At 47.8% G+C, this 57,606-nt stretch overlaps 2 protein-coding genes across 2 annotated transcripts; one reads left to right on the top strand and one right to left on the bottom strand.

Moving 5' to 3' along the window:
- Nucleotides 1–562: 562 nt before the first annotated feature.
- On the bottom strand, nt 563–32,426 carry FBXO47 (F-box protein 47). The gene is made up of 11 exons (XM_061564764.1): nt 32,403–32,426; nt 30,519–30,699; nt 29,479–29,556; nt 28,256–28,332; nt 27,410–27,487; nt 26,469–26,577; nt 23,271–23,447; nt 22,653–22,802; nt 20,889–21,031; nt 20,217–20,373; nt 563–693 (listed from the first exon to the last, which is right to left on the bottom strand). The coding sequence occupies exons 1-11, from the start codon at nt 32,424–32,426 to the stop codon at nt 563–565; spliced, it is 1,305 nt and encodes a 434-aa protein (XP_061420748.1).
- Nucleotides 32,427–33,617: 1,191 nt separating this feature from the next.
- LOC133350190 (calumenin-B-like) lies at nt 33,618–49,298 on the top strand. The gene is made up of 7 exons (XM_061564287.1): nt 33,618–33,743; nt 36,050–36,311; nt 38,667–38,860; nt 43,195–43,367; nt 44,164–44,224; nt 45,446–45,645; nt 46,248–49,298. The coding sequence occupies exons 2-7, from the start codon at nt 36,085–36,087 to the stop codon at nt 46,350–46,352; spliced, it is 960 nt and encodes a 319-aa protein (XP_061420271.1). The 5' UTR covers nt 33,618–33,743; nt 36,050–36,084; the 3' UTR covers nt 46,353–49,298.
- Nucleotides 49,299–57,606: the final 8,308 nt, after the last annotated feature.

Here is a 57,606-nt window from a genome sequence, read left to right as displayed (position 1 = left end):
CATTCGGCAGGATGAAGGTGGGGAGCATCGACGCACAGTACAGCAATGGATATTGCTGCAACTGCCTTCTGCTGCCCCCATGTCGTCTCTCCCCCATCCCCCCACAGCCTATAACAACCTGTTACGCATATACGGTCGCCAATCCAAGCGCTGTCCAGGCTTAAATCTGCTTAGCTGCCGAGATCTTACGAGATCGGAAGCGTTGTAGGCGATTTGCTCATAGGCCATTAGACACTAACTGTGCGTAAATATAATATTTCGTATAAGTTAATTAATTCACATTCATCAACAATGGCGCATTTCAAGAGATTTAACTCGTCGTCGATAATGTGCAGTCGACAAAAAGCAACGAGTCTATTGCAGAGCACTTTTAATGGAGTGAGGAATTCTGCATCAGATAGATGGAGAGACCGATAGACAAACACAGACAGATCGCGACAAACTCTCCCATACCCTAACTCACTCACTCACTGTCCCGTTCCCAAACTCTCCCATCTGCTAACTCTCCCATTTGCTAACTCTCCCACTCACCAAATCTACAGTAGCCTAACGCTCTCGTCCGCTAGATCTCCTGTGGTGCTTGGAGCGTGAGGGTCACCAGGACAGGGGAGAAGGCGAGGCACATGATCTCCCTGAGGAAGCAACCTTGAGCGTTAATGACAGAGTTCAACTCCAATTCTTGGTGCGGGATATCTGTGGCAGGCAATACATCAATGAGGAGAGAGAGAGAAATACAATGAACACACCAACAATCATCTCGCTCGTTGGTTTATAATGAATATCAACAAATACCTCAATCGATTAACCATAATACCAAATAAATATACCAACATATCAGCAAATGATTGAACCAAGCAATGCATCGATTATTTACAAATCAACCGAAAAAGTAATCAGTCCATCAATATTAAAACAGGTCCTTAACCAAACTTCACAACTAAAATAAAAAAAATCAATCAACTCCAACTCAACCTTAATCCGATTAAATAATCAATAAATAAATCAAGATAAATAATCAATAAACAAACTCGTCAATAAAGCAACTTTTCAATAAAAAAATCCATGTTAATACCAGATATATCTTTGAATTCATCCATCAATCGATCAAGGATTTAATCAATCAACATGATTCAATAATCACACCAATTATCCAATGCAATGACAATAACAGCACAGTCAATCAATTACGATGACTAAATCATCACTCATGCGCGTTTTCAGATGTGCTCCTGCGGCCGTCTGGAACGCTTTTCCTTCCGATATTAGGAAGACACTGGAAGCTATGCACTTTGAAATCACGATATAGCAAATGTTTGTGCTTTTTGCGTTTAGTTTTTAGCGCGGCTGGCTATGTAGGATGGAAAAGAAGTTTAACATGGTACATACATTTGGCCAATTAATAAAACAAACCAATCATTAAATTAATCAATTACTTAAAAACCAAGTAGACAACCAATTCTAGATTTGAAGCTTTCGTGACTGCAATGATTCATATTCTTAGGTTTTTCTCGGTAAAGTCACGTAGGTAAAAAGACAACCAATGCACTAACCTATCAATCGATTACGATGCAATGAATCACACGTGCAAATCGTGTATACATTAACTATTAATATAACCTGCACTTGAAAGCCACAGCAAACGGTTTAGCACAAGGGAGTTGCGGCCGCCAATGAAACTCACAAAGCGCAGTGCGCTAACCGCTGCGCCACCGCTCGCTTCTCCGCTCATACGTACGTGTGTTGCATTTCACTAAATGATGAAGACATTACTCTTCCTCATAGCGCAAATAACGCGTAAGGATTTTATACACAAACTACAGCTCATTATCCTATCTGCCGGGGGGGTGGGGATGGTTAGAAAGGGGGGGGGGGGGGTGTGTTGAGCGACTGCGTGGTTGCAAAATAGGAGAGTGCGCGCGCGTGTGCGTGCATGTGTGTGTGTTTTTTCTTTAATGTTTTTTTTTGTTTTAACTCGGGGACGCTATTGAATATTCAACCGCTGCCTTTCATTTCTCTGACAGTTATTGATTGGGAGGCATTTGCGGCCGTGTCGTGGGAGGCGGGCGGACTTGGAGGGGGGGGGGGGTGCGGGAGGCTGTCTCACTGAATTAAGCCTCTCACTCGTGAACGGAGACGCGGAGCGAGCCCAAGGTAGAGTGTCTGTCGCGATGTGTACGGTGTATGTACATAGTGTGGGGAGCGACGGCGCAGCGGTTAGCGCGCTGCGCCACTACGAACCCGGAGACCCGAGTTTGATCCCCGCTCACGGCCAACACCAGCGTGACGAGTATCTGAACCTGTCCTGGGCCTCCTCCCCTAGATCGGCTCAGCCTCAATCGAATGCCTGGTGCGATGTGTTAAAACGTTGCCACGAGGGAGACAAAGGCGGCCGGGCAAGGTTCCTGGCCACCCACCCCCTCGTGTGCCGTGTCGGCCTTCATAGGTGCTCGCTAACAGAACTTGACTCAACAGTCTGTTAAGGCTATACGGGGTATCTTTGTATTTGTTGAATAATTGTGGGGAGCGGCGGCGCAGCGGTTAGCGCGCTGCGCTACAACGAACCCGGCTACCCGTAGTCGATTCCCGCTCACGGCCAACACCAGTGACGATTATCTGAACCGCTTCTGGGCCTCCCCTAGGTCGGCTCAGCCTCAAATGATTACCTGGCGAGGTGTGTAAACATCGCCTCTGGGGGAGACAAAGGCGCACAGGCATGGCGCTGGGCACTAACCCTCTCGTATGCTGTGCCGGCCTTCATAGGTGCTCGCTCACAGCATTTGCCCCAACAGTCTGTAAAAGGCTATACGGGGGATCTTTGTCTTTGGTGTATATATGTACCGTACATATGAAACACATATACAACCTACGCGCCTGGCGAGATAAAGGTCAGGCGATCGTCCTCTAACATCATCGGGAGGGCATAGGAACGACGTTCACAACAACGAGCGCGAGGCAGCTAAAACGCAGCGAGTTGGCACAGTGGGGAGCACAGGTGGAGCATCTGCCGGTCATCGTTAGATATATTTAAGTCGGTATTTAAATCTCACCAATTAAACTGGCCTCTAACTCCTAATTATGGCCGTTTACCCTGGCTCTGATTACTTCCTGCTTTCCATACATGACGCATTGGGATCTATGAATGAAATGCGCTTTACAAATGCATACCTGTCAACCCCTTATCAGTGCCTATCTTATTACAGACCCATTCAGACCTTGTTGGTCAACCCGTGCCCTTAAAAATCTCAACGTTCATCCTACAAAGTCCCATCAGAAGGGAGACACAAAAATAAAACAAAATCACGTTTTTACTTAATTTCCCTGTACAAGAATACGGGTAAACCGTATGAGTTGGTAGGTATGCAAATATTATTTGGGTCTTTCGGTAAAGTCACGTAGAAAGAAAATAACAAAACCTATGTACGTGACTTTACCGAAAGACCCAAAGAATATGAATTCCTACAGTCACGAAAGCTTTAAGTCAATGCATGTAAATTATTATGATCATCGCAGTCAATCCACCCACGACACCTGGGGGTCTGTCCCGTGACCTCCTACCAGCGAGCCTTCGACGCCTCATGAGACGGCCTCAAATTGCAACAAGTCTGGCACAAGCGCTGCGGCGATGTCGCCATAGACGTGGTGGCGAATGTCGCCTGATGATGATATTGTTGTTGTTGTTATTGGTGCCGATGCGATGTGGGGACCCGGTGGTGTCGTGATCGGCGCATTGCGCGACAAACCGGGCGACCGGAGTTTAGATTTCCAGCCACGGTCAACAACAGAAGAACCCATCGTGGGTCTTCTCCTAGGTCGACTCGGCCTTAATCGAGTACCATAGGTGCTCGCTCACAACACTTACCCCAATAGTCTCCTTAGACTATACGGGGGGGGGGGGAGGGGGTCTTTGTATTTTTGGCTTATGCTGTAGCGTACAGCATAGGGGTCAGCAACCAAAAAAACAAGAATTGACATTTCTTGTACAGCATAGGGGTAAAACACTCAATATTTCAAGAGCCGCAATGCGCACGTTGAACGCGAGACAGCCCTTCGTTGGCAGCGTCACGAAGCGGTCCTTAAAGGGCCGCGTGCGGCTACGGAGCAGCAGGCTGCCGACCCCTCCCGGGCATAGCCCACGGGACATTGGCTGGAGCATTTGGCGTCGTGATTAGCAGCAGCACACTGCGCTCTAAACCAGGCGCCCTGTATTCGATTCCCGGCCACGGCTGATATTATGGCCAGCGAGCGCCACGTTTCGTTCATCTTCACCAAACGCGCACTAACCAGCGTGGTGAAGTATGGTCAAACAAACCTCCACGGCCGTCGGAGGTGTGCGAGAGAACCTTAATCGCGTCGCAGTGGCTTCTGGCCTTGATAAGTCACCGCAGTCAATTGAACCGTGAGCTGGGAATCCAGACGTCACGTCGATGTTTGCAGGGCACAGAAATACAACAATCGTTATAAGTGAGCAGTCGATCGGCGTCTAGATATATCCGATGTTGTTAAAACGATCACCACAAACATCGCTAAACGTTTTGAGGAAGTCGCGAAGCGGTAATCTTAGGAAACGAAGGCATTGGGTTGGCACCCGTGAACGTACAAACCGCACGGCGGCTCGAGTTACCGCGTGGTAGTGGTGGTGGTAAACGTGGCCTCGTTCCTCAGTTATAAGGCGCAGGCCCCTGCAATTGCTCGCTCACGCCACCGCCGGTGGAAAGGCCTCCAACTAAACGGATGATTCCTCAGAGGGTATTTTGTCTCCTCTTCCATACTGAGCACACGCCTCGGTATAAGTGGGCGTACCCACACTTTACCCCACCACAATTTCTCGACCTGCCGATCGAGTAACTGTGGAAGTTAGTAATTTATACGCAGCTGCTGCTGCTGCTAGGTGCACAAAGGCGGTGGTGGTGGTGGCGCGTGAGGATTTAAGATGTTTGCCCCGATGTTTCAACTGCCGCCTCGGGAGATCGAACCGCCCTCTGGATTGAACGTCCGGTGTCCTCATGATCAACCCACCACTGGCAGCTTGCCGTCGTTTATCAGTGATAAAGGTAAACACGCTTTGTTTATTTCTACAAATGTCTGTGTGCAGCAAACCGATATATAACAAGGGGAGAGGGGGAGGGGGTAACCGGTTTTTTTATGCGGTTACCGGTAATACAAAAAGGTTTTTATAAATTATCCGGAGTCACGTGGTGAGTACCATGCACGCTTGTCGGCTACGGAGTCACGTGGTGCTCTGCAATAATAAGGTACAGCACTGCATATACGATACACAATGCAAGTAATTGCTAATGTGCATACACGCAAGAATACGTGAACATTAAGTTAAATATCCTTGTGTACATGGAATGTTCACAGTGGATGTACGTACTAAGGATACGTATGGTCTCGTAGTATAGTATAGCGGCACATAACACCTATACATATACGCAGATTAAGTGGTTACACACATACCATGCACAATTGTGTACGCATACACAATTACCTACACAAAATGCCTTTCTCGACGAACATAACACAGTACACGAGTACAGTGCATGCTATATGGTACATATACAATATGCTACATAGGTGTATACGTATACACGCTTGACTATGCGTGTCTCTGTAATTCAATACTATAGTGAGTGTGATTATTGTAGCGGTGCTTGGCGCATTGCGCCGCGAACCCGACCCACCTGGGTTCGATTGCCGACGACGGGCGAGGCGAACCAGCGTGGTGAAGTATGGTCACCGACACGACGGTGGCCATACTTCCATGGGTGGGTGGACAAATGATTATTTAAATTACTGGATATTATATTGTTTTAATATGCGCGTGTGCCTAAGCGCACATCGACTATTGCACCTGCAGAGACTAAACGGCCCGTGACTTGCTGATGAAAGCCAGAGCAGTCGAAACCGATCAGGGAAACCTGCAGCGTCAACAAACCTTGCTGGACGACATCGGTCCGAAAGGCATATCGGCTGATAAGAGCAAATTTTCTTTCTTATATGGAAATGAAAGCACATATGTCAAGTTGTACGTCTTTATTTGCGTGTATATTTGCTAATTACCTGATTTATAATTCGATTGTAATCACCCAAGAGAGCGCATAATTGATTTTGCGAAACGGTACGCTTCCCGATAAAAAAAACGCATGCAACATCTAGTCTAAGTATATTCCGATGCGTGTCTAAATATGTAGCGCACTTTATATACCAGAAATACTCATTACGCATGCGTTTAAACATGTGTCATAACACATGTTCACGTTCATATTTAAACATTACTATACACAAAGTACGTACAGTATATACAAACAGTATAAACATATCTCTAGATCTGGTAAATATATTCCGAAATATATACCTAACATATTCTGCATGAAAATGGATGAATCCGATTAGCTATAAAGCAATTTTTTTGCACTGATTTCAAGCAGGGTGGGTGTCAGCGACTGACAACAAATCATGCAAAGAAAACGATAGGAGTGCAAAGTAGGGAAAGGGGAAGCAAGTCACTGAAAATAAATAGGTCAATAAATACAACTTAAGTATGAGTACTATATCTTGGCATCTATCCCGAGATAGTGGACCATGGCTTATGATGTTTAAGCAGAGGATGTAACGGCTACAAATGTCTAACAGCGGACACCATGTGAATTTAAACGGCCGTGGGTCATGGAATATAATATTAAAAAACGTTAATTATGAACAACTACAATAGTATACACAGACGTGTATTAAATACTGCATGTATAATGCGTATATTATGCAGATACCTACTAGAAAGAATACTTATATATTGTTACATATATGTGTGTATGTAGTGTGCATGATCATTCGCGTGATAGATGGGCCCGTACAGGAATGGCAGTACCCGTGTTTTGTACGAGACATCAACCTTCATATATATGGTTTTAAATTATAGACTCTACACATACGCAATCTTTAAACGTAGTCTCGAAGAACACATCATTAGCCGCATGTATACATTATAATATTGTATATATTACACATGTGTATGCAGTATAAAAAAGCCAAAGATACCCCGTATACATATTACAGACTGTTGGGGCAAGGGCTGTTATATCGAGCACCGATGGAAGACCGGAACGACACACCAAGGGGTGGGATGGCCAGTATCACGCCTATCCGCCTTTGTCTCCCCAATCCTGATTTTTATTTATTTTCCACACCGCATTGAGTACTCAATTAAGGCTGAGTCGACATAGGAGTGGCCCAGTGCCGGTTCATATATTCGTATAAGCGATGTTGGCTGTGCTCGGGAGTCGAACTCGGCTCGCTGGGGTCGTCGTGCATTGCGCTAATCACTGCGCCATCGCTCCCCCTCCTCTCACACACAAAACACACGTGAAATAATTCAATTTTTTTAAATTCCCACTCGTAAAATAACATAAGACGTTTCCGACCTGATTCTCAGCCGATGTACAAAGCAGTCACTATGCCCCGAGGGAGGCGTGGTGGCGCAGTGGTTAGCGCATCGCCATTGGCAATAGCTGAAAGTAACTATTGACTACAGCCAATCATTTCTAAAAACGAAAGATGTGTAATAAATAGTGTCCACGATAACGACGATGATGCCTGGGGGTAGTGTTAGTTTATATTGTGGTGTTGATTGAAAATGGTTTAAGCGACGGTAATAAGGATGAAATTGGAATTAATGTTGATAGTGATGATAATTAAACGTGGTAGTTTGTACGATGATGTCGATTGCGAATAACGAACACAACGGTGACACTATTGGATAGCAAATCCGCTCGCTAAATAACTCCACACGTGCCTATGCACATGTAGCAGCATCTACAATATAAATAGCTACACTACAAAAATATAACAAACAGCATTAAGCGAGCGGCTTGCAGACGTGTTAATTCAACCAACAACGATTACCCTAACGACTCGCCACGCGGTTATCTTTGTCTAAATTGGGAGCAAGCGGGCAGGCGAGGCGAGGGGGGAGACGAGGTGGGGGGGTGAGACGAAGGGGGGGGGGGGCAGGAAGCGTGGTCGCCCGCCGTCATCCCGTCCCGCTCACATTATTTTAACAATTTCGACCGCCTTTGATCGCCCGCAGAAGGTCAAGTGCCTCATTAATTGCCGAGTGACTTCCCCATCGCATGCGCGCGCACACATACATATAATAATAAAACTCTCCCAACGCGTGGGGCGGGAGGGTGGGTACATGTGGAGGGAAGGAGGAGGAGGATGAAGACAATGCATGGTTGAACACTCACTCACACATATATACACACGCCAAGGCAAAGATCCCCCGTATAGCCTTGTCGAGCGGCCAGGAAAAGTGATGCTAGCAGCGAGCACCTATGAAGATCGGCAGGGCGCACGATGTAGTGGTGTGGTGTGGTTAGCACTACGCCTGGCCGCCTTCGTCTCTCTCTCTCTCTCCCACATTTTGAAGTTTACAGCCCCACATCAGGTAGCCGTGTCCTGCATAAGGCTGAGTTGACAGAAGAGAAACCTGGAACCCGCCACGTTAGCCTTGGGCGGGAATCGAACGTGCGTCTCCACAGGATTCGGTGCGCTAACCACTTACACTATCGCCCCACAGAAATACACACCTACACACACACGCGCGCAAAAGTAATGCAATTAAATAAACTGTAGCCAGCGCAAGCGAGCGCAGCGACGCCCCTGCACGACTCGCCATTATATCAGCTCTTTAGTGGAGTCGGCGCAACACACACTTAAAATGGAATTACAGTCCAGCGAAGGAGCTAATCTTCTGGCTCCAAGGAATGCGTTTAAAATGATTAACATTCCGAAACCCGCTAAATCTTAACTGCTGGCTAATTCAGCGCGTTCACCGCGCGAGGCGCGGTCCCTGCTCTTAATTACGTTTTTTACTTCACTCGTCTCGAACATCCGCGGCGGGCGCTTGAAGAGAAGGAAGAAGGGGGGTCGGGGTGCCACGGAGGCGTTGGGGGGGGGGGGTAGAGATCGAGAGTTGAGAGATGCGTGCACGGGATTCAGTGAACGGCGGTCTCACCACGGGCGAGCGGTCGGCGCTCTGTTGCGAGCGGTTTGCGCTACAAACCTGTCTACCCCAGTTCGATTCCCGCTCACGGCCAACACCGATGACGATTATCTGACCCGGTCCTGGGTCTCCCCTAGGTCGACTCAGCCTCAAATCCGTTCGTGGTGCGGCGCGTAAACATCGCCACTGGAGAGGCAAAGGCGGTCGGGCGTGATGCTGGACACCCACCTCCTAGTGTGCCATGCCGGTCTACATCGGTGCTCGCTAACAACACTTGCCCCAACAGTCTGTTAAGGCTATACGGGGGATCTTTGTCTTTGATGGTGTTTGTGCCGGGCGTGGTGCTGGCCACCCACCCTCTCGTGTGCCGTTCCGGCTTTCGTAGGTGCTCACTAACAGCACTTTCCCCAACAGTGTGTTAAGGCTATCGGAGGGTCTTTGTCTTTATGGTATTCGTGCGTGTGTGGGGGAAAACTCGTGTCTGTGTGTGCGAGTGAGATTGTGTGTCTGTGTGTGTGAGAGGGAGCTTGTGCGTGTGAGAGAGACAGATTGCGAGCTAGAAATATTGGTTGTAGCACCGCTGGTGGTGTCTGCGTGAGAGATTGTGTCTGTGAGGTTGTGCGTCTGCCGGAAACTGTGTGCATGCATGAGAAAGATGGTGTGCGTGCGTGCGATAGAGTGTGTGTGTGTGAGATTGTGTGTGTGATTGTCTTTGTGAGACTGCGTTAATGTGTGTGCACGCGCGATTTTACGTGGTGAGAGTTGGAGTGCGTGCGTGTGTGTATGCGAGTGTTTGTGTACGAGGTTGTATCTGTGTAAGTGGTGGAAAGCAATGTGGTGGCATAGTGCGCCGCGCTGCAAACTCGGAGCTCGATTCTCGCTCACTGCCATATCCCAACGGGTCTACGGGCCTCCCCTAGGTCGACTCGGCCTTAAACGAGTACCTGCTGCCGTATGTATAAGGACCCGTAATCTACGTTGCTGTGCCCGCACGTCGCAGTTCAACCCTTCCCCTCACATCCGCAGGCCATGCATCTTTCACCAGCGGTGGGGGGGGGGGGGCAGCGAGCAAATGTTTAAAAACAGGAGGGCGAGGGAGGTTCTCAGAGGACAGTGGCAGGGGTATCCTGATGATCCCGTGCAGCGACACCACTTTAAATGAGTTACGTGCCCGTGTTGTGTATTCGTGCGTGATGGCCTTCCTTTCATAGGCGCTCGATAACGGCACTTGCCCCAGAAACCTGTGTTCGACTATGCAGGGGGTGGGTACAGTATTTGGAGGGCCAGCAGTGCAAACAATTGATCGGTCACGTGTATGAACTCAAGTCGGGATATATGAATCGCCTGTGTGAATCATACGTACGCAGAATGTCCCGTTTGTCTGTGATCAAATTACTCGGAAGCTAAGCAGGTTTAAGCCTCAATAGGTGTTTGGATGGGTGACCACAATTGGCAGATACTATGGGGCTGAAAGCCAGCAGAGGGTAGTGCATACACATAATCAATTGCTATACTGTATTTACATGCTCCCTACCGTCACCAACCTGAGGTGACCAGCGCGGTAAAGTGTGGTCAAATAACCCCCGCAAACCACGTGTGGTGTCGGGACGACCTCATCCGGCAGTGGATTGACATCAATGGCTGTACTTGTACCAATAGAAATGGCAAACCTTGACAGGTACCACGTTCTTGACTTGGCCAATTCGAGTGATTAACAAAGTGGTGGCCTATTTTCAGAAACAGCGGAGATGGAGCGACGGAATCGGGTCATGTGCAGACACTCGGTGGATTATTGCATCGTAAGAGATGGGAACAGCTTGAGAAGGCCTTAATCCAACAGTGAATTGATCATGGCTGCTGCTGATGATGACGACCTCTTCACATGAGTATGCCAAGAGATGGATGTCGTTGATGCCACCACAACTGGGCATCGCTTCCTTCTGCTAGATCTCGTTAGCCGGTGGGAAGGTCACAGACACCCAGACCTACAAAGTCTGGGCTAATTCACTTCAGTCACTGACCGAAGTGACTGAGCTGTGTGTTAATGTGTATCTCACCAAAGGTACTTGAGAGTCCTATTCGGCCCTCATTAATGAAGATATTCCTCAACTACACCAGCCTTATCTCCCAGTCATCCCACCCTCTCATTCTCTCTCTGATCGCCCTTGTGTGAGAGGGTACTTTGATAGTATTTTGACCCCAGCCCCCCATAGGAAGTATTCTTACCCCGAGGTCCAAATTTTATGCGGTCGGAATACGATCTCACTTCCTCACGCCCGTGCACTTAGCCCAGCTGGGATATGAAATCCACTACAGGGGCTGGGGGGGGGTCACGGCCGTGCGGTCGTGGAAGACGACTCAAGAGTGGTGATGGCGCCCCCTGCAGAGGAATCCAAACCCTGCAGTAACACCCATTCGCTCGTGGAGGGTGAGGCAACAGACGAGGTAAATTAGGAAAAATTACCAAGTTTACTTAAAATAGCTTCCCGCTGCATACCGTATAGGTTGATAGATTTCCCGCACATCCCATTAGCACGTTTGGTTACGTACGGTGCGACAGAGACGGGCAAAAGGAGCTACATGGATGATTGCATCATGTGATTATCTGCCCCGATGCTTTCACAATATCATAATATATATTTATTGTTAAACGTTTCGCTTATATCTTTAATGGTCGATTTAAAGCTTTCGTGACTGCAGGGATTAATCTTCTTGGTTCTTTCGGTAAAGTCACGTAGAAGGGAAGTAATAAAATAATACAAATAAAACATAATAAAATAATATAATATTTATTGTTTTATTTTTATTATTTTATTACTTCCCTTCTACGTGACTTTACCGAAAGAACCAAGAAATAAAACATTAAAAAAATATAATATTTATTGTTTTATTTTTATTATTTTATTACTTCCCTTCTACGTGACTTTACCGAAAGAACCAAGAAGATCTTTAATGGTCTCGCGATGCAACAATCCATATAGCTCCTGCACACAAGCTGATTAAGTCGCTCCGTCTCCACAGTGGCTCGCCTCAGCAGTGACACTCCGACGTTCACCTCGACCACCATTTGCCACCGTGTAAAACAGGCGGCTTTTCCAGTCTAATTTTTAGCCACTAAGTTAACAACAACAACAACTCTAAGCCTGTTGCCAGCGAAAAATCACTCACCAATTGCTCCAAGTTTTATCCAAGGTGTTCATCGCTAGAGAAACGTATTGTCTCAGTTCACTCATCATCATCAGCAGCAGCTACGTTCTGTCCACTGCTGGATAAAGGCCTGCCAAGCCGCCACTGTGTCTCGTGGTCCTGCAATGCAACATTTAATCGAGCTCCTGCACTAGAGCTGAACTCACCGTTTCTTTTAACAAATTAGTTGGTGATGCTGCTGCGTTGGCAGTGGTGCACAATGAACAAAACAACTCAACACATTTGTCAATAACACTGCCTTAAAATAAAATAAAAAATCACGGGTGACTTGTCGGGCAATAGCCCATCCTCATAACAACTTTTACTGTTTCTTTTCCCGGTTGATGTCCTCTCAGGCAAGTTCCCTTCATTGGTTGCCACTCCACCACGATTCTCGACCACCGACGATGCGTCCTGCCAACGCCCACTTGCTTCTCTGAACAGTGTATACGATGTCTCAATTCTGCGTATATGTTGTCCATGTCTCCCGTCTTCCTGTCTCTCACTGTCATTTCATACTTACACCTCTGCATGTTTTTTTCTGCGCAATCTTTCAAGTTTTGTTCTTTCACTTTTTGTTCAGCGAATCATCAACGACTAAAATAAACGACAAGTAAGCTTACGACATTTATTATCCACTTGTCACGGTAAATTTTTGGTAGTACGAATGCATTTTTTACGAGAGGCTATTTCATCATGTTATGTTTAGCAGGCGACACTTTGCTGATGAGACTCAGGAAGTCAAAGCTAGCACACTATTTGCCTGCTTAAACAAATACTGCTGGAAAGCCCATATACTGATTGACTAGAATATATTTTCTTCAATTTAATTTCTACTTGATGAAACAGACCATTAATGTATACGTGGCCGAGTGGTCTGTTAATCTATTAAGTTTAAAACGGCCTTTTTGTGTACGCTACACTATTCTCATTTTAATTAAAATCTCTTCATATGACGTTCGCACAAGAGGCACAGCAACCATAAATTATTGTGAGCGGGGGAAAAATAATCGTGCTTTCGGATGTGGAATAAATTACCCTTAAAAGCCGGCAACGCGCTCAATGACCCGTTCCAACTGCGACCCGAAAATGTTATATAAATCGGCGACTTTACACGGGTTCGGAGTTCATTTAGACATTTACAACTCGCGATGGGTTGAACGTGAGGTTACTCCAGCGATAATAACAGCGGAATCTTCCATTATTAATGAACCGTAAAGGCACGTGAAGCGAAACGGCCTCACGACAAACCCCGTTTTACGCTTTCTGTACGCCTATAAGCAAGGCGCATGTATATTTTAAACAAATTAATTATTCATTGCATAAGGAAAAGCTGTGGTTGTTTTAACCAGACGATGACATCTTTAGCCTCCGTTGTACCGCGGCGGCCTGTTCATACGTTCTCCGCAGTGCTCCACTTTACATTCTCGCACATATATCAACGCGAAGCGGAAAGGCAAAGGCACTCCTAATGTACAAAGCCTCATTGTGGCCTCGCTGTTCACAGTCTAAATTGCATGGGGCCTGCCTGTGTATAGAGCCTTTTAAACTCATAAATAAAGGCCCTAATTTACCATTTGTGTTTTGTTGTTGTTTTTTTGTTGTTGTTACACTCCTTCACAGTCCCAGCCGGCCGCCCTAGGATTTGTTGTGAGCCACCACCCCCCACCCCTCTTTTATTTAAGATTAAGGGCAGCTGCCACCACTACCAAGGGCTGCATGAGAGTGGTCCTTGGCAGGAGCTGGGCTGAGTGGCCATGCCTCACCAGACCCTGCCAGCCGCAAACAGAGGCCACCACTGTGAGGCTGGGGCGAAGGGCCGGACGGAACCAGCTAACTTTGGCAGCGAACGGCCCCGCAAGTCGACTTGCCGTCCCCGGGTTTTGAAAAGGAAAGCACAGAAAATTTGTTACTGTTTTGACCTTCTGTTTTACAATATGTTTCAAGTGCCTTTTTGTTTCATCAACGATGTTGTTTATATACATTTTTTTCAGCTGTGCTGTAAGATATCTTGGCTAGTTCGGCGCGTTACCATGGCGTGATGTCCCCGTGTCTGCCTCGTGCATTCGCGAGTAACGTTGCGGTGGCAGATATTCACATATTTTGTTTGCCGAAACAAATGAAGGCCCCTTTCACGTGTTGTCGTAGGTTCCTTCATCGTCTGATTATTTTTTTTAGCAAAAATAACAATGAGACAGACATGTCTTGACAAAAACAGCCGAAACAAAATGCCTTCACGATTTGCTAATTTTTTGGTCAACCAGAAAAATAGGAAGAGTTCTTTTTTAGTAATTGGATAAAAAATATCTACATATCCAGGTGCTCCAAATTTGCATGATTATGGCGTACCATCACAAATTTTCTTCCTTATTTAGGCCAGGTCCCCACCTCCCTATGGTTCTGTGCCTAGGTCTACTCCAGTCTATCAGTGACTGGGAAAATATTCAGTGAGAAATAGAGCTCTGGGAATATATTAAGAGCAAAAGTCACGCACTATTAAAAACTAAATCTGGCCCATAACACCTGTCCCTCCGTATACCTGCTTAGCAAACGCCTAGCCTAGCAAACGTCTAGCCTAGCAAACTAACATGGAATCTGATGTTGAGAGATATACAGCAGCAGTGGCAGCGGCAAAAATAGCCGACTGTTTATGGTGTTAACTCTTTGGAGCGCCCATACAAATGTCAAACAGGTCATAAACATAGGTGGAACGGAAAGTCCACTGCCCATCACCCCTCTACAATCTCTCCAGACTGATTTTAAAGTCCCTTTGGCTCATTGAACGAAGCTTTTACTGTGAAGAAAAGTAAATGGGGTTGGGCAGGACACGACGTGAGAAATAGATGATGGTCGCTACGTAAGACTAACGACGGAGTAGCAACCCGTAGGAGGGAACGGGAACGTGCCCCCAATGAAATCGGCTCGTGTGCGGGTACTGGATGGATTATCAGAGTTATGTTCTTTTGTTTGTATTATGACTGCAGGTATTGCGGTCTATGCAAACATGACTCCTTGTAAAAAGGTGTCAGTTTTGTTGCCAGATAGAAGGGTAAAGAACCAATTATCATATTTTTACTGGCAAATGAGGTTCCCATAGTGTAGATGCTTGCCCCGAGCTCTCATACTCTGATGGTGCATTGTCCTTGAGTTGTGCGCCTTTTGGCGTCATCTGGTCCAACCCATATGAGACTAGGCTCGAAGGAAAGCTGTCTCGGGTGTGGACCAATCAACTTCAAGGACAGTGCACATTATCAGAGTTATGTTCTTTTGTTTGTATTATGACTGCAGGTATTGCGGTCTATGCAAACATGACTCCTTGTAAAAAGGTGTCAGTTTTGTTGCCAGATAGAAGGGTAAAGAACCAATTATCACTGGATGGATTGTTAGATTACAGGACTGTGAGAGATGGTGGCAGCTTGGAGAGGGCTTCATCCAACAGTGGTTTCATCATAGCTGAGTATGATGATGAACGAAGCTTCGAACTCGGCCCGGGACACACCGCACTCTCTAATAACATTTTAAGTGGGTTCAGGGACAACTAAAATATTCATGCAGACTTGTTGAATTTTTACGTGTTTAAAACTCCAGCAATCCGCATGGAATTTTCAGGCAGTTTCAATTAATTTGAGTGTCAACGTCCAGCGATGCAATGATTAATATTGATGCGTAACCTCACAATGCATGTATCAAATCACGTGTGCAAGAGTATGTTTTTAGATGAGTGTATGTTCCAATTTGGATTCATGGCGCTTCTGTATGCATAGCGTTCAAGTGATTCCCTGGCAGCCACTATTTTCTTTTTAAAAGAATAGATGTTTTTTTTTATGGAATCGTGATCATTCATCCTTGCTGTGGTGGGCTATGATATGAGGGTAATTCATCTGAAACATTGCAGTTTAAGTTCAGATAAATATTTTTTGAGCACCTTACGTGTGCAGCTACAAGATAAGAGCTGTTTATTTTTGAGTTTGTGTCCTCATTTAAGGGTGCGTGCGATCACTTAGCATTGTTGTGAACCCTCGCTAACCAACGTAAACAAAATTCCACAGCCTTAGACCGGCATCATTAACTGAAAAGCTCTGAGCGCAGCGAGAAAAACGTGTGAAAAAAAGTAAAACGGGAGCAAAAGAGACAATGAAGTGTAGGGGAAAAGAAAAGACGCAAAAAAAATCTTCAGATGCGACTCATCAGAGATATGAGACGCATTCATTAAAAGGAAAATCGCTGTGCGGGCTGACAGTTCAATTATTAATCAAGTGCCTCAGGCTTAATTTGACATGATATTAATTAAGCGGCATTGGTAACTGCCTTTCCTGTCCCGTTCCCACATTACAGCTCATCATTAACTGCCCATTAGCCGTTCTCTGCCCCCCCCACCGCCAACTCCCCACCAACCCCTGCCCAGACAAAGGAGGGGAGGCGGGCGGTGATGAAGACACAGGCGGGCAGTGGGAGTGCGCGCCTCCTACCACACCATGACAGTCGGCCAGGAAATCATCCATTAGGTCCCGCCAAGCCCCGTAATTTATATATTGCTTATACGTGGATCGCGCGGAGCAACGGTGACAAGGTAATTTATGGCGGGAGCTCAGGTTCCCATGCGAGAGCGCCGGGGTTTTTTTTTTGCTGCCTTCCGCTCCGACGGGCACAGCCGGTCCGATAATGACGGCGGCAAGCACTGCTCGGCTGTGCGCTCGTTCGCTCGCTGAAGCACTCAGTCAGTCATTTAGGGAGCCACTCACTCGCGCAATCACTCAGTCATATGCTGAGCCACACACTCACACACTGGACGAATCGCTCAGTCGTTTAGTTGAGCCGTGCACTCGCTAACTCATCCACGCATCTACTGAGCCATTCGGTCATTCAGAGGACCACTCATTTATTCAACTACTCATTCGCCCAGAAACTCACTCGCTGAAGCCCGACGCTATTTAATTTGACGTGTGGTTTTGAAAGTGGAAAAACATTCGTACATGGTGTAAAGTGTGATACTTTGTACCATACCTATTAAAGTCACGTATGTCAGTGTGTATGGAATGGTGGCACAACAGTTAGTGCGCTATGCTCCGAACCGGGACACCCGAGGTCACGGCCAATACCAGTGATGATTATCTGAACCCCTCCTGGGCCTCCCTTAGGTCGAATCAGCCTCAAATGAGTACCTGGTGCAGTGCGTAAACATCGCGACTGGGGAAACAAAGGCGGCCGGGCGTGGTGCCGGCCACCCATCCCCTCATCTACCGTGCCAGCCTTCATAGGTACTACTCGCATACAGCACTTGCCCCAACAGTCTGTTAAGTCTATAGCGGGGGATATTTGTTTTGTGGGTTTGTGCGTGAGGCTGTGTGTATGCACTGGTCTGTATGTTTGTGTGTAGCTGTGTATGTGAGTTTTTATGTATCTATGCAAGTATGTGTATGAGTGTGTATGTGTGAAAATGTACATATGCAGTAGTGATGGCTAAACCAAACCCCTCATGTGCCATACGGTCTTAATAGGGTAGAGCTGTAGTGTAGAGGTCAGCGCACTTTGTTTGCCTGCGTATATCTGTATATATGTCTGTGTATCTGTGCAAGTGTGCCGTGTTAGCCTTCATAGGTGGTCGCAAACAGCACTTGCCCCATAGTCTGTATGGCTATAAGGGGATCTTTATCTTTATCCCTCCACCTGTCCATCTGTTTATTTTATCATTCTCACGTTGTCTGTGGATCCTTGTTATATTGGCCACCTACTCTATCCCATCCACCTGTGAACATAGATAAGGGCACTTTCATCATCAATCCTTTGCACTTCGCGTTTGCTGACCTGGCCTCCATAAGGCAGACTTCAAAGGCGGCAGAATATAGCCTTACAATAAAGCCGGGACGCATAGCCCGATACGACAGGGGCTGTGTGGGGAGAGGTGGCTGCTACTTTATGTGAACCGGCACTTAAATCGTTCACAGCCTTTAAGTCCTCCATCGACACAATAACAGATTAGGGCTTCGATCGACAAGGCAGGCATTAAAGATTACAGCTCCCTACACCCACTCCGTTCACACACTCCCTTCGTCTGTCCATGTCTTTACCATCGTCTTAGTCTTTGTCATCGCGATCATGATCATTATCATAATTGTCTTCGTCACGTTCTTAAGCGTCATTGAATCAACATCATCGAACGATCATCATTAGTTGTCATGAATCATCCTCAATCCGTCTCTACTTTATGATCATTACTAACATCACGCTCTCTATCCTGCTCATTATGGAATAAATTCGTCATCATCATCAAAGTTTATCAATGTCGTTCACTCATCATCATCCAACCTGAATTAACATTCTTATCACCATATAACTTAATCTTTATTGTCATTCCTTACATCGCCACCAATTACTCCATCATTATTGCTCGATCATCATCATCCTTCACAGTGCCACCTCACCACCCCACTGCCCACACTAAACCCTCCACCAATCCTCTGCCCCCCCCTCACTCTATATCCCCCCACAAAGCAAGTCTTTTGTCCTGACCCGCACTGCGCCCCCACACGTCTCCCCGCTGCTCTAGAGGGTGTACATCTGGACGGATTAGTGCTTCTGTCGTTCACACAATGCGTCGGGAGCGGTACGGCTTGGCACGCAGGAGTGTATGATGTAATAGGCATTGGGCGCTTTAGAGGGGGGGTGCCGGTGGTGGCAGGAGGGGAGTATTTTGGGGATGGTTGGATGGTGGGGTGGGGGGGTTCCTAAATTAAAATGTCCTCATTGCGAGGTGAAATGCACATTTCTTCCAAGCAACCCTCCCGGGACTCTACCGACGCGTTGCCGCACGGAAAGGCGGTGGGAATGGGTGGCAAAAAAAATTCAACACGCGCGCACATACACACATACACGCGCACGTACGCATGGACGCAACAGCACTGCGAGAATTAGACGTGCTGTCTTTTCCTGTCCCAGGCACTGAGTAAATAAAGCAAATTAATGCATGAATCAAATTACGCGCGATTAACATTCACTCGGCTAAATCAGAATCGGATTATGTATAATGACGCTAATACGGTACATGTTTAAAATCGTGTATATGTGAACAGAAATAATACGGAATTATCTCGCAGAAATTGTTTTTTTTATTGCACAATGAGGAACATGAAAGGGTTAAGGGTTATTGCAGCGTGCGGCTTGGAGTTTTGAGTGAAGTGTTGCCCCCCTCCCCCCAACTCCCCCCCTCCACCACCACTCAACCCTTCATCCCATCTCCCCTCCCCCGCACCAACTACCCCAACCCCTCCCCTCCCCTGCCCCCCCAGAGGAGAGGGATGTTGTCTAACACAAGAGCTTAAGCACACTCAGCACCCTGACCCCCAGGCTTACTTGCAGACGTCGCCTATTAATAGCTGGGCCAATAATAATGGCTTTGTAATAATAATCATCACCAAATCCTGCCCCTGGCTCCCACACGGCTCCCGCCCCCATTCACCTTGTTGAGCGGATTATAATTTCACAAGATAAGGGGGTCAGGGGAAAACAGGGGTGAACATAAATATTAATAATAAGTAATGGTAATAATAACGTTCAGACATATGTCAGTCTGCTTTTATGTGTTCATTGACGTTATCTGACCATATTTCACCGCGTTCGTCATTGTGGGTAGGTGAAGTGGGTGGGCCCAGGGCCGGTGAAGGTATCACTCGCCTCTGATGTTCGCCGTGGCCAGGAATCAAACTCAGGTTCGCTAGTTTCATGGCGCAGTGAGCTAACCATTGTGCAACCGCTTCACAATGCCACCTGCAAAGCTTCATTGAGTCTGACGACTCTTTTTCAGGAGGGTCCTGCATCATGATGTTAGCCTCAATTCCCTTGAAAATAACGACTGCTTTGCTTCATATGGGAGGAAACCAGAGCACCCAGAGAAAACTCACCATGCACACGAAAGAATAACAGGTGATGATGAATGATGACGATAACGATGACAATAACAATATAATAACAACAACAATGATGATGAATCTGCATGCAAGTGACAATGTGCGTATGAGGTGATGAGTCTGACCCGTGAGCGAGTGGATGAGCTGCACGATGACCTCCTTGTAGATGCGAACGATGCTGTGCAGCAGCTGCTGCACGTCTGACTGGTTGTCAATGGTGCAGCAGATTTTCTTCACGGTGTTCGCCAGCCAGGCCATCTTGTAGCCGTCCTTCTCACATACCTGCGCCACACACACCAGCAGGGACTGGCTCGCCCTCACATATATTGGAAGTTGCATCATCATTCATTGATCAATTCACTGCTAAATGAAGGTCTTTCCAAGCCGTCGCCGTTTACAACAAACTTGCCAATTAAAATCCCTCGAGGGCATGTACATGAACTGATTTCACCACCTCATCCCTGCACTGCAAAATCTCTCATCCATGCTCCTTCATTTACCTGCGACTCTGCAGTTAGTCTCGACCAGCGGCCATCATCCCTTCTAACTACATGTCCTGCCCAAGCTCACTTTTTTTAGCAGTCAATATTTCAATATAACTTGCGTATGTTCTCTAATCATACATACAGGGGCCACTGTTGTCTCTGTGTAATTCCAAGGATGCATCCCACCATGCCCCTTTGCACACTCTTCAGCTTTTTCTCCATTTATTTTGAATGAACGAGCTAAAGCCCGGTTACCTACCTACCCGTGTGCCCACCTGCCCGCCCACGCCCGGTGGCCTCCGCGCGACTCACGACTGACATGAAGACGACGAGGTTGGCGAGCTGTGGGAAGTGTCGGTTCACGGCTCTGCTGCTCAGCATCATGGTGCAGACCCTCTCCCCGCACAGAATGAGGAATCGGGCAAAATTCTCCGCGTTCCATTTGTTTGGTAACACTGCATAGGCGTGGGAGAGAGGGTGGGTGGGGGAATACCGGTGGCTAGAGACTGCTGGCGACGTCGGCTGAAGTCGTTTTCGATGACGTCAATGACCGTCGCCTTGCGTGACCTCTACGTTCAAACGAACTCCCGACCTCGACCAGCCACTCAGGCAACGTCAGGACTGCTCTTCGTCATAAAAGTGGTTGGCGTCGGCTTAAGTCCAAGGCCTACTATCATCTAATTTTCTTACTCGGTCATTTGCCCCTGACCCAGCCGAAGATACATGGGCAGTATGGCTGTACAGCCGAATTTGTAGTACCGCAAGTACAATAATCAATGGCAGGTTGTGGCTAATAAAAACAACAAGGAAACAGTCAAGGGTTTGTTCATGACCAAAAAAAATATATGATTTTGATCCAGCAGCAAGTAGAATCAATGAAGGCCTTAAATGTTATTTAAAATTAAATAGGTCATGTCTATTTTATATCCATCCTAAATGGATTGTGGTACACATTGCACGATGGATTCAGCTATCTTTTATACGATTGGAAAATTTTGAAACTGCGGTCATCAATCTCACACCGAGGACCACAGAGAAATACTACCGGCTGCTTCGATTATTTTCCATCAGCATTTCAAATATTCACCAGGCTACTGAAAAAGCCATCCACTGGCTCACTCACCGACCTTGACATTAACATATATCAATTCAACACCATACAAAATATGATTGTGGTACAGCACATAGGCTGTTGCCCCAGCTGCACAGATTTCTGAGTGTTATCCAATATGTATGTCGTTTTCTCGGGGTACTCAGGTTTCCTCCCAAGTAAAAAAACACACAGGACTTTAATGGAATTGACCAAACATCCCAAAACAAGGACCCTCCTGAAGAAGAGACTTGACGCTCAGTGTGGCTTTGGTGTACAAATAAAGCACGAGCACAAAAAACACCGTCGCCACCGTCACAGACCCATCGCACGGAACACTTAGCGGAGCCGCACGTCCCAACATCGCTATCCATAATCCGTGCTCCTAATCCCTACCCCTAACCCTTAACCCTTAACCCCAGAGTAAACCACTAGCCCTGACTCCTACTAATCCCCACGCCAGTGAGCCAGCCAGCGCGTGACCCACGACCCCACCGCCAATCCTCGTCGTCGACCTGCACCACCCAGCGGGGGGCAAATGGGGAAGTTGCCCCCTGCCAACATTTTCAGATAGCCTTTGTATATACTTGACCATATACGAAATATTCATGTGTCTATAATGAGAAATACATAATTAATGTCTGTTGATGTATATTTACATTTAGATACGTTAAATATTACACGATGAAAACCTTAATTTAGACACGATATGTTTTGTTTCCTGAAGTAGTTTTCCCATTTGTGCTGTACGTCTCTGGGATGTTTTTGGATTGTACCGCGTGTCATTTCGCACGCTTTCCGACATTTCACCACACGTGTAGGGAGCTTTTCCAGTTTCTCAAGCTCCTGAAGAAGCTCCGAGCACGTGGAACAAAACATCGGACGTCCGGCCATACAACACGCGGTGCAAAACGAAGACATCGGAGAGTGATTAGCCCCCCACCCCTACGAGACATTCGGCAGGGTGTGTCAAGTGCCGCCGATACCGGAAATCTCTCCGATGATGCTCATGACGTCAGAATCGTTCCAGTTGGTAGCGTTGGAGGCCCCCAGGTTTCGAACGACGGAGCCGAGGTCGCGCAGAGAAGTGTCGCGCGCGGGATTCTTCACCAGCGTACGCTCCCACAGCACACGACCTGCATCGCATTAAAGTGGGCGCGTGTGTTTGTGTGGGCGTGTGTGTGTGCGCATGTGAACATGCGTGCATTATATGCGTACGAGTGTGTGTGTGCGCAGCAACAACGAGTGCAGTGGGTGCTGTGGTATCACAAAAGATGAAACAATTTCTTTCTTTTTTTCCCACAATTATATTCCAATTATGTGATCAGGGTGCACCGGTGCAGTGGTTAGTGCACTGCACTGTCACGACTGACACGGTGTGGGCAGGCTTTCTACCAGTCGTGGATTGACAAAGAGGCTGCAATTCGGAAGTGTGCTATTGGTATGATATCATGAGAAAATAAATGTCTATTTTGAGCTCTGCAGCCAGCAGTGCATCACCCTGTGTTCGGGACCAATACAAAACGATATGGTAATCATGATCCCGGATCGTGATAATTTATTGAACCGCTGGGCGTGGACTGAATTGTGATCCGAGTACATACCTTCGTGTTCGCAGTAGGGCCCGTATATCACGAAGAGCAGACGCGCCTGGCTGACTAGTGGCCAAGGCTTCAGGATCTGGCCCAGCCAGAAGAGACGCTCGGAGTGAAACAGGCACGGGTCCAGCAGCACCCGCCGGCATACGCACTTCACCTCCATCTCAAGCTGCTTTGCTTTCCCTGCGTACAAAACAAACCAAAGTCGGGGGAGATGCGTTTTCAGAATCTTTTGTTCTGAATTATAATCTTTATTCACTGGAATAATCCGATGAGCTATGAAGCTGTTTTTCACAGATGTCCAGGAGGGGCTGGTCAGCAACTTACAATAAATAAAACACATTTATCGGAGCCGGGTTTCCCAAAACTGCAGTTCCCATAGCCCACAATGGTACAGATTTCTACGCTTGCCAATGTAATCCATTAAAGATTATGCTTACCGTCTTCACCAACTTGGCCTCGACTACCTTTCCCCTCTCATCTCGCTCTACTCCCCTCCAGAATTCTCCTACCACCCTCCTCTCATTTCACGCCTCCCTTCCAAATACGCCAATCTCTCCCCTCCCATCTCACCCACTCTTTCTGGTGCAGACGCTGCACTTTGTGAGAAAAGGCATTAATGGGTAATTTTCGTACTCAGTACAGTGATGGCCCAAATAATTCCATCTCTATGGGATGACAATGATATTAATAATGTTGTCATTTATTCGTGTAAAATTTTCAGGAGTTTCTTGCATTGGGATGTTTGGCCAATTCCTTCTAGAGGTGTATTTGCCAGCAAGAAGAAACTGGAGTACCCAGAATAAACCCACGAAATGACGAGACACAACTCAAAGATCGTAGAGGTTTTAAGAACCTATTTACTGCACTGGCATTTCCTGTACAGCCAGCTCACAACCCAATAGATTTGTCAATTTTGCTCATCTCTACGTAATCCACCAAACCCTCGCCTCAGAAGCGTGAGCTTACAGGCGTGCACCCCATCATAGTCAGCTAATAACTTACATTTATAAGGCGCAATTCCTCCAAGGATCTCAGTGCGCTGGATAAGGTCCCCATCCCTCATAATATCCCACAATACAATAGTCTATCTAGAATATGCATAGGGGCTGATGTAATTGCTACATCTCCTTTGTAGATGTCCTCTCGAACACATTCTATTAATTGGCTGCCGCTCCATCATTATGCTTAACCATTTGGCCGTTGTCCCTTCTAGCTTCAAGTTCGAGAAGGTTTGATTTACCCGACAGTCTGTGCGTTCTACATCGTGCACCACAGCAGCCGACAAAAAATTAGGCTTTTGTATACCGTCATCGGGACAGCACTCGTCAATTTCCTAGGCCAGGTTTGGCCAAATGATGTAGATGTAGGCCAGATGTAAACTGCCATCTCCACCTGGCAGTCCCAACGTGGAAAACCCATCACAGATCACTTCACACGCTCGCTCTTCCGCGTCTCAAAATTGGCCCCGGTTTTCCCGGGGGACTATAAATTTTGGCAGACAAGTCACTCTGCCACAAGAATGCTGCTGCTGAGAGATAGGCCGGCCCTCAACGCTGATTGTTTTTCTCTTTAGTCAGCAGCCAAGCTTTAGTTAACCGAGCCCATTGGGAGCACCGGGTGTTGATTATAATAATTGGGAATAAAGGAAATGTCGCCAGTAAACAAAGAAGATGCACAGGGAGTGGCAGCTTAATGCAAGAGACTTCGTGTCTTTCGGTCACAGCAATGTCACGTTGGTCAAAGTGCCAACAACTTTTGTTCCATTTCCCACGTCTCCATGAAGAGGTCACTGGACTGACACAGCATTGATTATCACACGAGACCTGCTGTTTAAAATTCACTTCATACGCTTACACGTACTTGTGCGGGTATGTATTTAATGTAATATGCAAATTTCCATATGGCAAGCTAAATTGTTTATGATGTCTAGAGCATATAAATATAAAATCATACGTGGAATTTTTCCCCCTGCTTAAAATGTATTATTTTTACATGTGTATTAATGGCAAAGCTGTAAACATCTTGACATCTGATGTGGTTCTAAAATGCTTAATATACTTCAACACTTCCTGCAGATTAACAGACAAGCCTTTTACATCTTCACACCTCTACTCCTACCAGATGTTGTCAAAACTGCAATGTCATTAAATTAGGCAATCACTCTGCGTGTCGAGACAGATAGTAATTGCTTTGGCACTAATTAAAATTCCTCTTTGCATTATGTGTTACATTTGTGAGCCGACAGGCTGTGAAATAAGCTCAATATCTTCAGGCATATTAACCTTTCTTTGTGCGCCTCTGCGCACGGGTCGGGCATACATATATAGTATTTGTAATCACGATTTTGTCTCCTTTTAGATAAACACCGCATGCTAATGAATTATAGACGTCCAAAATGCTTTCTCGCATTTAGCGCTTATCGATGCATTGCAAGTTTCTTTTATTGATTTATGATATAGTGGAGTGATTTAGGAACTCTACGTGAGCTTTTGCATGTTTAACATTCGACCAGTGGCATAGTTATACATTGTACAGGCAGAGCAAATGCACTTGGAACCATGAATCAGTATGAGAATCAGAATCTTTATTTAGACTGGAGGAATCCGATAAGCTATGAATGTCTTTTCACAAATGTCCAGTACAAAAAAGATAAATAATAAAAGGCAAGCAAGTCACTAAAATAAATAGATGCATATACGGTCAAGTTCTTCATTTACAATTATATATACTTACATTTAAAATGAAAATTTGTTCATCAGTAAAACGTCTTGAGGTGTCATAAATATTAAAATGTAATCAGTAAAGGTGCAGCCTTGCAATTGCTTGTTCATGCGACTGCTGGCAGAAGGATCACTACAAGGAGCTCTCGAGCCCCTTTGGAAGGTATTTGGCCAACTCTTTAACGTTGGCCAGACGTCTTGGAAGAGGCGAGAGGACCCACACTTTACCCCACCACACGCGATATGCCGATCAACTAACTGTGGTGCACCCATTTATACTGTCCGCTGGGTGGGTAAAACCAATCGAACCGGTGACCTCTGGATTACAAATCCAGTGTGCTAACTGTGGCCTATTATCCGGTATCTTATTTTATATGTATAGCATACCTTAGCTGAACATCTTTTCACCAATACAACTTTCTGAGATATCTCACGATATAAAAACAAAATGCTTTCTATATCGAAAATGATCTCCGCTCACCTGGTTGAAAGCTTAATATTGCTTTCATCTTGTAGTCTAGATGCATCCTGTCGCTGACGTATTTGAATACTCTGTGACACTCCATCTCCTCCCAGCCAGCTATCAAGGTCTGCAAAATTACACGCACGCGTTCACAGGCACTGAATCCCACCTGCCTCGTTATTATCAGCTTCAGGTCGACTATTTGTAGTCAGGTAGGGAATTAAAAATAACTGTTCATTCTTGTGAGGCACTCGGAGAGAAATATTCATTGTTACAAATATCTACAGTTCAGTCACGCGCTGTTAAACCTCTGACCAAATCATCTGGGATATGCCAAATCCCATCCTCTCTCGGAAGCTAAGCAGGTTTTGTGCCTGCATAGTGTGTTAGTAGATGGGTGATCACCATACATAACAGGTGTGATAGGCCGTGGGACTACATGGTGGGTAATGCAGGACAGTAAAGCAAATTCTGTTGTGCTGTAAGTCTATGCTCTCCCCACCACCAATCCGCTGTGACCGGCAGGGTGAAATTTGGTAAATTAACCTCCACGACCCGAACGATGTGGGGAAGCCCTCATCCAGAGATGCATGTGATGTGCCATAAATAGATGCATGTGACATGCCAGAACAATTCTGGACTATTTCTGGTCGGAATTAAGCACTGGCAATACACAAACAGATTCAAGGCAAAGATCCCCCGTGTATTTTTCTTCATTTTGGAGGGTAACAAACGCCCCACACATTCACAAGAATGGCACTCAAAAGTGTACTACGCGTGCAGATTAACAATTCCTCTTGCTGTACTGCCATATCCTGGCCACTTGTAATAGCGGGCTGACAAAGGGTTGTACATGTCTAAAATATTTTTGTCCGTGCCAAAATGGCAATGTCAAAGGACGCGATTGAAAATAAGCGTAATGTTAAAAAAAAATCAGTGTTTAACATGTATTCCATTACCTGCAGGAGTTTCCCGAAACGAACAAATCCCGAGCATGTCAAGGAATTTGCACATTCACCATATTTAAAGCAACGAATCTGAAGACACAAGCAAACACCGTTACATCACATTGAAGTAAAGACGTATATTAACGAATTAGTGCATACCAAAAAGTGGTCCATGTTCAGCTGACTTTGGTCACTGGTGATAGTTCAATCGACAAATGGTCAATGATTAAATAAAATACTAATGGTTTCGTGGTACTTCGATGGCAGTGGTGCACATTAAAAAAACTCAACGCGTCCGTCAATAACACTGTCCGAATGAGGGAAGAGATATATATAATCGGCAACGTTTAGAGAAATGGTCCTTCTTTTTAGCAATAATGAAAAAGAATGATAACTGTGTAAATATTGTAACAGTTACTCTGTATCTTCTAACACCATAAAACAAGTTGATAGGATTTCCTGCAAAATTGAGTACCAATGCACTGCTTGTCTCCCGTTGACAGCTCTAAGGCAGTGGTAGAAATTCCACATTTCTATGGTGGGGGTGAGGCTATCCATAGGTCAACCACTGTTGACAAAGTGACACTCATTTTATCAGCTCTGGAGAGATGATTGGCTAAGTCAAGCTCCAACCAGGATTTTAACTCACAATCTTCTGATTTTGAGCCGATCGCTCTACTGCTCAGCCACCTGGCCAGATCTGTAACACTATGGGGTACACTTACATTAATACATGACAGAGTCCTATGTTTAGTGTTAACATTTCCTTAACATAGGTCGCGATTAAAATTCATGTAGCCACAATTTTCCCTTACAGTCTTCCACGATTATTTATACCTGCTTGGGTGAATTTTGTACCATGCAAGTGAAATTGTGCAGGATCTTGAGCCTCTCCTTTGTCGGCTTTAAGAGCGTTGCACGCTTCAGCAGCATTCCTGCGCCACAGATGGTAGAATCACACGAGACACTTGGCGATTTGCCCCCTCCAAAGTGATTTCATAAAACGTCATGATACAGGGTCACACAAGGATGAAAGAATATATATTTTATCTTGTTTTTAGCTTCTCGTTTGTATCGTTTCTCGTTTTGACCTAATTACCCGGAATGGGACCAGTCTCCTCAGATCTCGTAAGCAAAGTAGTTGGATGGGAGTCCACCTGGGAATGCCAATGTGATGCAGGCTTGGGTTGCAAAGTGGCCAGAAGATGGTTGGTACATGAATATACTGCTGAATCTATATTGTGCGAAGCATTCTGTGTTACCGTCTCATATGCTTGATAGTTTTTTCTCCTGTTACTCTCGTTTCCTCCCACAAGAAGCCAAAACACTCATGAATGGAATTGCCCAAACATACCAATGCAGGACTCTCCTGAAAAAGAGTCTTGAGACTCATTTTTGCTTTTATGCATGTATGTACATAATTATATTTTTGTTATACACATTTGCATCAGTTGGTTTATAAATAAAAATGTGTATTTTATCTAAGCATTGTGGGAGATAAGACGTTCAGGGCTTACCAAAGATTTGTTCTGAAATTAGAAGATCTACTCTCTGTAGTAATTTTCAGAATAGCACATGTCATATACAACGACACCTTCCATAAACCCACTTTCGGTTGCAGCCCAATGATCAGTGACTGAGTGCTGCCACTCACAGGATGGAGTGTGAATGGGTTCCTAGGTAGTTAATAATTCAAGTGAGTAACACTTAGTTTATATGTTTTAATCACCTACATTAAATTAAGATAAACTGATAGCAAGTGAAATAAACTGGTAACGGAAAATGGCTGAAAGTGACAACAGGAGAAATAAATAATCATGAAACATCACACGCATATTTTCCCAGCCATTCGTAATCAACGTGTGGTCTTTTGGGTTAAGCTGTGTGTTGAGAATTGATTCTACTGAGGGCATCCCCAAGAGTTGTGCGTGGCATTAGTTTGAGGGCAGAATAAACGCTCAACAACGTGGCATAACCCAGAAGAAAACACTTGCAATAATGTAATAACAAAATAGACATACATCATCCTTGGCAAAGCTCACCCAACGTCCTGTCGTGATCAAATACTTTTACTGAGCTACTTGGCTCAGTCCCCAAGTGGAACATGTCGAAGAGTAGCCTGTTGCACGTGGACGGTATGACCATGTATTCCAGGATCTCTTGGCACATGTCGCGAGACACCAAACACAGCAAGCTCAGTTGTGTTGCTGCATAGAGGCAAATATAGGGAAACTAATTACGGGGGCTTACATTTGCAACATTTTACATGCACAGTGAAGCTCTTGTTATTCGATTTCATGTGGGGACTGCAAAGGAGGTACCCGGTAATCCACATTTATAAGCACAAATGACTCCTTTTATCTGTGGACTATGAGGTGAACCACTGTTGGTCTGCACTCCTTCAGCAAAAGGATGGCAAAACTACACGAACTCTCTCATTCGTGTTTAGCTCCTGGACCTTTTGCCATTTGCGAGAGTGCAAATCCTTATATCCACATGGGAATATTTGGATAAACACAAATAAAATAATGAATTCTTCTGAGTCACCTCTGTTATCCATATACATGCTTGGATAATATGACTGTAGTTTAACAAGTAGGCATTCACGACCAATATCATCAATATAATAACTGTATTATGGAGATGAATGTAGCCATCAATTCAAAGCGACTTTACCAATGAGATGAAGCTGCCACGACACGACACATTTACAGCCCTTAGTGAATCCATTGCTGGATGAGGGCCTCCCCATGCCGTGTTGGCCATGAGGGTTATTTGACCTTACTTTACGACACTGGTCAGTGTGGGTCAATGACGACAGAGGTCACAGACACGAGAACATAGAATCACAGTACAACAAAGTATTGTACTGCACTGCTTCGCATGTAGCCTCGCAGCAGTCTACGACGCCTGGTTTTAAAGATAGTGGCCACCCATCCAAGAACTATCCAGGCTTAAAAACCTGCTTAGCTTGCGGGTGCATTCCACGTGGTTTGGTCATAGGCAAGGCTTGGACATTTTTTAATGCTTTTGGAAGATCAGTTCAAGGTGACCCTTACCTGCAGATAATAGGAAGAAATTTGATCGTGCGGTGACAAATGAAGAGGATATCACAGTTTACCTTCTAGGTAGCTGAAGACTTTGTGCAGCATTTCTGTGGGTAGAATGCACAGGGTACCAATGGGGCCGAATTGTGGGCCAAGATTAGCTTCAGCCAGGGCATTTCTCTTTTCCTGCAACCGGCTACTGCTCCGGCTCTTTCTGCAGTCTCCGTTCAGCGCACAGCTCACCTTGTTCACCGCCTGTTGAAAAGCGTAGCACACGAAAACAGAAACACATCGGCGTCTTGTAAGTTTTTACACCATTGGAACCTCATTTGCCAGTAGAAAAATATGATAATTGTTTTTTTACCCTTTTATCTGGCAACAAAACTGACACCTTTTTTACAAGGAGTCATGTTTGCATAGACCACAATACCTGCAGTCGTAATGCAAACAAAAAACATAACTCTGATAATGTATGCACTGTCCTTGAAGTTGATTGGTCCACACCCGAGACAGCTTTCCTTAGAGCCTAGTCTCACATGGTGTTGGACCAGATGACGCCAAAAGGCGCACAACTCAAAGACAATGTACCATCAGAGTATGAGAGCTCGGGGTAAGCATTTACACCATTGGAACCTTATTTGCCAGTAGAAAAATATGATAATTGTTTTTTTAGCCTTTTATCTGGCAATAAAACTGACACATTTTTTACAAGGAGTCATGTTTGCATATCATGTCTTGGTAAGTTATTGACATCATCGGCAGCAAATTGTCGTCAATCCACTGCCGCGTGCCACTATCATCACTCGCGAGCCCGCGTTGCGACAACCTATGTTGCTCCTGCACATGAACTGAAATCATAACTCCATCTCCGTGATGGTCACCCCCATTGTCAGCTCAGATGCCTCATGGCAAGGCCTGTATGTATACGAAAAGGAGTGAAATTGGTCTGTCACGTTTTCTCCTTTGACTGCCATTCTGTTGCCAGTCTCATCCATCGGTTGACTTCCCTTCTTGGCAACGTGTCCTGCCCAATTCCACTGATTCTCCTTGAACAGTAAATATCTCTGATCAATGTGTTCTCATTTCTGACTCTCAGTGTCGTTCAAAGTATCTCTGCATATCCCTTTGCACGCTTTTAAGCGCCTTTAAAATGCTCTGTATTAGTTTCAACTTTCTGTTCAGTCATGCTCACTCGATACAAACGACCAAGACAAACAATTGTTGAATTGCAAATAATCTTTGCTCACAATAGGAACGGCTTAGTTGGCAAAATTTACCTCAATTATGCAACATATTGAAATAGGGGGAAACAAAGGTCAAAAGGTCATCACGGTCATGCCAGATCCAGCAAATGTGACGTACGGTGCGAAAGGAAGTTCAACATACGGTATAATTGTTCCTGCCAAGTGGTATTTAATAGAGTACAACAATTAATACAATAATGCCCTCATAGATGAGGGAAGGTGAGGGAAAGGGAGCACTGACAAAATCTATAACTTATACTTCAGTATTATTGTCATAAAATGCAGCCGCTTTTTGTGTTATTTAGGATAACGGGATGGAAAAACAATCTTTGAGATAATTTACTAAAATTGCGATAAAGTTTTACTGTTTACTGTGGCTAAGAATGCAATTAAATCACTGCTTCATTATTCATTCGTCACCCTGAACGGTGAAACTTTGTTTTTTTATCTCATAAAGACCGGAGCTAATAATAACTTAAAACGCAACAACAAAAAACCTCAAATTCATCTAATTTCAAACTATTTTGCAACGTTCAGGAAAATAGCATCAGCTAGTTCTACTGCATTCACAGTACCGCAATGTGTTACATGTGCATAATTTCCCTTAAGATATTGTACACAGCTGTGCTGAAGTGATGCAGTTAACGTAGGTTGTAAATGTCAGGAAAAGATGACATTTTAAAGAAAATGTAATTAAATGAATGACTGAGTTACGTTTGTCCGCTTGACGCCCTCCATCGCTTTAAATGCCCGCGCGTCACCGCGAAATTTGGCGGGAAACGCGAACCCAGAGCCCCCCCCCCACCACCCAGACCACATTATTATGATAATGTTCTAATATGGGTTTTTATGATAATGTTCTAATAGGGGTTTTTATGATAATGTTCTAATAAGGGTTTTCCCATTTTTTCTGGCAACAAAACTGACACCTTTTGCAAGGAATCATGCTTACATTAACCACAATACTTGCAGTCAAATGCAAACAAAAAAATGATGTAGGAGGTCCCATGATGTATGATAATGTTATTTAATGTTATAATCTGTAACCTGTAACGTATAAAATAGTTTATGTATTGCTAAATTCAGAATAAGGGGAGAGTAAATGCTTAAAGTGCACTGCAGTGTTTGTGCTGAAGGGGGAACTCTTCTGGACTTTACAAATAAAGGCAGTTACCACGTCTCTTGCAAGAAGTAAACTTGAATAACATAAGGCACATCATTAAAGATTAAAGACGATATAATGTAAGGTGTAAGCAAGGTGAATGGGTAAAAATTGATGAGGGATGTTTATTTAGATTTATGAGCGAAGTGTCAGCTAGAATGCATTGCTGATGAGGGCATCTCAACTTAAAATCCATTCTGAAAAGTGTCAAATAAAGAACATTCTTGCTTGTGATTATGAGAGAAATGTCAATTAAATATCATCATAACCATCATCATGAGGTAAACAATTAATCTCCAGTGAATGCCATCATATTCGAGAATTTTTGGTAAAAGTCCACCGTTTATAATCGTGTTAGAGCCAATGTTTAATATTTGACAAACATCTCAAGGGAATTGCAATTGAACTCAATTATTGACCCCCCCCCGCTACCGCCCCCCCCTCCCTCCCTCATCTGCCACGTTGGCGGGAAAACGCGTCTCGACCAACCGGCGCAAGGCACGCGCTGCCGCCCGCTCATTGGTCAGCTGGACCCCCCCCCTCTTTTCTCGCGGGGGGCGCCCGCGTGACCAATGCCGACCAATCAAGTCGCGCCGTCTGGGTCGGAAACCGCCACGTGGCGGGGGGGGCTCTCCCCAATCGGAAGCGGCGCGCGCCCCGCCCCCGAACCTCCTTCGCGGAGCCCGCAGCGTCCAATCAGGAGGCGCGGCTCTGTCGCTCGGGGCGACGGCACCGCGAGCTTCGCGTCGTGTGATTGGCGGGTGAGGGGAGGGTGAGGGGCGGGGCGGGGTGGGGTTGAGGTAACGGGCGGGCGCTGTAGCGGCTCCCATCACCAGCAGCAGCACCAGCAGCACCTCCATCAGCAGCGGCTGCTTCGTCTTCACTATATTCGCGTAAGATTCAATTCGCGCTTCAACTTTCCAGCGTCGTCGTTGTTGTTGTTGCTGCGGACCTGGATGAGTTGTTGTTGGATGTAATGCCTGCATCTTGTGTGTGTGTCTGTCTGTGTTCGGTGACCTCTGACCTCCGACACCGGTATCTCGTCTTAAATGTAACGAGTCTTGTCTGGTTTGGTCGATGTTTTTTCTTTTTTACAAACAAATCTGGCCAACGCGGCGTTAGTCTCTTTGTTGTTAGTCTCGCTGGCTGGCCGACTTGGTTGAGTGTTTTTTTGCGGGAGTCGCGACACGCACGCATCGGGAGATGCCGCGGGCGCTTGCCGGGCACTGGCCTGGTAATGGCGATAAGAAGGAGCGGCGTTTCAGGATTTTGTTGTTGTTGGATGTTAACGACGGGGTCTGGGGGTCAGCAGTTGTGGCTCTATTGGGTCAGAGGTTAGAGATAATTGGGGTTATTTGTCGAGTGTTTTGAAACAAATGTCAGGTCATGGGGGGTTGGGTTATAAAGGGTTTGATCAGCGATACGGGTTATGTTAGGTGTTATAAGGGCATGGGTTGTGGTTTAATAGGTCAGGGATGGGGGGTAAGTGATTTGAGAGGTAGGAGTACATTCCATTGCAAAGGCTTCGTTGGTTTGTGGTTTGACCGTTTGGTACTCAAAGTTGTAAATCACATGTTTTTGGGATTGACTGCGTTTCGGGTTAACAGAGTTTAAATCTAAGTCAAACAGTCAAAACATAATGGCCAATGCCATTGATTCCAAGACCCATCACATTATCGCCACCTATCTCCAAACTCTATAACTAAAACTTTTTTTATTCTACCAGGTAAGGCCCACTGAGCTATGTAACTCTTTTTTCAGAAGCGACCTGGCCACAAATGATAGCTCAACGAAGTGGCTTATCATCATATGGAAATTCATCGCAGCCAAATATTCTAAAACGTATGTCGATTAAAAATGTGGGTGGGGGGGGGGGATCGGAGGGCGTGACCACAGCGAGAACACGACAACTCCAAATATAGAGCGGGCGTCAGGGTCGGGATCGAACCTACGACCTCGCGTTTACCAGGCGAGGTAGTTGACACTTAACATCTCCCCAGCATCTCGCTAAAACTCTCATTAGCTGTTGCACGTTTGACATGCCGGGTTAACAGATTTTGGGTTAAGTGGGTACTTTATAAGTTTCGTATTCCAACCGATAGTGTGTTTGAACCCCCCGGATTAGAAGAGAACTTGGGCCGTTTTTCGTAAGATTTGAGTTCCCGTCAGCACGGCAATCTTTCCACCGTTGAGAAATGTCCTGCCACTAATGGCCGATTAGCTTCGCCTGACCGCTCGTGACTTGAGCCACCGTTGGCAACTTGTGCCAGGTTAAGGGGGTGCAGGCCACGAATGTGAGCAATGTTGAAATCTTCACACAGATGGATTTAAGATTGCATTGCTTTACAGTCATCTCCTGGCAACCTTTATAATTCATGTAATACCAAACCTGTACACAGTGGTTGTAGAGAGTTTATAACCGTATTGTGATTTATTCAAACTTTAAAGTTACCTGTATCCCACCGCAATTACTGAAATGAATCAAGTGTGGGTGGCTCCCACTGCTGATGGGACTGGCATATACGAGTTCAGCATCAAGTTTTAAGAGCTAAGATCAAATGTAGCCTGAAAGCTTTTACTCGGTGACCTCGGCCAATTAAAAACTTGATCATTGAATAATGAAATAAAACTTGGTACATTTCATCCCCAAAGCATTAGTTACCCTAAAAAAAACTAAATTTTAAAAAATGACAAGTACAACTGAAGAAAGTAAAACATAATTTCAACGGGGCAAGCAGAAGTCTTTAAAACACCAAGTAATAAAAGTTACAGCTATGAGATGTGGCCAAGTGGGTCAAAAGTCAGAGTGCTGAGCTGGCACTTTTGATATCTTGGCCGCAAACCTGGGCAGCTGCCTGATTAACCTAGGTTCACAAGTTTAGTGAGTTAATGGTCTCATGGCAAGATCCTGAAAGGACAACTGGAATAACGATTGGGTGGAAAAACATATCTGTGTTTTGTTTTTTAAAGTTTATTTTAAAAGAGGTCTGCATTTTTTTCCACCGAAATTATTTTGGCATAAGAGACAAAGACATCCATTCGGAACTGTTGCAACAACAATCGCACTACTTTGTATCCGACAACAACCCTAGATGGTGACTTCACAAACTATGCTTTTCAAGTCATTTCTGTGCCATCTCCTTATCTCTAAGATAGATGCACAATGATCATTTTTTGTTGTGTTTTTTTTTTGTTCCAGGATTTCCAATAGCAGGGTAGGCAAATCGGCGAGCCATGGCGTGCGGTTGGCAGAAGGTGGCATTTGTGGCGCTGTGCGCGTGTCTGGCGCTGGCCAAGCCCACGGCGGAGAAGAAGAACCGCGTGCACCCTGACGAGCCGCTCAGCGATAAGAAGCACGACGACGAGCAGAGCTTCGACTACGACCACGAGGCCTTCCTGGGCGCCGAGACGGCCAAAACCTTCGATCAGCTCTCACCCGAGGAGAGCAAGGAGCGCCTCGGGTGAGTCAGTCGAGACTCGCGAGGGAGCCAGAGAGAGAGAAGAGACGCTACTTGAGCTAAAAGTAGCAGCTGCTTACTTCGGCATTGAGAAACCGCGTGCCTCTCTTGAGGTGACACCGGGAGGTAATGCGTGACCTGGAACGATTTATTAGCCATCCCTGCATGATATTTTATTGATGGTCACAATTAGAGAGGGTTGCAATTAGATTCGGGGATATTATTCATGTTTCGGACTATGCTTAGCATACATTAGCTCTGTATGTATGTTGGCCATAGCTCTCGTAAAGATGGCCCATAAATTTAGGAAATTCTGGGATAAGGTTATGTTGATATTCGGCACTTAGCCTAGAAAACTTCCCGCAACATGGTGATAAAAAAACAGCACTAAAAAGGTTAGCCTTCGCATTAAACGTGATGATACCATTACGTGTAATGTCATCGTAGTTTTTTTTACACAATGTGGTGAAACAACCCCTACGACCAACATGGCACAGGAGGTCTTCAATCCTCAATTGATTGACATTGGTAAATATAGCGATTCTGGTAGCTACATAAACTACTTTCACCCCCTAAATACAGATCCAATATTTTATTCTTACGTGCACAATTGGAGGCACTTATCGTGAGTGTGAGAATCGATTTTAATTGATTAATCGATGCTCGGTTACGTGCCTGTTACCTAACGTTAAAAAGACACGAACCTGAAGTATCCTATCAATTAATTTTCAGGGACCCGTTTCTGGCGGGACGTGATGTTTACACTCACTTAATGTGACAGCTTCATCTGGAAGCGTGTTCATCTCGTAAGAACGCGACGCCGATGGCACGGGTGCGAATATAATTGGGAGAATTAGTTTTTTGGAAAAGAGAAACGATATTCCATGAGGACCGAAGATTTGCCCTGTGGGGAAAATGCTAGGTATCGCGGCGCTACTTTTTTTGGTTCACTCTAAACATGTGAACTTGACAGAGAACAGCTGTCGTCGACGAAGTTTGTTCGTTTAAACTGGTCCTACCTGCAACAAGCCACTTTTTTGACTAAGCTGAAAAGAAACCCTCAACGTAGCTAAACCGTTATTGTAAGACCCGGTTGAAGCAAAGTATTTCTTAAAACATTTCAACTTGCAGTGCACTTGAACAAGTAGTAGATAGTTTATTTTTGCCAGTGTGTGATGGTCAAACGAGTCGTACTGTGCGGACTTTGCCCCTGCCCTCTGCTCCTTCACTCTCGGCTCGCCCTACTTCTCCTCTACGCACTCCCAATACTCGCCGCCTCTCATCTCGCTGTGCTCCAGCAACCAAGCCTTTCAACCGAAGCTCGCGGTCAACTGTTGATCAGGGGGGAGATTGCATATTCTCCATCGTTCGTGCTGTTCACTTCCCATGTTCAAGAACCTGGGCTCAAGACCTCCGTTCCTCCACCTACGACTTGAGATGTAGCCGTGTTTAAACATTATATAAATTTGCGTATTGTATAAACTGACGTGTGTGCAAAAAAGCCCCCGAGTGCAGTCAGCTTCACTCTTTGGAGCTGTCATCTCAGGACCTCCTTCAATGTTCAGCGCCGGGCATTTCGCTCGTCATGGCTCACATGAGCAGAGTTCTTTTTGCCCGTTGTGTGGCAGCTGACGCGACCATATTTTCCTCTTGCTATGAATAATGCGCCTATGACCAAATCACCAGAAATGTGCCCCAATAGCTTCGGGTCTCAAGCTAAGTAGGATAGAGTCTGGATAGTGCTTAAACGGGTGACCAACATGCATATTCATGTTTTCATAAGGCAGTGGAGCAGCAGAAGGGCACTGCAGCAAACCTGTACTGTTCTATGCTCCTGGGTCCATGTTCCCTGCATTCGACAATCTGCACTGTCCAGCGTGGTGAAGTATGGTCAAATAACCTCCACGACCCACATTGGCGTGAGGAGGCCCTCATTCTGTACGTATACGTGGCAGGGGTGAACACCTTCTTAGGTTCCGCCCGTGTTTCTGTAGTGAGGGCACGATAACTCTCAAAGTTGATCCATTATGAAGGAAATTGCGTTGCAAAGTTGTTGCCATTTGGGATTTACCCCAGAGAAAATTGGCCAATTGACCAAAGGGTTGCCCAAAACTTGACGACGATAAACAAGGCAGACAAAGATAGTACGTCATTTACACGAGACGTCATCGCGCGACCGCACGCTGCGTGTGACATCATCTCGTTGTGCTGATTTGAGAACCAATCACTGTTATGGCTGGGGGAAACAACCCTGGAGAGCAAACACGTTTGAAAGCATTCTATAAGATCCCATGCGTATGCACGGTTTTTGTACATTTTTAACACCCGGGTTGTTCCTTTTGCCCCGCCCTCCCGTAGGAAAATAGTGGAGAAGATCGACAGCGACGGCGATGGGCTGGTGACGCAGGACGAGATGACCATGTGGATCAAGCACACGCAGCGGCGCTGGGTGTATGAGGATGTCGACCGCCAGTGGACGGGCCACGACATCGACGGCGATGGCTCCGTGTCGTGGGAGGAGTACCGCAACGCCACTTACGGTTTCCTCGCCGGTGCGGCGCTCGCACCGCTCACTCGAGCGCTCACTCGTGGTTGCATTCGTTCACTCGCTCGCTCATGCACGAATTCAGTCGCTGGGTCGCTCACGCACCCATTCAGCAGTCGCTCGCTCACTCAGTCGCTCACTCACACGCACGCATTCTGTTGCTCACGCACACACGCATTCAGCAATTGCTACCTCGGTCGCTCGCTCAGTTGCTCACGCATGCACTGGCTCAATCTAAACTAAACCTAAAACTAATTTTATTTGACCAGGTAAGACCCACTATATAGTTGTTTTTCAGAAGCGACCTTGCCACAAATGATAGCTCAACGAAGTGGCTTATGTGGAAATTTATTACAGCCAAATACTCTAAACGCACGCTGATTCTAAACGTGGAGGGAAAAATCGGAGGACCCAGGGAAAAATCCACACGACCATGGGGAGAACGTGAAAACTCCGAATTTACATGTGTCAGGGTCTGGATTGAACCCACGACCTCATGTATACCAGGCGAGGGAGTTAACACTGACATGCTCCATCGCTCACTAACTTGCAACCAGCGCTTGGCATCGTTTGCTTCGAAGCCAAAAGGTCTCGTTGCATGGGGGTCAGCTGCTCGGATCTGCTTTGTTCGTGTATTTCTGTTCCGTGCCTATTCCCAAGCCACATCCACCGACCTTGTATTTCGTTTCACCACATTCTTTCAGCTCACCCCCTCAGCCTCCGATAAATCACGAACGTAAGACTCAATTTTGATCGGTAAATCGATACAATGAATGTTTCTTTCCAAGAAACCGTAGCACGCCAACTAATTTAGAATCCACGTGCGCTGGAATGTCCAACAACAGAAGAATTGATGGGAAACCGTTACTCTTGAGTGGCGACAATTCATCCAGTAGGTGGTGGGGAGAGGGGTCGGAAACATCGCTTGCCTCGTTCTTGCGTGTCGTGCGCTATGTTTGGCTCGTGTTTAAAAATACCTCTCGGGCCTCCACGATGACCTAAATTGCATTTTGTTGAATTGCTGAGCACCCTTGCCGCTGACTGTTATCTCCACGATGAAGGTTTTTTGGGTGAGGTCGTGCAAATATATATGTCGTTAAACCCGCCACCACCCAACACAGGTTTGTCACGGAAAACAAAATGCGCCAATTAGTTACGACTCCAGCACACGGGTGTGTTGGAGAGTAAACCCACAACATTTACGACTTGAGTCTGCCCGGTTTCGGTCGTGAAAGCATACGTGTTGAACACACAAGTCCCAGCTTGCTGGCTTGCTTGCCGCTCGCAGTGCCGCCCGCTTACGGGGCCCCGGACAGTGCCGGTTATAGCGCCAATCGCGCTTGCACGTCAAGCTGTCGGTCCGGTCTCAGAAGGAATGCATTAATGGCAGAAAGCAGACGACACGTGTTCCTGCCGCTACCGCCACTGCCGTCACCACCACGATTGCCGCATTCTTCAGCCTCTCCTGAAACAAATTCCAAAGCAGTTCTCTTGTTTTCTTGAGATGTTTTGTTTTAATTGCCGTTAGTCCTATGGTTTGTACTTGCTCAGCTAACAAATAAATCAACACATTTGTCAAGACCACGGCCTTAAAAGGAAAAATAGTTATTTTTGTTGCGTGTGCTTTGTGCACCCACTGCCAAACGCAGTTTGTTTGTTTGGTTTGTACCTAGGTGGTCACGTGTGTGCTCCGCTGTCCTTGCTAGGCACAAAGCGATTCATGAACTTGCTCGTTAGTATGCGTGTTAGGCTGAAATTGCGAATCTCTGAGCAGCATTAATTAAAAATCGTTTTGCGGCGTCGGTTATTCCAAGCTATCTAATTTAAGTATCTCCCGCTTTTGTGTAAAAGATAATTGTCCTCCAGCGGCTGCACTGTGATTAGTACGTGGCCAAAATTCCTCGCTGCATTTGGCGAAACAGTTAAGTGCTTTGACACACGTTGGGTCGTTACATTCGGACGGTCTGTCCTTGTGGCATTGGGGCAGGGGCGGCATGCATGCGTGCGCTATTGTGCAATGGTAAACCGAAACCTTAGCCGTCACTAGGCATGTCATTGATTTACCCACCACCACAATATCGTGAATTGTCAAGATTGCGGGCAGTGATTGGATTAAAGAATGGATTCTGTTGTTGCCGTCTGTGGTGCGTGTAGAATCTTCGGCGGCTGCTGGGTTTTTTACGTGAAATAAACCTCCACGTAATATTAATTGAAAATTAATGCCGCCTTACATGCATATTGAGATGCATGCATCGTCGTCAGCGGAGGAAGAATTTATTTGAATCCATCCATTGTTACCTGCCTTGTCACCGCTGCACTACCTGCTCGCTTGTGGAATAGATTGTCGTTAATTCCCAACCGTGGAATTTTTTTCGTGCAGTTATTGGCGATTGGGGCCAAGATCATCTACACTCGCTGAAAGTTGAGGAAATGTTTTTTATGAAAGGCGTTTGGAATTGGGTTTCGAACCCCGAATCGTTGCCTCGCCCCTCTCTAAGCCTTTAAGTTAGTCCCTCCTGACACGTCGGCGTACTCTCGCTTATCGCGTTTGTTCGTTTCCTCTGTCTTAACCGGACTCCCGATAGAGGTGTCTTCTACAGAGATTTTTTTGTTATTGGTTTGGCTTGAGGATCTCATTCTTTATTCAACATTTCAGGGCCCCCCCTCCCTCCCCCATCGACTCATCACTTGCCCATCTGGATGAATTAAGAAGGATGTTTACTTCACACGCCCACACAAGGCCCTGCGGAGGCTGTTGTTAATTAAAGGGACATCGCGTATGGGAGCGGGGCAGTCGCTGCGTTGCACAAGCGATTTTTTTTTTCATTGAGAAGATTTCGTGTCAACAAAACAAAACCATTCCGTGTTATTTGTCCGGAAGCCTACATCTGGTTTAGTCGAGTTGTCTGCAATGAGTCTGTTCCATAGTTTTCTAAAGATGATTTATTTCAGGATGTTGAGGGAGACTGAGCAATTGCCATCGTGCTTTTGTCAGAGAGGTGGTCGGGGGGGGGGTTCTGTGCTGGAAGATATCCTACCTTGAGTCATGTGTGTTGGTCCCGTGCCTTTATAAATGTAAATGTAGTCACTGGAGAGGTGGGGGTGGTAGTTGGATGCAGAAGGCTTGGCGTTTCCACCCATCGCGCGGGATGTTTTAGCTTCTGGCGCACAGCGTTAGCGTTGCGCTGAGGAATGTGGAGAGCTGTGGGGTTTTATTTATTTTTTGAGCTGCAATTATATTCCACTGTCGTGCGTTTTAGAGAAAGAAAATGTTGGTCCGGAACTCTCTCGGCTCTATAACGTAACCAAAGATTGGTAACTAAAAAAAAATCGCGTTATTATTGATTCTGCGATTTAATTATGGCAAAATTCCAGCTCTGAGAATTTAAAATATCGGTTTGAATCCCCTATGCGACAGTGCACCTGCTGACGCAGATTTCCGGCTTGAACACCTGAATGTGAAATTGTAGCTGTTGCTTGCGTCTACATCAACAGCCATAGTTTTGCGTCCACGTCAGAACCTCTTCTTCCCAGTGTTTTCAGAACAATGCCTTCATGTTCACCTTTTCCGTGGACTTCCTTCTGACTTTGTTGCCAGCAACTGTGATTGTCATTGCTTTTACTCAAGTCTGGTTAGATAGAATTCTTTTGACGTGCCCACGCGTACCACGGCAGTTTCCATTCTTCCCCCCCTCCCCTCTTTATATTATGATCCAAATCTTTTCCGCTTGTGGCACTTAAATACCTTGGCAACTCAAAGCACCTCGCCGTCACATCTCTTCTCAAACGTTTGAAGGGCCACCCCCCTGGGGAAGCTGTCCCTGTGCAGAACAAGGTGACTCGAGACTGGCCTGTAAGTTAGGGGCAGGTGATCGCTTTTATGTGGAAGCCGCTGATTTTATTGGGAAGCCACTGGAGCTATGCACTTTTAAATCCAGATTGAAAACTGGCTTCTTTAGAATTGCATTTTGTGTTTAGTTTTTTGTCCTCCCCCCCCCCCCCCCCTGCACTTCCCATGAGCGCGGTTTGGCTACGTATAGTGTGAAAGAAGTTCAACATACATACAAAGAACCCCCGTTTAGCCTTAACAGCCTGTTGGGGCAAGTGCTGTTAGCGAGCAGGACCTATACAGGCCGGCACGGGGGGGTGGGAGGGGGTGAGTGCCCAGCGCCATGCCCGTCCACCTTTGTCTCCCCCAGTGGCGATGTTTACACACCTCGCCGCCAGGTACTCGTCTGAGGCCGGGTCGTACTCACATTGCTGCACGTAATCCTGAATTGAGTGCTTTTAGTCGGCACCGGTGATCCTCTCCGCCGTTGCCGTCGCGTGCGTGAACACCAGAGGAGGCGCAGGGCGGCGAGGAGGACGGCTTCAACTACAAGCAGATGCTGGGGCGCGACGAGCGCAGGTTCAAGGCGGCCGACGTGGACGGTGACGGGCAAGCCTCCAAGGAGGAGTTCACCGCCTTCCTGCATCCCGAGGAGTTTGAGCACATGAAGGACATCATCGTCACTGTACGTCTGGGCTCGTGCCCACACGTGTGTGCGTGCGTGTACGTGTGTGCGGTTAGCGCGCTGCACCTACGAATCCAGCGGCCCGAGTTCGATTCCCGCTCGGCAATGTAGCACAGTGGGTGGCCTCGCAGGTGGTGTCCGCTAATCGTCTCGGTCATTTAACCCATGACACCTGGGTCGGTCCCGTGCCTCCACACTTCACGTGGTCTCAAAGTGAATCCGTCCTGGCACGAATAACGTACTGACAAAAACACTGCCTTTTATGGGCAAATGACAGTCGTGTTGATAACGGTGTACATGTGTTTGCCTGCCAAAAACGTTAAAGGCATCCATTCTTCATCTGATTTAGAACGTTGCCAACTACGATGCGGAGCAGTTTATTAAACATAATACGGGTTGTTTTTTGAGTTAGATCGCGTAAATATATGTCGTTAAACCCGCCACCACCCGACACAGCCAATTAGTAAGGTTTGTCACGTGAACAGAACATGCCAGTTCGTTACTAGTACAGCATGCCGATGTGTTGGAGAGCCAAAACCTGTATTATGGATGATATTGGTCACGCAAGCCTATGTGTTAAACTCGGTTTATTAAGCCCTGCTGACTAGCAGCAGCAACTATCAGGTGGGGAGGAGGAGTGAAATTAAGCCGTGCTATGTTTGGCAAATTGCCTCGTGGCAACCTTTTGCAGGAAATGCCTGCGGTGGAAATTCCTGACGGGCTGCGGGCTCTGGTTCGTGTGTTTTGTTGTTGATCGTCTTTTGTTCTCAAGCAGGCACATTTCCATCTCTTTCAGGAAACCATGGAAGACATTGACAAGAACGGAGATGGCTTCATTGATCTGAACGAGTACATCGGTAAGCCCCCTGGGACTTGCTCGGAAAAGCACCGGCCTTTGAAAGGCACCTTGGGGGGAGGGCTCAGAATCCTGTTGTAAACATGACTTTGTGTGCAGGTGGCTCATAAAGACATTGATCGGTTTAACACGTAGGCTACCACAAAGTTTTGTTTTTGTTTCGGATTATATCGCGTAATCGCCAGCGGAGCAGCACACTACTCGAATTGTAAATGTTGTGGGTTCAATCTCCAACACACCCGTGCGCCGAACTAGTAACTTAATCGTCACGTTTTGTTTACTTGACACTCCTTATTAATTTGCCGTGTCGGGTGGTGACGGGTTTAGCAACGCATGTTTATGCCATCTAACCCAAAAAAAACTAAAACTATGTTATAGAAATACATCGCTGCGCATCAAGTGTGCGTGGGGGGGAACAAAAATAACCCCACACACGCTTTGGGAAATTGCACTGAATGCTTCACACAGCTATGGATTCAATACGAAGCTGTGAGCCATCTCTTGGCCACCTCACAGCCAAAGGTGTTCTGAGGGAGTGTCATTCTGAGGTTAACCATGCTCAACTCTCTTCTGAACTCTGATGAAATCAAGTTCATTGAAGATGTGACGCATGGATATTTGTATGTATGTTGAACTTATTTCGAACTGTATGTAGGCCAGCCGTGCTAATTAGATGTGCGGGGGAAGGACAACAAACTAAACACAAAAATGGCAATGAAGATGCTGCCAGCAATAGCCACATTAACCTAAAGCAGCACTGATTGGGATCTGTTTTCAACTTTTATTTGTCTTTCAATCTCTTCCCATGACACTTAAACACATTTACTGTCGACTCCTCGGCCCTGTCCAGGTGCAGACTTAAGACATGACTGACTACCCCTCTCTTTGAATGTCCACTGATTCTCTACAGCATCTTGAGGTTCGATTGAATTCAGATGTTATATAAATCCTGTGTCTGTGGTGCTGGCCACCCATCCCCTCGTGGGCCGTGCCGCCCTCCATAGGTGCTCGCTGAACAGCACTCGCCACAACAGTCTGTTAACGGTTGTAGAGGGGATCTTTGTCTTGTTACATATATATACGTATACAAGATTGTCAAGTACTATTTGTAAGCTTTACCCTAACCCTCACACAAAATCACTTGACCCAATGTTGCATCCACCATGTTCGCGTTGACCACCTCCACCTTACCACCTCTGCGCACCTCTGCCCCCTCCCACAGGGGACATGTACAACCAGGCCGGGGAGAGCGAGGAACCCGAGTGGGTGAAGACGGAGCGACAGCAGTTCACGGACTTCCGCGACACCAACAAGGACGGCAAGATGGACAAGGAGGAGACGATGGCCTGGATCCTGCCCTCGGACTACGACCACGCGGAGGCAGAGGCCCGCCACCTCGTCTACGAGTCGGACAGCGACAAGGTGACACCTCCATGTCACCTTGACAACCCGCCGGCTTCGCGAAAACCCGATCGGTGCAAACGAGCGGTCGTTGAAGCGTTCTCTTGTCCTCTCGTACCAATCTGTGGTGTGGTGCGTGGGAGCGGTGGTGGGATTTGTGCGTGTGCCGTGGGAGATGTGTTTTACTATGTTGTGGCATGTTAGGTGCTACAAGTGTAGTGTATGAACCGAGTGTGTATTCCATGTTGGGGGCGAGTGTGTCTGTGGTGTTATTATGGGCGGCGGCACAGGTGTTATAAACCCGGCGACCCCGAGGTTCCATTCCCGCTCGCAGCCCACCATTGGTTAGGAATATCTGAAGCAGTCATGGGCCTCCCCTAGGCCGTCTCAGCCTTAAACGAGTACCTGGTGCAATGTGTAAACATCGGCACTCAGGAGACGAAGGCTGCCGGGCACGGTGCTGGTCAGCCGCCTGTTCGTATGCCGTGCTGGCCTTTGTAGGTGCTCGTTAACAGCACTTGTCCTGTATTGTATGTATGTATGTTAAACTTCTTTTGCGCTTTACGCAGCCAACCGTGCTAATCGGGGTGGAATCTTTGTCTTTGTTGCTGCGCTATGCTCAGGACGGCAAGCTGAGCAAGGAGGAGATCCTGGACAAGCACGACCTCTTCGTGGGAAGCCAAGCGACCAACTTTGGCGAGGCCCTGACGCGGCACGATGAGTTCTAGTCCCCCCCCCCCCTCTCCCTCTCCCTGTCAGCCCCCCACCGCCACCGCCACCGAGGCTTTCTTCTTCTGCCCTGACGGCCGCGACACCCGAGGCCTTCCAGGGGGGGAAGGGGCCGGGAAACACCGCCGAGGGCCGACAAGCGACAGGAATAAAGTCGAGCGCGCGACAGAGAACGCTTCTCCGTCCTCCCTCTGCATTGCGGGCAACGCGTCTCCCCTAGGGAGAAGTGCGAGGGGAGGGGTGGGTGGGTGGGTGGGGGGGAACGATCGCCCCTTATCTGTGTGCGTCGTTCGGTCGCGCACGTAATCCGCGTTTGTTAAAACGCGATGCGCGTAGCTAACACGGAGGCACCCACTGACCCCCCCCTTGGCCCTTCTCTATTTTCACATGAGCTGGTTGTACCTTTGTGTGGGTGGGGTGGGGGGCGAGGGAGGCGTGGTTGGTGGTTGCCAATTAGGGATGACCACTGGATCTCGACAAATTTGCCTCTAAAAGTGTTTGCTGCCGACAAAAAAAAAACGTGATGCTATTATTTCCCGAGTTTAAACTTCAAATTAAGTTCAAAGTAAGCCACTTGTGACAAATGATAATGTACGCAATTGTTAGAGTAGCTCGTATTTTAACTACGTCAGTGCTTCCACGCGTTTAACCGACCTCGCCTCGGTTTTACTCGCCCACGGTTGTACCCACCACGGTTTTACTCGCCCTTCCGTGCGCAGGATGATGGCGGCCGACTGCTAAGAACAAACAAAAAATGCGCGGCAGAGGAAGGAAATTTGTCCGACCAAGAGGCTTGCATAGCGTACCACAAAGCACGGCATTTTGTGTTCGAGTGGGCGGGGTTGGGGGGAGGGTTAGGGGGGGGTTGGGAAGTGTTTTGAAGTGAATGCAAGACACTGTTAGATCATTACTGCCCAATTACTGCAGCTCATGTAGAGTTTTATATTTTTTTCTTCCCCCCCCCTCACCTCTTTCCTCCGACGTGCCCGATAAATGCACAGCGCTGTGCAGGCTGCTGTGCCTATCCCACTGCGAATCACGCCGTGCCGCTTTCTTTTAGCCTGCGCACGCTCCAGTGAGCACATTCGCCGCAACCGCATTCCCTTTCAACTCTGCGGTAGCGGCGTCGGCGGCGATGCCGGTGGCGGCGTTGTTCTTACGCTCGTTTCCTGGCGTTGACGCTCGATGCATCCCGTCTGCCCAGTGCGGCGAATTCCCCGAGTTGCGGAACGCGTTGTTCTCGCTCGCGGTGTTTGACTGGTCCGCTTTCCACCACCACCTCCCCTGCCACCCCCTACCCTCTGCTTTCCTTTCGTTGTCGGTCCGTTTGAATGAGCCTCCCCCCACCACGCCAAGCAAGAGACGGCCGTCAATTCATTGTGGGCACGCCGTAACGACGATTCCTATCGGTAAAACTCGTGTACGGCTGCCCTGTCGACCGCCACCGACCGACACGAGCATTCAAGAGTTCCACTACCTTCAGCTGTTGTCGGATCCACGGGCTGCATAGTTGTGGGGGTGTTGGCTACAGATCTTCCGTGCTTGTTGCTGTACGCGGTTGTGTGTAGTTATGCATCTTGTTCCGTCCTCAAAGGAAATTCCTCTCCAGTTGCTGGGATGTTTCCCCATCTGCTGAGTGGCACGTTGTTGGAGTGTGGCTGGTCGCCTGGCTGGGGGTACATCTTATGTCGTCTCCGTTGTCGTCATCGGCGGCGGCGGCGGCGGCAGTGTGGGTGTTGACAGAAGTCTGTGGGCCAAGAGCAGGCCTCGCTTTCAGCTGAGGTGGCAAGACACTTCGTGGTACCAATATACAAACGTCCGTTGCCAGTCAAATAATGTGGTGACCCCCCATTTGGAATTTATAATGTTTGGCCGTTAGGTGTGTGCCAAAATCTCCATTCGTGGATCACCAATAAATGATAACGTTAAGGATGCACGCATTGAATATAATTGATTGATTCCAATTCGTACAAATTGCACGTGACGTGTTACATTTCGACTAATGGAGTGAACACGACGACTACAATACAGCGGGGACGGTGACATTACAACGCAAAAAAAGTTGTTTCTTTGAATCAAATCGCAACCCCGCTCATGAAATGCCTAGGGGGGCTTTGAGCAGTGATGTGCCATGCAAATTGGCCATATATATAAACCCGATTGATACCGTAAATGCGTTTGGCAAACGAGTTGGGTCTGCGCCCACTGATTAGATGGATCGGACGTGTGTGTGTGTGTACCCATGCTGCCCGGTGTCAGCGGGCCGAGCGAAATCGTGAACGGTGAATCGTGCCGCTCCCATTGGCAGTATTTAGAACGACCCTTGGACGCAGTGAAAATGCCTCGCTACTGATATTAGTTGTTGCCAGCATTTTGTTTTTACCCGAGGGAAGCACGCAAGCACAGCAGATGAGTGTGTACATATTTTATTTTTTATCGGTAGGAAGGCCGCAAACGGAGTCCCCTATTGCCTTCTCTGGTCACAATCGGCGCTTTGTCGCTCCCTAATTGAAGCTGCCTGCATTTAATCGTTTTATATTATATATGTAAACAGTTCTTCGTATATATTTAAAGGTGAATTATTTTTTCCCCGCGTTGCGTTACTGTCGCGGTTCACACAAGAAAGAAACACTTTTAATGTGGTTACAAAACGTTCAAAATGCAAAAAAACCTCTACGTTGTCAAACGATGAAGCATTGATGAAATAACAGTGTTCACAGTTCAATACTGAATAATATACTGCAGAGTTGGCGCGTGGGCCATATGGAATGGGGGAAGCTTGCAGTCTCAAATATCAAGCGGACATTATTTCCGATTTTTTTAAATGAAAGAATCAAAATGTCTCGATCCGGCGATTAATTTCGTCGCGAAGATGACGATTAGCCGGCTTGTCGCGCGCGCGATGTGAGATTCATATTTTGCAATAAATTAACGATGCGACGGTGTGCGGTGCGTGGGTGAGACTCGTCTGTTCACGGTTGTTGCCGCACCGCTCTCCCACGTGTATTTCTGATCGTTCATTACAGCGCGTTGGTCGGAACGGCTCTCCGACGTTTTTCAACCGCTGAACTACCTCAATTTAGTTTTTGTTGCCAGTTTCGAGAATGTACCTGCAAGCCTATTCTATTGGGATGACACACAGCGGCGACAATCGCAACGCCACTCCCCCTACCGTCAGACAAATGCCCGTTTGTAGGCCAGGCCCTGAGACACCTCGTACACCACAAGGCAGCTGCCACTGGGGGTGCCTATTCAACATTGCCACGGTGGCGAGATGCAAAATACCTCGCCTGGTATACAGAAGGTCGTCATTTTGATCTCGATCCTTACGCTGCCCGCTGTATATTTGGAGTTTGCGTGTCTCTCTCCCCGTGGTCAGGTGGGTTTTTCTCCGGGCCCTCCCATTTTTTCTCCCCCTCCACGTTTAGAATGAACGTGACGCGTTTTAGAGTATTGGGCTGCTGCCACGTGATAAGCCACGAAGTTGATCTATCATTTGTGATAGCCAGGTCGCTTATGACAATGAGCTCTACAGCTCGGTTGTGGACCTAACCTAGTAAAATAAATAGTTCTATAAGTGTTTTGAAAGGTATTCTTGACTACCCCGCGTATAGGAGGAGGCCGCTATCGCAGAAACAGCTCGTTATTCGCACGTGGTACGCAACTAAGCATCGCGGGCGAGAGCTCCTGTCTGTTCACTGGGTCCCTCCACACACTCGCACGGGTTCATGCGTGGTTAGTACCCCGAGACGCACTCCGCAAAAAAACACACCGATGCTGTGTCTTGCGCTGTCCGATGCTCGTTGGAAACGTCTTTCAATGAGACTTTACCGAAAGAACCAAAGAGTATGGATCCCTGCAGTCACGAAAATTTCAAATCTCGGTTGAGACAAAAGACTTTTAACGGCTCTTCGTGTTGCGTCCGTAAATTGTAATCCTTTGATGCAGCAGCTGTCGCTCCAGTGCAATGATCGCGTGCCTGGCCATGATTTAGAAATTACATTTTTTGACGATGTTAGAGATCGCTGCCAGAAAGATGTGGCACTACTTGAGCATATTGACACAAGACGAGATTGGAAACGAATTGTGCAGTGGGGACACCTGGGGGCTATCTGCCCATGGACCGTGATGGTTTTTAATCGGTGAAACTACGAACCTGCCTCAGACGGCCGAAGACGCACTGGGTGAGTGGCTAGAAGACGATATCTGTTGGTTTATAGGGTGCTTTAAAAAATGTTAACCCTTTTGAGAAGTTGCAACAATACCACGAGAAATGTGGCCTCCGGGCTCTGGAGACCACCTGGAGAAGATTCCAGGCAATATGATGGTGCACAAGTGCAGACCCTTTAACTTTTTGAAGCTGTTAACATAATTTGGTGGTCATTTTACATCGTATTCGTTCTTATTCCATTAAAAACTATAGTCCCATTTAAGTGTTAACAATTGCTTTGAATCATCCTGTATTTTGCTTGAGGATTCCGTAGGATCCTCATTCGCGAGTAAAACAAAACGAATCCCATATACAATGCAATCCCAATACAATTAGGATTGAGTGGATAAATAAAAATAACATGTAATCTGTTATTGATCAGTTTTAACACGTAGGCGTTCGCGACCAATATCCATAATAGAGGATTTTTTAAAGTTAGATTGCGTAAATATTTTAGCGATCTCACCCAAAAAAACATTAATACGAAAGAACGCGATTATGATTTACATACGATCTAAATAGCATGGCATCTCAAGACACTAAGGATATAGTGAGCATATTTATTTTATATCCAGTATATATTTAGAGGGAGAGATAGTTCAGTCGGTCACGAGCAGAATAATAAAAGGCACAGTAGTAGTAGGGCAGGGAGTTGAACGCGTTTGCGACATGGTGCAATACTGTGAGATTCTATGGAAAAGGAAGGGAGGGAGATGGAAAAAAAGGGTGACAATAAATGTGGATCGATGCTGTGCCTCTTGTTGAACGTGGCCGGTGAAGACAGCGTCCCCCACCCCCCTCGTTCATCCCTCGATCGTCCTGCGCGCGCCACCGATCTCGCCTCGAGCTCGCAAGCTCGGCAGGCGTTGAACCCGGCGAGTGGCGCTCGGATAGGATTTGACCTTGGGATGTCACGGCTGTCGTTTCAGGAGAGGCGGGCTACGAGGTGGCCAGAAGTTGGCAGGTACAGACGTGGATCATAATCAACGTATTTTGGGTTTAGATCGCGTTCTTTATAAATGTGTCGTAACCCTCCACCACCCGACACGGACAATCAGCAAAAACGTGTCACGTTGACAAAAGACAAATAGTTCACTGCTTTAGCCCACCGGTGTGTTGAAGCGTGAAACCACAACATTTACAATTTTTGAGTACGACGTTTCGCTGGTAATTGCATCCAGCGTCATCGGGCAGTTCGCCAGAATGGTTATGGAGGGTTACGACACATTTATAAATAACGCGATCTAAATCCAAAAACGTTGATTATGAATAATATTGGTCGCGAAAGCCTGCTACGTGTTAAACAGACGTGGATCGTTAGACCCGTCTGTGGGGAAACGTTTCCGCTTTAACCTTGTCCGCGTGAGGGGTTCCTCTTACCTGGGTACTCTCGTATTCGCGGTGGCTAGATGTGAACTACCTCGCCTGGTAACACAGGAGGTCGTGGGTTAGATCCCGACCCTGACGCCTGTTGTTTATTTGGGAGTTTTGAGTGTCTCTCTCTCTCCGTGGTCAGGTGGATTTTTAACCGGGTCCGCCGGTTTTTCCCTCCACATTTAGAATCAACATCACGCATTTAGAGTCTGTGGCTGCTGCTGCTATAAATGTCCACACGATAATAAGGCCACTTAGTTGAGATATCATTTGTGGCCAGGTCGCTTCTAAAAGAGCTATATAACTCAGTGGGTCTTAGCCGGTAAAATAACTTTTTTTCCATATATAGTTGGTTACCTCCCATGAAGCAGTAATTGGATGCTTCAGATGCGCTTCTGCGGCCGTCTGGAACGCTCTGCCTTCCTTTCCATATTAGGAAGACACGAGCTATGATAAATCATCCAAATAGAAAACTCATTTTGTGATTAGTTTGTTCTCCCCCCCCCCCGCACATCCGATGAGCACAGTTGGATACGTACGGCGCGAAAGAAGTTCATACATTATCCACACAACCCAAAGTATCTGGACACTAATAATGTAGCGTTATTACTAATACGGTAACAAAACCGAGGGTATACGTGTCACACTCGGATGCATCCAACCCCATCCATCACCTCCTCCCCCACAACCCCACAACAACACCCATCACCCACACCGCCGCTACCCACCACCCGCACCACCACCCACGCCACCCACACCATCCACCCCACCACCCACACCGCCGCCACCCACCACCCACACCGCCGCTCCCCACCACCCACACCGCCCCTACCCACCACGACTCTGGCATCCGCCATCAACCACCACCACCCACCCAGCCACCCCCCCCCCCCATGACAACCGCCTTCAATTACAGCAAATTAATGCGCAGTCTGTTTGGGACTCGTGACGTGAACACGGCTTCAATTAACCGGGTCAGCGCGTTCCATTAGCCGGGTAATTGTGACGTTACCTGTGGCCCCAGAGACGGCGCGTGGGTGGGTGGGTGAGCGCTGGCTGGGTGGGTGGGTGAGCGGTGGCTGGGTGGGTGGGTGGGTGAGCGGTGGCTGGGTGGGTGGGTGGGTGGGTGGGTGAGCGGTGGCTGGGTGGGTGGGTGGGTGAGCGGTGGCTGGGTGGGTGGGTGGGTGAGCGGTGGCTGGGTGGGTGGGTGGGTGAGCGGTGGCTGGGTGGGTGGGTGGGTGAGCGGTGGCTGGGTGGGTGGGTGGGTGAGCGGTGGCTGGGTGGGTGGGTGGGTGAGCGGTGGCTGGGTGGGTGAGCGGTGGGTGGGTGTGAGTGAGCGGTGGGTGGGTGTGAGTGAGCGGTGGGTGGGTGGGTGGGTGAGCGGTGGCTGGGTGGGTGAGTGAGCGGTGGGTGGGTGGGTGAGCGCTGGCTGGGTGGGTGGGTGAGCGCTGGCTGGGTGGGTGGGTGAGTGGTGGGTGAGCTGGTGGCTGGGTGGATGGGTGAGCTGGTGGCTGGGTGGGTGGGTGAGCGGTGGGTGGGTGGGTGAGCGCTGGCTGGGTGGGTGGGTGAGCGGTGGGTGAGCGGTGGCTGGGTGGGTGGGTGAGCTGGTGGCTGGGTGGGTGGGTGAGCTGGTGGCTGAGTGGGTGAGCTGGTGGCTGGGTGGGTGGGTGAGCTGGTGGCTGGGTGGGTGGGTGAGCGGTGGGTGAGCGGTGGCTGGGTGGGTGGGTGAGCTGGTGGCTGGGGGTTTGGTTCGTTCCCTCTCGGACGCCTCGCCCCAGACACAGGTGTTGCTGCTGCACGCGTGCTGGGGGGGGGGGGGGGGGGGTCGCTGGGGGGACACGTGGTGGGCGCGTTCACGTACACAAAGTCTGTTCAAACAAACAAGAGATCCCCCGTATAGCCTGTGACAGCACGGTGGGCAAGTGCTGTTAGCGAGCATCTACGAAGGCCGGCACGGCACACGAGGGGGTGGGTGGCCAACACCACGCCCGGCCGCTTTTGTCTTCCCAGTGATGATGTTTACACACCGCACCAGGTACTCATTTGAGGCTGAGTCGACCTCGAGGAGGCCCATGACCGGTTTAGATGTTGGCCGTGAGCGGAAATTTAATGCGGTCGCCAGTTCGGAGCGCAGCGCGCTAACCACGACACTACCGCTCCCGGCCATACATACACACATACACGTGTATATGTGTGTGTGTACGAATAAACACGAGACGTATCACACACATAAAGACGCGTACTTTAAAACTATTAACTATTTTATGTAACTAGGTAAGGCCCACAGAGCTCGAATGTGTAGCTCTTTTTCAGAAGCGACCTGGCCACAAATGATTGCTCAACGAAGTGGGCCATCATGTGGAAATGTATTGCAGCCAAAGACTCTTAAACGCATGTTTCTAAATGTGGAGGGGAAAGTCGAAGGACCCGGAGAAAAATCCAAGCGGCCATGCGGAGAGAGAGAGAGAGAGAAGCAAATTCCAAATATACAGCAGGCGTTAGGACCAGGATTGAAGCCACGACCTCCTGTATACCAGGCGAGATCGTTAACATCTCGCCACATTGTAAGACATCGCACTGACCAGGGGTGTGAGTGATCCCCAGCTTCCATGGACAACAGGTGGATCTCGTGTTGAGCGATACCTGATGTTAGCCGTGGCCCATATGCGATATCAGGCCGCCGGGTTCGTAGCAAAGCATCGATGACACCATGCGCCCCCCCCCCCCCCGCTCGCCTACATCATTATACAAAGATAAAGACCCCCCACATAGCCTTAGCAGACGTTTGGGGCAAGTGCCGGCACGGCCACACGAGGGGGTGGGTGTCCAGCACCACGCCCGACCGCCTTTGTCTCCCCAGTGGCGATGTGTACAACGCACCGCACCAGGTACTCATTTGAGGCCGAGTCGATCTAGGGGAAGCCCAGGATCGGTTCGGATGAGAGTCACCGGTGTTGGTGGCTGTGAGCGAGAAATCGACTTCGCGTCGCCAGTTTCGTAGTGCAGCGTAGCGCTAACCGCTGCGCCACCGCTCCACACGCGTACACTGCCTCGCGCGTTCGCACGATCACACACGCACACTCCCCCCCCCTCCTTTCATCTGCACACACGCACGCACGTATACCCCCTTTTCACACCTCACATACGCACACAAATACACGCGCACACGCATGTGTCTACGCGCACACACACGCATGTGTATCTACGCGCGAACACATACATGTGTCTCTACGGGCACACGCATGCATGTGTAACTTCTTTCGCACCGCACGTAGCCCGCCGTGCTAATCGGAGGTGCGAGGGAAGGGCAACACACACACGCATGTGTGTCCACGCGCACACACACGCACGTGTCTCCACGCGCACACACACGCACGTGTCTCCACGCGCACATACACACGCGTGTGTCTATATGCACACACACACGCGTGTACACGCGCGCGCGTGTCTCTGGGCATACACACACGTGCACACACATACACTACGCACACACACACACTACGCACACACACACGTCTCTACGCACACACACACACGCACTAGGGCGCGCGTGTCTCTGGGCACACACACAGAGCGCTCACCTGGGCACGCTTTAGTCCCGGCCGAGACGGGAGCTCTCCCTCGCCAGCTGTGCGCTAATTGCTGTAATTTGGAGCGCGCTAATTTTGGGGGCGAGTGAGCCAATGGGGGGGGGGGAGCTGTTGGATGAGATGAGTGTGTGTGTGTCCGTGTGTGTGTGTCCGTGTGTGTGTCCGTGTATGTGCTATCTATTGGTGGATGCAGGAGCGGTGATGCAATGGTTAGCGCACTGCGCTACGAACCCAATTGACCCGAGATCGATTCCCGCACGCGACCAGCGACAGTGGCGGACATCGGCTCAGCCTGAAATGAGTACCTGGCGCGGTGTTTAAACATCGGCGCCGAAGTTGTCGGGCGTGGTGCTGGCCACCCACCCACCCACCCCCTCGTGTGCCGTTCCGGCCTTCATAGGTGCTCCGCTAACAGCACTTGCCCCAACAGTCCGTTACGGCTACACGGGGGAGTCTGTGTATGCGTGCGGCTATGATTTTGCGTTTGTGCGTATGCACATACTACTGTAATTGTGTTGATGTGCGTGCGAATGTATGTTTGGCCGCGGTGTATGACTGTTTAAGTGCGTACTTGAGTGTGTGTGTGTGCGCGTGTCTAGGTGTGCGTGTATTTCAGTTCACGTGTGTCTGTATTTGTGTGCGTGTTTACGTGAGCGTTAAAACGCAGCCGAGTCGTCTCAGTCAGTGCGACCCATGGCACCTGCTGGGTTTGTTCGTCGACCTCCTGCCAGCGAGTCTTCGGCACTCCACGTGGCCTCAAAGTGTGCACCTAGCCTGGCACAAGGGCAGTGCCACACGACGATCAGCCACTTCGTTTAGCTATCACTTGTGGCCAGGTCGCTTCTGAAAAGGTAGCCAAATCGATATAGCTCAGTGGGCCTTACCTGGTAAAAAATATATAAATTGTTTTATTTTTATTAATATGACCATCATCACTGATACGAACTTGTATTGACACTTACTCCCTGCCGTGGCGACACCGAGAACCTGGGTCCGAGTCCGGGTTCCAGCCGCCCGGGATCTCAAGTTCAGGGAGCTGTTTGGTCTCTCAAATCACCAGCGACTCGGAGAGAGAAGAGGCGATGAGAGGGGAGGAAGAGGTGGAGGTGGGGGGGGGCGATGAGAGGGGAGGAAGAGGTGGAGGAGGTGGGGGGGAGGAGGCGATGAGAGGGGAGGACGAGGTGGAGGAGGTGGGGGGGAGAGTTCACAACGGTGTCGAGAGAGAATCGCGAGCACCGTGTGGGAGATCTGAAGGGTGGATGAGGATGTGTGAGCTACGTGGGAAGCATCACGGGGTGATAGGTCCGGATTGACGCGTTTGTGGACCCAGAGGTGGTGAGGAGGGTTGGGGAGGGGTGGGGGAGAGTGGAGGGAGGGAGGAAGGGGAGGTGAGATCCGCGCTTCAGGTGGGAGAGGCTGGGGGCGCTAATGCAGCTTCGGGGATCGATGTCTCGCGGCAGGAGGTGGGGGGAGGTGTTCTCTGCGGCGTTACGCCTCGCTGCGCCTCGATGGGGACGCGACCTCTGTCGTGGTGGGGCAAATGGTGGGGAGGGAACACGGAAGGGGAGCGGCGGTGGGGGGATGGTGCGGTGTGCGTGGAGGTGGGATTGTGTACACGTGGTGGTGGTGTGCCTGGTGGTGGTGGGATTGTGGTCACGTGGTGGTGGTGTGGGGTGCATGGTGGAGGTGGGATTGTGTACACGTGGTGTGGTGTGCGTGGTGGAGGTGGGCTTGTGGTCACGTGGTGTGGTGTGCGTGGTGGAGGTGGGATTGTGTACACGTGGTGGTGTGGTGTGCGTGGTGGAGGTGGGATTGTGGTCACGTGGTGGTGTGGTGTGCGTGGTGGAGGTGGGGTTGTAGTCACGTGGTGGTGGTGTGGTGTGCCTGGTGGTGGTGGGATTGTGGTCACGTGGTGGTGGTGTGGTGTGCGTGGTGGAGGTGGGATTGTGGTCACGTGGTGGTGTGGTGTGCGTAGTGGAGGTGGGGTTGTGGTCACGTGGTGTGGTGTGCATGGTGGAGGTGGGATTGTGGTCACGTGGTGGTGGTGTGGTGTGCGTGGTGGAGGTGGGATTGTGGTCA

Source organism: Lethenteron reissneri, chromosome 33, assembly GCF_015708825.2.
Source record: "Lethenteron reissneri isolate LAM-NWPU_2019-01 chromosome 33, ASM1570882v1, whole genome shotgun sequence".
Taxonomy (NCBI): domain Eukaryota; kingdom Metazoa; phylum Chordata; class Hyperoartia; order Petromyzontiformes; family Petromyzontidae; genus Lethenteron; species Lethenteron reissneri.
Note: the sequence above shows the minus strand (reverse complement) of the source record. Positions and strands in the feature narration are given on the sequence as shown.

Bases quoted from the DNA above. Each gene is read 5' to 3' on its own strand.
- FBXO47 (XM_061564764.1), bottom strand. From the start codon at position 32,426: ATGGAGGGCGTCAAGCGGACAAAC. The intron at 30,700-32,402 runs GTAACTCAGTCA...GCTTTTCAACAG, and splicing joins AGGGCGTCAAGCGGACAAAC to GCGGTGAACAAGGTGAGCTG. The intron at 694-20,216 runs GTCAGACTCATC...TGCCTGCCACAG, and splicing joins GCTCATCCACTCGCTCACGG to ATATCCCGCACCAAGAATTG.
- LOC133350190 (XM_061564287.1), top strand. From the start codon at position 36,085: ATGGCGTGCGGTTGGCAGAAGGTGGCATTTGTGGCGCTGTGCGCGTGT. The intron at 36,312-38,666 runs GTGAGTCAGTCG...GCCCTCCCGTAG, and splicing joins GAGAGCAAGGAGCGCCTCGG to GAAAATAGTGGAGAAGATCG. The intron at 44,225-45,445 runs GTAAGCCCCCTG...CCCCTCCCACAG, and splicing joins TGATCTGAACGAGTACATCG to GGGACATGTACAACCAGGCC.